This window comes from Erythrolamprus reginae, chromosome 2 (assembly GCF_031021105.1).
Source record: "Erythrolamprus reginae isolate rEryReg1 chromosome 2, rEryReg1.hap1, whole genome shotgun sequence".
NCBI classification, from domain to species: domain Eukaryota; kingdom Metazoa; phylum Chordata; class Lepidosauria; order Squamata; family Dipsadidae; genus Erythrolamprus; species Erythrolamprus reginae.
The window spans coordinates 173,236,491-173,297,622 of record NC_091951.1 but is presented as its reverse complement, the minus strand read 5'-3'; the positions used below and the strand labels follow the sequence as shown (position 1 = coordinate 173,297,622).

Here is a 61,132-nt window from a genome sequence, read left to right as displayed (position 1 = left end):
TCAGTTCCCAGGATTGGAAGTAGATGGCACAGTATTGTGCTGGCTCTTTTCATTCCTCAGGTCTGATCAATCATGGGCTCCTCCCACCACGTAGGGGGACGCTGTCTGGCCAGTAGAAATGGCCCAGGAACGGAATGACTAATAGATTTCGGCCCAGGAATGGCACGACGAACAGTAATGGGCAGCCAAAATTTTTATTGCCACACTGTGGGGGTGGCTTATTTTGCGGGGATGGCTTAATGGTTATGTGACTGGGTGGAATGATCAACATCGTTCAAGTGAACTGGAAAGTCCGCGACTTACAACCTTACCATTGTCGCTCTCTGGGGTGACAATTTGCTTTGTGTTCCCACGCTATCCTTCCTGGTTTGACCCCCGCCTCAGGCTGAGTAGCTAGGCGAACGGGTGCTGCCAGAAGCATAAAGGCTGCCAGTGCTGCTTCCACCCATGCCTTCTGCTTGCATCTCAGGGGGGAAGTGGCCATGTGAGGCTGGAGGGGAGCCGAGCAGGAGAGAGGGAAGCTCATCCGAGGCCAGGAAGGAGGAAAGAGGAAAAAAGCAAGGAGCGCAGATGCAGGCACAGCTGCAGGGGGAAAAAGGAGAGCCGAGCCAAGACCAGTAATCCAGGAAGTGATAGCCACCGATCAGCTGGAGCTGTGCACGCATCTTCATTTCCACCGGTGGAACTATGTTCCACCCCGTCCTGCTTGCTGCCCACCCCTGATTCCCAGCAAAAATCATTGATTTTTTGCTTCTGCGCATGTGTAGAAGCAAAAATACCAGCGAAAATAGCTCCAGTCTCATGAGATTTGGTTTGCTACGCATGCGCAGAAGCCAAATCTCATGCTGGGCAAACGTGCACATGTGTTGGGAGTGTGCACGTTCATGCCAGCCACCGGGGACTGTCCGGTTAGTGCCGTAAATAGCTGCCCAATACTGGGTCTGATACTAGTTGTTGATCAGGAGATTCTGATTTTGGCTCCTACCTTATTACCTGGAGTGCCACAGGTTTTCTCACTCCAATTTAACATCTGCATGAAACTGCTGGGGGAGACCATCTATCGCCATCAGTAGGCTGATGATACTCCGTTGTATTTCTCCAGGCTGGCAAATTAAGCCGTGCTGTGGATGTTCTCTGCTGTTGCTTGGGGGCTGTAAAGGTCTGGATGGGGAACAACAGGCTTCAGCTGAAACCTGGCAAGAATGAGTGACTTTGAGTTTTAAGGCTTTTCAGATCTTGGACTTTAAATCTTTGGTAATAGGTAATAATAATAATAATAATAATAATAATAATAATAATAATAACAACAACAACAACAACAACAACTATAACAACAGCAACAATGTTTATAGTGCCCTTTTAACAAAGGGCATAACAACAGGCCATATGGAATTGATAATATATACACTAGTAAATTTATATTTAAGCCAATGAGTAATACACCATCACAGTCACATTGACTATCATGATACATACGCTTAACCAGTCACACTCCACCCCCATTCCTGCCCCTCCAATAAAATAAACTAAAGCAGATCCAGGTTTAAAAAATATAGTGTCCAGTCCAGTCCAGTCCTTCCAGAAGTTGTTCTCTCTCTCTTGCAAATGGAGAGCAATAAAGTTCTAAGTAAGATGGTAAGTTAACAGTCTTTTTGAGTGAGGTCCATTTGTGTGGGAGGGTGGTGGTGGCCCAACTAGATGTCATTGTGGGCACATTATAGTTCACATTTGGTACTGGGTAGCTAGCACTGCCCCTGACAGATCCAGTTCACAGTTGAGAGCCCCCTTCTGATTCATAATTCGTACCCGAGGAGCAGGTGGAAGCCAGGGCCACCTGTGTCAGGTTCTGGATCTTAAGGCTCTGCTCAGTTACTCATGCTCCAGTCACTTCCCTTACAGACCATTGTGATTATCCTTGAGCAGCCACAAATTTCAATTGGTATAAAATGCAGCAGCACCGGCAGTTATGTGTGTCCCCAAAAGGACAGTTACATTTATGTTTTATGAGCTGGTTTGGTTACCAGTTTGCTTCTGAGTGCAATTCAAAGTGCTTGGTTTTGATCTTTAAAGCCCTACATGGGAAATGGGATGGATCTGAGAGATTCTCCATTACATTTCCCCATTCCCCCCAGGTCCAGTAGGCCGTAAGACCTACCTGCAAAAGTATTCTATTTGATGGGACCTAGGAGGTGAGCTTTTTCTGCTGGAGCACACACTCCCTGGAACATCATCCATCCTGATTTTAGACCACAAAATAAAATGCCATTTGTGTGTGTGTGTGTGTGTGTGGTTAATTTTTTGTGTATTGTTGTTGTTGTTGTTATTATTATTATTATTATTATTATTATTATTATGTTGCCCCCGCCCATGCGCTAGCCCTCACCTTTCTGACTTTTTTTTGCCTCCATGCGTTGTATTTTCAGCTGGTTTCAGGCAGGATGATGCTGCCGAATGGGCCGTAGCAAATGGGCTGTGCCGAATGGGCAGCGATGAACAGGTGGCAGCGGCAGCAAGTGAGTGGCAGCAAACAGGTCGCAGTGGCAGCATATGGGCCATGGCAAATGGACAGCAGCAGCAGTAAACGGGCCACAGCAAACAGGCAGTGGTGAATGGGCTGCGCCAAATGGGCCACCAAGTGGCAAACAGGCTGCGATGGGGGCAAATGGGTAGGGGCAAATGGGCAGCGTTGGTGCTGAATGGGACATGGCAGACGGGCCCAGTGAATACCGGATTGATGCTGGGAGGCAAAGACAGGGTTTTTTCCTTGTTTTCTTCTCGGAGAGGTAGGTGTGTTTTATAATCCAGAGCAATTTATACTCCAAATAATATGGCACTTAATGAGTTAAATTTTTGTGCATAGATTTTGCATATACAGTGTTCCCTCGATTTTCGCGGGGGATGCGTTCCGAGACTGCCCACGAAAGTCGAATTTCCGCGAAGTAGAGATGCGGAAGCAAATACACTATTTTTGGCTATGAACAGTGTCACAAGCCTTCCCTTAACACTTTAAACCCCTAAACTGCAATTTCTCCATCCCTTAGCAACCATTTAGATTATTACTCACCATGTTTATTTATTAAAGTTTATTTAAAAAAATATTTATTAAAGGCGGATGAAAGTTTGGCGATGACGTATGACATCATCGGGCCGGAAAAACCGTGGTATAGGGGAAAAAACCGCAAAGTATTTTTTAATTAATATTTTTGAAAAACCGTGGTATAGACTTTTCGCGAAGTTTGAACCCGCGAAAATCGAGGGACCACTGTACAGTAATTTTTTTTGGGGGGGGGGAACCTTGCCCTCTTTTCTGATACTTCCATGCTGTCCAGTTTACCCTCACTGCCCCTTAAAGATGCTGAGATAGCGATTGGAGAATCAACCTTCTCTAGTGGTTAAGGCACCATTGTGAGTTCTATCCCAATTTAGGCATGAAAACTACAGGTTGACCTTGGACCAGTCGTTCTCAATCTCGTCTCAGCTCACCTCACAGGGTGTTTGTTGTGGGGAAAATAGAATGAGGAAGGAATATTTAGTATTTGTATTACTACAAATAAAGAAGAATATTTGTAACTCAGGGTTGAAATAAGGGGTCCCGGATGCTCTCTTGAGCTTGCTTGTTTTCGTGCAGGCGTTTTACAATGTCAATTTGGATAATGAAGAACTGCAAAAATACAACAATTAAGCTCAGGGACCACCAAGCACCAGTACCCTGAATTATTTAGTATAATTAATGAATTAATAAAAATAATATTAACAAAAAATAATAAAGACCAGATGAAAATGTTTCCACTGCGGAGAGGCGGTAGTGTCGCCATTCTGGGAATGCCTGATCTATATAATGTACCGGTTATCCAATATATGAAATGGACCCCCTAACTAAATCAATGAACCTGTACTCTTGTTAGTCTAAATGAGGGGTTGCCCAACTCGGGTGTCTGCACCCCTGGGTGTTTCGAGATGGAATTTCAAGGGTTTGTGACAAATAGTGGCTTGTTTCCCTTTACAATAACTTTTGTGGAGAGTGCAAACAATCAAACATTTACTAGGGGTGTGTGGCATAGAAAAGTTCGTTAGCCACTGCTTTGAATAATGTAATATAGGAATATCCTATCTTGTTTCTCAGTCCTCTTCGGGGAGTTTTTTAAAACTAACATGAAGTTTGCTTCCTTTTATATCTCCATTTGAACAGCACATTGCTGTGGGGGTTTTTTTTTAAAGGAAAGGGAGACTGAACGCTCAGGATAAATAACTAAGTTATGACACATGTTGTTTTTCTTATCCAAATAGCAATTTGTCTGACTCATTTCATATTGGAACGACTCCCAATACTTTATATCAACACTCCACACTACTTAAAAAAACAACAAAACCACAACCACAGGGCTCTAGCCTCACCCTGTGCCTTGGGGGAAAGCCAGCATTTTAGCTAATGGTCCTCCTTGATAGAGCTGAGGGAGAATCGTGTTGCAATGGTCACAGTGAGCTGCTCCCGAGAAGGCCGCTCCCTCAAAATGCAGGAGCAATTTTTAAAGTCAGTCAAACATTCTCTCAGGTGGCTGTTGAGACCATGGTCGTTGACTGCTATACAGTCCACTAAAGAGAAAGACACTAGCCAATGATCCTACTGGGGAGCACAAAGTGCCCTCAGGGGATCTGGTGCAACCAGCTCACATTGACAGAGCAGAGAATATTAACATCTTCAGCTTCATCTCTTTGTATACCCTAACAGCTGATGAAAACTTACTTTCTAAACCACCACCTCCTCAATGTTGCGATAGCCAACTGTTTCACAAGGGTAGAAAATAGGCTGAAAATGGCTTTGTTTGTAATACAAGCAGGAATGTGAATACTAAAATTCAGGAAACTGACAATAGTGAACAGGTTTCAATTAATTATGGGTCTGCATTTGCTATTCTAAATGTAAATATGTTAACTCTGATGGTGTAAAAGCAATCCAAAAGTGTAAAGTGTCAATAAAATATACAATGACTATCTAAAAATAAATTTCATTTTACTGGAGATACTGACCCAGCCCCTCAGTACTCAAAGATTTGTACTGAATATTCTCGATCAACCGGTTTACGCTGTTATTAATATTATCACTATATAACACAATACAAATGAGTGTCTCTCATCGTCACATAACTTATATTTGGCAGACTGATATTATACTCAGGGAACGGTATCAGAGGGAGGAAGAGGAAGTAGAAGGGGGAGGTAGAGGATTTAGAAGAAGCAGAAAATATAAAGAATTAATAGAAATGATGAATGGAGGGAAGGAGAAGGGCGAGAGAAGGAGTAAGAAAGTAGGAAGAGGGAATGAAGGTTGAGAGAGGGGAGTGTTGAGTCAGACTGAAGAATAGGAGTTGAAAAAGGTGCAAAATAAAATATAGGTTTACGAAATATTGAAAATGTATATACATCTTATCATACTATTTTATGGCATATGTATTTTGTTATAAAAATGGAATTTGTGGAGAAAAATTTAAAAAAATATTTTTGGGAGCAAATACAAATGGGAAATACTTAATTTTCCATTTAATTAAAACATAAAAAGGTCAAAAAATGTGCACCCCTATATACTTAAAAGAGGAAAACACGGGAGGGTTTTATGTTTAATTAGCTGGTCTCTGCATTTTCCAAGCATTCACTGAGGGTCCTTGATTGCATAAAATTTCTGAGACATCATACCAGACATTAATAAATGATATACATCTTCTCAACATCATGTGCATGTTATCTTTTATTTAGAAAAAAGCATATGTATACGCTGTCTTCAGAAACTGAAGAAAAAGCCTTCAAAAACAATTTACAGACAATTCAGGCATACTGTATTCACAGCTGAGGGCCAGGCAAGTTCATGTCTGAAGGGATTCCTTTTCAGGGCCAGATTCATTACTTGGACAGTCAATTATTAATCTGGGTTCAATTAGTGCCGCCCAGCTCTCTGTTATCTAAAAGAGAAAAAAGAAATAAATGAAATATTGAAAATTGAGGCAGCCAGCAGATACCAACTGAATGACATTCAATTACTGCAAGACAATGCAAGGGTTCTGTTATGAGCAAAACATTTATCAAACCACAGGCTAAAAATGCAAGGCACAGTAATTCCAGTTACACCAGCAGATGGCATCAAGTTGAATTATGGCCACCGCGTTTTGTTTATTGAACAGTTGTTTAATAGCTGTTGAACTGCATGTAACATAGTTGGCTGGTCACCTCCTCTAATTGATATACAGATATCCTCGACTTATGGACACAATTGAACGCAACATCTGTTGCAAAATAAAGACAGTTGTTATGGAGTTTTGCCCCATTTTTACCACAGTTAAGTGCATCACTGCAGTTGTTAGCAACATGTATATCAGTGAAGGGCTGCAAAAAAAATTTACTACCACGCTTGTCATGTGGGTGTGGGTTGATGGTCATGTGACCGGGTAGGAGTGGTTTATTGGCCATGTGACCAGATGGGAGTGGCTTGACAATCATGTGACCGAGGGTAGCTTAAAGGTAATGTGACTGGGTGAGAGAGACTTACCGACCAAGATAAGTTTTCAAATAGGTGCTTGGACTCTTTTTCAGTTGATAAGTCACATTATTTGAATAGCCACAAAAAGGACAAATGATAAACAGCATGATTTGTTGAGGAGCACAGTAACATTTTAAGGTTTTGTACTGAACCCACAAGTTTCACTATGATAACAGATTAGGCAAGTAGGTCAATTTTCTTTAATTGCTATAAAATTTAGTTCTAGATAATGATTAAAATGTTTATGGGTAAAAACATACTATTTAATTATTTCCTATTTTAAAAGTAATTAAGGATCATACTAAGGTACTGTTGTACATACTCCTGGTCAGTTGGAGGATGATGAAGAACTTGAGGACTCTGATACAGATAGTGTTTATGAATTAGTGGTAGGCCCTAGATTACAGGTAGTAGAACAGGTGGGATGCCAGCCACAGGATGTTGCTATGAGTCCAGAATCTAGCGAGGAAGAAACAGACGCTCGCTGGATCAATCCTAAATTCAGAAGGGTCCAAAAACGTAAGGAACAGGTGTTTGGAAGAAGATATTAAGGGGAGGAATGGGTTAAATACTGGAGTGATGCATTTGGTACGTCAGGGGGCCAGTGAGGAAGAAGGGTGGAGTTTCAATGTTGTAGAACCAAAGTGGAAGGTGTTCCCATTCAGCTCCCAAGCAAGCAAACTCATTCTGTGTTATTTTACAGTCATTTCTGCTGTTTTTGAATCATGCTGTGAGTACATAAATCTTGGTGAACGGAGGAGACTGGGAGGAATGCAAGAGGAATGTAATTAGGAGAGATAACGGGAGAACAAGAAATGTGCTAGTATGAACTGTATTTTGAATACAGAAGAAGACAATAAAGATGGAGTTTCTTTGTTTATGAAATACTGCATTTAGTAAAAGTTATTTATAATAGCTAAAATTCTACCAGAAACCAGAACAGGTACTAGAGAAGGAAGGTCAATAAAAAAGTATTAAGTATTCGATAAATAATGCATAAACTTACTCCCCCCACTGGGTCCTCCCCCTATGGGGGCAGCAGCACATAATTACCAGTTGCCTCAAAGTGTTGGCAGCTGGGAAGGAAAAGGAAATAGGACAGCGAAATAGAAGACAGAGTATAAAGAGAGAAGTGGGAAAATAAATTTAAGGGCAGCAGAGAAAGAGAGAGAAATGAAGAATGATGTCAGATATGTGTAAATACAGTGGTACCTCTACCTAAGAACCCCTCTACTTAAGAACTTTTCTAGATAAGAAACGGGTGTTCAAGATTTTTTTGCCTCTTCTTAAGAACCATTTTCTACTTAAGAACCTGAGCCCGGCAAAATTTCCCAGAAAATTTGAGAGCGGCACGAAGGCCCTGCCAGTTTCCTGTAATTTCCCCTGGATTTCTCTCTCTGGCGCAGTGTATGGGAGGCAGCCTCGCATTAGGTGTATGGGAGAGGCCTGGTCCTCCTTGCCATCTCAGAGTTCCTCTTTTTTTTTTAAGCCTTAAAGTTTTGGATTTTTTTTTATTTCCCTCACCTCACCTTCTTCCTTCGGCAGCGATTGTCCTCCTCCTCTTCTTCCTCCTCCTCCTCTTCCCACCCAAATTCTGAGCTTTTATTTCTTTCCTAATGGGTTTGCATGCATTATTTGCTTTTACATTGATTCCTATGGGGGGAAATTGCTTCTACTGTACTTACAAACTTTTCTACCTAAGAACCTGGTCACGGGACGAATTAAGTTCTTAAGTAGAGGTACCACTATAAAGGGATTAAAGGAATTGATTCACAATAGATCAAATTTGGAACTGTCCTCCCCACCCTCCAAAACTGGCACTAGCTCCATTCGTTGCTGACATGTGTCTTCAAAAAGGTCTGGCTAAGAAAAAATTGAATTGAGAAATGTCCATTCCCTCTTTCATATTTCTCTCTCTCTCTCTCTCTCTGTGAGGCAATTTAACTTTTACCAGCAAAAAAAAAAAAAAATACTCCCTGCACAAGCGCTGCAGCATATGTAAAGAGAGCCTTAGATGGTCAAGCAATTTCAAGAAAGTGCTGTCATACCTTCCTGTCTTGAGACACGGCATATTCAATTTTCTCATCTCCATCTTCAGACTGATAAACCAGATCGAATTTCCCTGGCTCTTTTGCTACTAAAAAAAAAAACACAAGGGGGGGGGGGCGCACAACAAAATGTAAATTAGACTTGGATGTTTGCAAGGTCATGAGAAATTACAGGACTTGTCAAAATCAGGTGTAAATCAGGGATGTCAAACTCAAGGCCCGGGGGGGGGGGGGGGGCGAATCCGGCCCGCAGGGTGCTTAGATCCGGCCTGAGGGCTGACCTGGAAACAGTGAAGGATTGATCAGAGGTGCCTTTGCCAGCAAAAACAGAGCTCGGGAGGGCCGTGTGCAGTCCTTCCAAGCTCCATTTTCATTGGTAGAGAGGTGCAGGAGGCGGTCGCAGCTAAAAATGGAGCTCACAAGGACCACAGGTGGCCCTCACGAGGTCCATTTTCACTGGCAAATGGTTGCAAGAGGCCATCCCAGCCAAAAACAGAGCTTGTTTTTGTTGGCAGAGCATTTGGGCTACCACAGATGCCCCCAATATGAGTGACATCGAGCTGGCCACACCCACCCTGGCCACACTCCCATATCCCCTTCCCCCTTGGTCAAAGACAACCCTGATGCAGCCCTCAATGAATTGAGTTTGACACCCCTGGAGTAAATGGAGTCCACTGATGGAAGAGGTTCCATCAGCAGAACAGAGAAGGTACCCACCACCCCCATGATTAGATTTAGATTAGATTTATTGGATTTATATGCCGCTCCTCTCCGCAGACTCGGGGCGGCTCACAACAATGGCAAAAACAGTACATAGTAACAAATCTAATATTTAGCAATCTAAATTACAGTTTTAAGTTAAAAAATCCATAAAAGCAACCCCAATATATATATATAAAAAGCACACAATCAATCATAGACCAAAACTACATGGGCAAGGGGGAGATGTTTCAATTCCCCCATGCCTGATGGCAGAGGTGGGTTTTAAGGAGTTTACGAAAGGCAAGAAGGGGGGGGGCAATCCTAATCTCTGGGGGGAGCTGGTTCCAGAGGGTCGGAGCCACCACAGAGAAGGCTCTTCCCCTGGGTCCTGCCAGATGACATTGTTTAGTCGACGGGACACAGAGAAGACCAACTCTGTGGGACCTAATCGGTCGCTGGGATTCGTGCGGCAGAAGGCGGTCCCGGAGATATTCTGGTCCGGTGCCATGAAGGGCTAAACATTATTTTTAAGCCAGACTAATTTTGGGGGAAAAAAATAATTATAAAGGGTGATAATCTGTGATTTCCTCTTCACAAGAACAACAATTTAAGACGTTGCCTATTACTTACCTGAGGAAAAAGAAAGGAGTTCAAGTTCTAGCTGCTTTTTGTCAGGATTATAGCTGACAATTTTTCCTTCCTTAAAAATATGGGAAAGAATGAAATCATAGTATTTGTAAGGGGCATTCGAGAACACATCAGTATTTCATTGTAATTGTTCTGTTACTATAGTTATATCCAAAAGGCACCTGCAGCATTAAGGATAATAGGGATTTTTATTATAAGGGGAAGCTGTTTAAATAAGGGCAATTCATCCCCTCTGCTAAGCACAGGTATTTTTTCGGTGACCATTCAAAGTTACAATGGCATTGAAAATAGTGACTTATGACAGTTTTTCATACCTACAACCATTGCACCATCCTCATAGATCCCCAAAATTCAGACCCGTGGCGACTCATATTTATGACGATTGCAGTGTCTGGGAATCATGCGATTTCCTTTTGTGACTTCCTGATCAGCAAAATCAATGGGGAAGCCAGATTCCCTTAACAACTGTGTTATTAATTTAACAACTGAAGGAATCATTCAACAACTGTGGCAAGAAAGGTCATAAAATGGGGCAAAACTCATTTAACAACAACAGAACAGAAATGGTGTGCTCAATTGTGGTTCTAAGTTGAAGAATACCTGTATTGTGTAGTTTGATAGTGTTCTCTCTCTTCTTCATGGTCCCTAGCATTTCATACAATACCCTGTTTTCCCCAAAATAAGACCTCCCCTGATAATAAGCCCAATCAGGCTTTTGAGTCCATGGCAAGTGCTTATTTCAGTGTTCAAAAAAATATAAGACAGAGTCTTATTTTCAGGGAAACACGGTACTAATAATGAGAACTTGACTAATGAATGACTTAATAGTAATTCCAAAATTTCTTACAACTATATTTCCAAAGAGAAAAGTGACCACATTCATATGATATTCCAGAGTTATGCTGAAGCTTCAGATCTACGGACTCTGTTACTTGAAAGTTGAAAATGCATCTGTAAAGGTATGTTTTTCTAGTTAAGAATAGATTTTTTTAAAATTTAAAATTATATTGCTCTACTAGCAGGAGAAAGAACGCAAGTACAGGTAGTCCCTGACTTACGACATCGATCCATTCCTACGGAACGTCGTAAGCCGAATTTCGTGTAAGTTGGAATATTCCAATTTACACTAATATTCCGATTTATATGGTGGTGGCGGCGGCAGCGGCTTCAAGGGGCCAACAGCCGGTCCTTCTCAGCGCTGCATTGCTGCAGCTTCCGAGGCTGCCGCCGCCTCCATTCAGGCGAAGGGATCTCCGCGGTGGGCGCCCTCGGGGGCTGCAGCAAGGCAGCGCCGAGAAGAACCAGCTGTTGGTCCCTTGAAGCAGCCGCCGCTGCCACCCACCACACAGATCCCTTTGCCCAAACGGAGGTGGCGGCGGCTGCTTCCAGGGACCAACAGCCGGTCCTTCTCACCGCTGCGAGATCCCATCGCCCGAACGGAGGTGGTGGCGGCGACTTCGGAGGCTGCAGCAATGCAGCGCCGAGAAGGACCGGCTGTTGGTCCCTTGAAGCCACCGCCGCTGCCTCCGTTTGGGCATGGGGGTCTCCGCGGGGTCTCCAAAGTCGCCGCCGCCACCCACTGCAGAAATCCCCTTGCCCGAACGGAGGTGGTGGCGGCGGCGGCTTCAAGGGAGCTTCGGCTCCGCTGCTGTCCCCGGGTCATCGTAACGACGAATCCTCGTAAGTCGGGGATGATATAAACCGGGGACTACCTGTATATATAAAAATGAAGGAAACGATCAGGAACAGGGTTACACTCAATAACTTTGGTTTGTCTTTTTGTGGATTTTTTTTCCCATCACAGAAAGTAAGAAAGATAAATTCCCAAACAACAACAATAAAAATATGCTCTATAAAGATTTTTGTATTCGTTATCTCAAGAATCTTTTCAATGAGTCGAGATGGCACTTTGGTTAGAGTGCAATATTTATTTTATTTTATTTATTTATTGGATTTATATGCCGCCCCTCTCCGAAGACTCGGAGCAGCTAACAGCAATCATAAAACAGCGTACAATAATAATCCAATACTAAAAACGATTAAAAACCCATTAATAAAAAAACCAAACATACATACAGTCATACCATGCATAAAATTGTAAAGGCCTAGGGGGAAAGGGAATCTCAATTCCTCCATGCCTGGCGGCAGAGGTGGGTTTTAAGTAGCTTACGAAAGGCGATTATTCTGCAGGCTACGTCTCCTGCCTGCTGGCAGCCTGCAATTTGGTAGATCGAATCTCACCAGTTCGAGGCTGACTCAGCCTTCCATCCTTCCGAGGTGGGTAAAATGAGGAACCATATTGTTGGTGGCAATAGGCTGACTTTGTAAACTGCTTAAAGAGGCTGTAAAGCACTGTGAAGTGGTATATAAGTCAAAGTGCTATTGCTAAATGCTATCTGTAAATTAGACTAGCACTTTTATCACTGGAGGCAATAAGGACGGGTGGTCACAGAATTAATTTAAATTGATCAGCCCACCCGATTCGACATCTCATTTGCTTAATTCAATATTAAAATTAACACTGGCAATAAAGCAAAAAAGATCAGAAGACAGTGTGTCTTTTCAAAAGAACAATTTTATTAGAAGGCATAACCTTTTAGAAGCCATTGCTCACTTTATCCAATGCACGTGATTTAAATTGGGATGAGGCAACGGAGATGGGGTGAAGGCAGAATGATTAAACAGATGCAGATTACAAGAGAAAACCTGAAACCAGCTCATAAAAGTTTAGGCCTTTTAATATGACATGTTTTTCAGAAAAGTTGCTGCTTCTGATTTTTTGTACCACAAACACAGCTGCCTTAAAAGAGCAAAGCAGCAATACTTAATAAACATAAAAGCAGCATCAAATCACATTAAAACGTTTATGGCAATACCTTGTAATCGGATACTTCAGGAGTATAATTTTCGGTTAATTCCAAAAGCTGTTAAAAGAAAACCCAAATTTATAAGGTCCAGATACAAGTGTTACCTTCACAAATTACATTGCTCACCTAAAGTTAGTATAGAAATTAGAAATCAATGATATACGCTAGATTGTTTAAAAAAACCTTTATAAAATAAAAAAAATTGAAGCCAATTACTTCTGATAACATTCAATGCAGAACAATATTAATACTTATTTACACTGTACCCCATCTAAAAAGCTCAGCTAACAAGTAGATTAATGATCCTTCAGGAGAGGTAGAAGAACCTGTAGACCACCAGAAATAATTTAATTACAACTCAAGCAAGCTTTGGAAATTAGTACCAGTGATAATCGATGCTTTCTCTTGAGTTGTTATGTACTGTAGTAAGTTAAGTGAAATATCCCAGAAAAACACATATGGGAGAAAAAGGTATATAAATCTTTCTGAGAAGGTGCCAACCTGTAAAACCAATTAATACTTTGGTGGGGAGAGAGAACTTCGCCTGATACAGGTACTGGCAGAAAAAGGTTTACAATCAAAGTCTCTGGTCAACTTCAACTCCTGTTGACTTCATGGACACTTCCATGTTGTTTTCTAAGCAATAGAGAGGTGAGTTTGCCACTTGCTTCTTCCAAGATGTTTTTTTTTAAATTTCCCAATCCAAGATATATTCATGAGAGTTCCTGGTGACCTCACATCCAACAAATAACCAGCTAACCAATCTTGCATAGGTTGTCAAGTTCATTCAAAGTACTTAGGTAGTTGAGTAGCTGCTATATAATATGGATCCCAATTCTCAAGTGATGCTAGTTTTTATTAAGAATACTCTACCCTTTTTACACACAAGAACCTTTTAAATCAAAACTTCCGCCATCCTGGGAGGGGCGGCATACAAATCTAATAAATGAATGAATGAATGAATGAATAAATCCTACAGTGGTGGAATCCAATTTTTAATCCAATTTTGGATCTATAGAGAAAATAAATCAGGTGCACATATGCTAAACCATAATGAAGCTTGTTCCTACCAGGATATTTTATAATTGCACTACTTGCAATTTAGCATCTTGTGCGAACCAACAATTCTAGGGTGAGGAATTTAATCAATCCTGTTAGGACAAACCTACTTCACTAAAACAGAATATGCTACTCCACCTGCTTCAGTTAATATTTGCATTCCATCCCCCCCCCCCCAATATTATATAGTTGAAAGAATACCTTAAAGGCAATTTTTTGGCCTACTTGTGGAGGAGCAGCTAAGAGAGGTAGTGCGCTATAGTCCTTTTTCAGAGTGTCCACGGGATTCTACAAAACAATCATTAAAAGGATCATCAGTACAAAAGAAGTACCTGCATTAAGATGTTGGCACTACCCATTCACTGGAGTATTTTATCTATAAAAAATTAAGCCTGACAGAGATAGTGAGCGTGGTATCTATTTTAATTAAAACTTAACTAGTCTTGTGGACTTCCACACAGACCATACTCTGAGAATCCTTATTCGGAAGGCTGTAGGGAAGAATAGATCTGCCTGTCTATTATTTCTCCAATTTTCTGAGGCAAGAATTCTCCAGTGTGCAGTCTACCCAAGCTACCTCATGATTAATGCCTCAGCTTCACAACTCCAGGTATACACAGCCAGCTGCCAGACCACTTATTGCTCAGTGCCCACTCAGGAAGGTTTTCAGTACAAAATTTTACAAGGCCTCTTAAATGTCTGTGGAGATTCTCAGTCATCCAGGTCATAGTAGTCCCAAAGGTGCTTTATCGAGAGGCAACTGGACTTTCTGGTAACCAGAAAGTCCAGCTGTCTCTTGAAAAAGCAGCTTTAGGAACGACTCTTAAAACAAAGGGGTGGGATCTGTAATGTTGTTGTGGGGGTCCATGAAGAAATATTATGATTTAAATCTTGAGTTAAGTCTTGGTGGCTGATGGCTCAAAAAGGTATTTAAATGGGGTCCAGGGTGAAGAAAGGGCTGAGAACCTCTGAACTATAATAATCATACATTTGTTGGTAAAATGCTCATAGTCTTAAAGATACAAATTTATGGCATATGTAAGGCTTGTTTCATTGGCTAGTCTCTGCATATTCCTAATGTTTATTTAGTGACCCATGACTGGAAGGGGGTGAAAATTTGAGAAATACTGATCTGAACACTCTGAAACTCTCAAAGTGATCCTATATTGGAATTAACAAGCAAACAAACAAAAACCTCCACCTATACCAGTTCTCTTATTTCAACATTTTCATTAAAAAATTATTCTTTCTTGTAGAGTGGAGTAGATTTAAAAAATAAGTTTGTAATAAATTCCAGAGACTTTTTCTCATCCCATGCAACACTCAGCAATTCTTCTATTTCTAATTAGGAGAGCAAACTCTTTTAAGATTCTAATGGATGCAACTTATTTCAGGCAGGTAATTATTTTAAAGTGCTGGATTTTCTCCAAAGCCTAGAACAGAGGTCCCCAACTTTTGGGCCATGGTTCACTACCGGGTCTTAAGCTATTTGAAACAAGGTTGCAGAAGTGGTGGCGGAGGTTGTTGCATGTGTCCACCACTCAAGCGGAATCGTCTCCACCTCCCCACCAGTCTCTGGAGACGGAAAAGATGGGGAAATCTGGCCTATAGGGAAAAAAAGGTACTGGCAAAAGTCTATTGATTATATAGGAGCAGGCGCAACTGGTGTACTGTACAAAATAGTTTGCATGGCTACCTTACCAGCGTTGACTATACAAGATGCAACATAAAAGGAAGAAAAGTTAACAGGAAAATGATGCAGCCCCGAAACATTCTTAAGTTAGTTGTATCAAAATGCCAAACTTCAGAATAAAACTCCAGCAGCCTCCTACCCTGCTTCTCGGTTTCTAGATAATGTCAGGATATAGAACCTTCAATCGATACTCAATTTCTGCAGACAAAATTAGGAACCAGACTTCCACCATTTGGTGGTAAAGACAGGTATGGAATGGCGTCAATTTTTCTAAGAACGTTTCATCACTGATCCATGGAATCATAGACTGGAATGTTACTGTTATACCCACCTGAATAATAACAGAGGCATTTGTTGCCTCTTCGTTCAACTGTTTTTCTTTCTGGTTTTCGTTATTGTCCTTATAGAAAAAATGACTGCGTTCACCTCTTCCCCTATCTCTGGTCATCCCACGGCATCCGCGAACTCTAGGCCCTCTCCAAAAGGGGGATTCTCCTCTTCCACGTCCCTTTTCGTTTCCCCCCAAGTTTGAAGCTAGTCCACACGAGATATCACTCAGTTGTTTGTCATCATTTCCTCCGACAGACAGATTGCCTGTGGTATTCGCCTTCTGTTTTTTTACAGCACATGTCTTTGATTCAGAGCTGTCATCAGATTCCGAGGAGGAGATTTTCGCTTCAGCCTTTGAAGAATGGCTTGCTTGCTTCTGATCTGGTAGCTTACTTTTCAGCTTACTGCTTTGCTGCTCTTCCTCTGAACTAGAATCGGAATCTGAACTAGTGGACTGGATCTTGGTTTTCTTAGTTTGTCCCGTTTTAAGAGAAACTTTGTCTTTATGTTTCCCGGCAGAAACTGTTTTTGAAGACTGTGGTTTGTTAATGTGCTGCGATGTCCCTTTAGACGCATGTATGTTGGTCTGTTTTGTGCCTGGTGTACTAGGGTCGCTATCTGATGATGATGTAGAGGATTCACTAGAGGAGCTGCCTTTTTTTGCTTTGGGTTGTGCTATTGTGTTACCCTTTGCACTTTTTTGGCTGAGGTTTTTCTCAGTCTTCTGGGAGGTGCTCCTTGATGGAAATGTATCTGCTTTCTTCTTTTTCTCTTTCTTTGCATCCTGCTCTTTCCTCTGCTGACTTTTCCCTCTATGTTTCTTGGAATGAGAATTATCATCCGCACTCTCAGTGTCCACTTTATGACTCCTTTCAGGTGCAGTTTTTTTCTTTTCCCTCAATGTCACAGAATCTTGAGTATTTGTTGATTTTTCTTCCGGGCGCTCAAAATTCCATTTACTCTTCTTTCTTTTGTTGGGCTCCTTATCTTCGTTTTCAGAGTCCTCTGCCTCCAATTTCCACTGGCGCTTTCTTTGTTCTTTTGACAAGCTGCTGGAACCATTAGTGACTGTGTTGTAACTCTTCACTCCAACAATCTCCTCCAATCTGACTCTATTAAAACCACAAACAAAAGAAAAGGTCAATATTGCAACATGTTTTATATACTGTAGTATCATGCTAAAAAAAAAAAGAAACCCATCCAGCTGGCCTTTAATCCAACAAAGACATAGGTTAGGAATACTGATCTCAGCATAATATTCTCTTTTTAGTCTTTATGCCTTAAGAGTAAGTTTTATATACGTATACTTAAAAGTAAGCCACGTGAGTGGGATGGTATCTCACAATGTCATTATTATTAAATCATAGTTGAAACATGCCACATTTGTTTGGGTTCATATATCACATTATATGTATAAAGCCTTCTCTATATTTAGAGCTTATGTCTTGTAATGGTATATATAGCCATTGATCTATATATAGATCAAATCCTCGAAGAACACATAATTTCCATTAGGTCACCCAATATGATAAATGAAGCTGTATGACAGCTTCCATAAATAAAATGAATATCATTAAGGCCAAGTTTGGGCAAGTCAGTGTATTGCTTACTTGTAACAATTACTGTTGTGGCCACAACCTGGTTCACCAAAAGCAACCAAATCACTTTGAATATACCACATAATTTTATTAGGGTGCACACAACAAGACAGTATATACAGTATTGGGTTCCCAGCAACACTTCTGTATTTTGCTGAACAGCTATGAGCAAAAGCAGAACTAGCACTTACATTACCTTTGGTCTATTTCATTGTGAAGACAAGGTAAAAGAACAGCACAACCTTGGAATGTTTCAGCTAGATGTCATCCATGTGACCTTATTATTTATTCATTCTTACTAGGTCAGCATGGCACTCACATTATCTCTGAGATATGATAAGTTAATACAAATAATTGGGTTTACTGGGCCGTGTTTCTGACCAATGATTCCTCCCTTGATGCCACTCAGGGTCAAGCTTGCTGGAATGTTTTCTTACCAGGGTATTTTAATTAGTTCATATTTAGGATTGAGGTGGCATTCTGTAGATTTGTAGTAAGTGGAGCTTACATGTCTTGGGAGCAGGGGCTGTTTGCTTTTTTTCACATTATGCTTTAATCTAGTCATCACAGCCTTCTCAAACTGTATGAGCTTCTACAAGCAAAACGGAGACCAAACCTCAAGAGTTATAAAGCCTTGCTAATATAAGCATAGTAAAATTTCTTTAAAACTTCAAGAGTTTGGGAATACCTGCTCTAGATGATAAATAAAATAAATAATAAAATAATTTTATGGGTGCTTACTTTCACATTAGCTATAGTAACTTTAATATGCCACATGTTAAATAATTATATAAATTTTATTGTTATATAACTATGTTATATAGTTATGATGCACTTGGCTTTCACCAGCATTTCCCCTCCAACTACAGGTAGTCCTCGACTTACAACAATTCATTTAGTGACCGTTCAAAGTAATAACAGCACTGGAAAATGTAACTTATGACCATTTTTTTTCTTACTTAGAAACTTTGCAGCAACCCTACATCATGTGATGTTGAATGCAGAATGTTGGGTTGAGTGTGTGTGTCTGAATTGGGGTTATTAATTGAATGTTTTTATTGTTTTAGAAATTATGTTTATATGTTGGAAGCCAGCGAGAGTCCTTCATGAGTTGGGCGGCATATAAATATGTTAAATAAATAAATAAATGAGTGAGTGAATGAATGAATGAATGAATGAGTAAGTAAGTAAGCAAATAAGTAAGTAAGTAAATACAGTGTTACCTCTACTTAAGAACACCTCTACTTAAGAACTTTTCTAGATAAGAACCAGGTGTTCAAGATTTTTTTGCCTCTTCTTAAGAATCATTTTCTACTTAAGAACCCAAGCCCTGAAAAATTTCCCAGGAAATTTGAGAGCGGCACAAAGGCCCAGCCAGTTTCCTGCCACTCCCCCTTTAATCCCAACCATCTCTAGCTTTTCTGGGCTGCCAGAGGAGCCTTTTGGTGGTGCTTAAGGAGGCTTTGGCAGTCCAGAGCGAACAGACCGTTTTCCTTTCTCTGGGCGCTTGGAGAGGGAATAAACCTCTGCCAGCACCCAGAGAAAAGAAACACTCCCTTTGCTCTGGGCAGCGACTGTCCTCCTCCTCCTCTTCTTCCTCCTCTTCCACCTACCCAAATTCCGAGCTTTTATTTCTTTCCTAATGGGTTTGCAGGCATTATTTGCTTTTATATTGATTCCTATGGGAAAAATCTGCAGAGAGGGGCAGCATACAAATCCAATCAATGAATCAATCAATCAATATTGCTTCTACTTACAAACCTTTCTACTTAAGAACCTGGTCATGGAGCGAATTAAGTTCTTTAGAGGTACCACTGTATTCAGATGCTTGGAAACTGGTTCATATTTGCTGTATCCCAGGGTCGTGTAATTTGAGACCTTCTGACATACCAAGTCAATGGGGAAATCCAGAGTCACTTGACAACCAGGTTACTTAACCTATCAACGGATTCACTTAACAACCATGGCAAGCAAGAAAAGTTGTAGAATGGGGCAAAACTCACTTAACAAAATGTCTCCCTTAACCCCAGAAATTTTGGGCTCAGTTGTAGTTGTAACTCGAGGACGACCTGTATTTAGCATCAAAATAAACCCCATCACTGTATGCGAATCTAATGGATGATGTAATTCCAAGTACCTGTACTCGGAAGGCACCTTCCACACTAAATCAGAACAGAACCAAGCTAATATTGAAAATAATAATAATACATTTAAATAAATCTGTCCACACGCAAACCAAAAAGCCAACATCTCTGTTCACTCCAAAGCAGGCAGTCGCTCAAGGGATGCCTGTTTTCCTCCACCACCATTGCCCAGGCCTGTGTAGTATCCAAGCAGCCCACCCCCCCTTCTGGGCCCTTTTTCCTTTTGCAAGGCTCCCACCGAAGAGAATCGTTGTCCCGCACCAGTCGAGCGCTCTCGGTGGGCGGCAGGAGCGCCCCATCTAGGAAGAGGTTGAGCCTGGCACGGCGGCTAAAACCGAACTTCTCCCGAATGAGGCTGATCAGGTCAGTGATGAGGCGCACTTGATTGGGCTCCACCAACAGCCAACACAGGCCGCAGGCCGGAGTCACCGGCGGCGGATAATCGAAGAGCAGGCGGAGACGCACCGGAGCCTCGCAGCCGCCGCTCATGGCCGCCGCCATGTTTCCGAGAGGCAACAGCTACGGCGTGCCACGCGGGATAAAAGCAAAACGCGAGAGCGAAAGAAGGCGGAGCTGCCGCCAGCTGCTACGGGAAAGGGAAAGCGCGAGAGTCTGAGAATTCATTTTTCAGCGCATAGCGATTTGTGCTTTGCCTCATTTTTTTAAAAGTCCTTCTTTTTACTTGAATCCTTTTAAACCATAACAAAAAAATTAATAAAAATAAGAGGCTTGTATAAGCGCACCACTGTGCCTACCGTCCCTGTCCTACTGTCCTTTTTAAAAAAAAATATTTTTATTGATTTTCATAAAATAGACAGACAAACATACAAACATTGAACACAAAATGGGGATACATTTTCCCCGATTATCTTGAAAGTATAGATTCAAATACAGAAAAAGAATACATAATTAGATATATATTGAATATTAAAAATTTGCTAAATTTGAGTTAAAGTTTTTCGCATTTTTGCTAATATATGTATAAAACCAAAATTCTTACTATATTACTTATATATAAACTAATTCTTATATATAAACTAATTCTACCATAGTCATTAAGCAATAAATTTAAACTAATGTTAGTATTAATATTACCCAAGTAAAAACAAATACAACAAATTAACTAAAAATAGATTATATATCTTATTTTTTCTTATCTATCCATTTATAAACATTGTTCCATGTTTCATAAAACTTAGTATCTTCTTGATCATTTAAACGTCTTGTCATCATATCCATTTCAGCGCAATCTAATATTTTTGCTATAACTTCTTTTTTGGGGATTTCCTCCCCCCTGTCCTACTGTCCTATTGTCCTCTTGTCGTTACTTTTAAAACTTATGATTACTACTACTACTACTACTATTGCTACTACTTACTATACATATTTGACAAATAAACAAAGTTAGGCTGGGCGTTTTCATGCCTGCTTAAGGTTTAAATAAACTTGTGACAATTTTAGGTGGGGATACATACTCATTTTTCACACTGCTCGTTTACTTGAATTATCCATATGAATTTTCTGGAAATACAGTAAATTTTCTGGAAATACTGTACTGTACAACATGCCCAGTACTTTTATTCTCCCTGCCATTATGATAGCGGTAGCCTTTTGTATAGGATCTCTTACGTTTTCAGGAAGATAGAAGTACAGTATGTTAAATCAAGTCTGTATTCTTTCTTTGGCTTTGCTCATAATCATTTTAAATTTGGAGGAGACTAAGGTGGAGGTTATTTGTACATTAGCACAATGTTCACTTTGTGCTTTGATTATAACTCTCTTTGTAGGGTTTTATTTACACGGAATATAGGTTTTATATAATTTTATCCTTTTATTTGATTGAATAAACCACAATTGACTGGATATATCCAACATACTAAGCCAAAAACAAACAAGCCACATTCACTAGTGAATTCTGCTTGCTATTTCTCTTGAGTGGGCTGCAATCATATTTTTTTAAAGCAAGTTTGCAAATGCTTAGGGGAGCTTGTATTTCAGGAAGCTTTTTTTATTATAAAGAGGAAGTTGTGGAAGCAAATACTTAGTTTCCAAATCAGACAATTTCCCGTATTGCTTGTGATATGCCAGGCTATTGGTTTATTTAACCCTGTTGCTAGGTTTGCATACAAGAGTAAATGGAAACAAAGGAAACCACATCAATCTTGTCTGTCTATCATCCCATCTATCCAATTTCTATAGCCACCCATTTCACAAGAAGTGATTCAGGACTGTGCAGCAAAAGATCTAAAGACAATAAATATATGCCAATAAATAAAATTTTAAAAGCACAAAACACAGAAGAGTTTAGAGTTTAGATAATCAAGGGAGCACTTCAAGATTTCACAGGTTCCCTGAGATTCCCAGGCCTGATGACATAATCTGGTCTTGGATGACTTCCAGAAAATAAATAGGTCTACACAGAGGAAGAACATTTCCTAAGATAGAGGGCTATGTGTGGCTGTATGTAGGGCAGTCCTTCGCAAATAGTGGGGTGTGTCCCCCTGGGGGTTGATGCCAGGGGGCACGTGTGACTCTGCAGAACATGCGTGGTCCCTCTCAATTGATTCCCCTTGGATGGGTAGTGTTTTCCCAGTTTCACACTGCTCCGAGCCCATAAAAGAAGGTGGCCAGGTGCGGTGGGGCGACTACGTGGGTTCTTATTGTTCTTGGCAAACCTGCTGCTGGACAAGGAAGAGCATCTTCTGCAGCTGGGTGCAAACTTCAAACGGCACCCTAAAACCTCCTTCCACACCATTCGCTGCGAGTGCCTGGCAGAGCTGGCGCTTACGGGCTAGGCTGGCGATCCCAAAACATTTTGATTAAGTTGGCCTGGCCCCATGTCCAAAGAGGACCCTAACCAAGGTAGCCTAACCGAAAATAAGCTCCACTGAGTTCAGTGTGGCTTACTCCCAGGTATGTGGGTAGAGCAGCTTTCCCCAGCCAATAGTTTGCTTATAAGTAAAATAATAATTAATAATAAATACTATTATTTAATATACATATACTGTATTAACATAATATTAATATGTTAATATATTAACATAGTAAAATTCCATTGGGGCCTAGATCTGAGAGTTGTGGGTTGCAAAATGTTTACTTCTTGGGGGTGGGGTAACAGAAAATAATTGAGAAGCACTGATGTAGGAGGCGAATATTTCATAAGGTAGATAGGGGCATTTTAGGGGGCGGGGAGGCATGTTGCAGTGGTGGAATTCAGCCAGAGTTCCATTTTGGTTACATTTGAAACACATTGGATGGAAACAATTCCAAACAGGATACAGGTTGCAACATACAGGCTAAACTATTTTAAATTAATTTCCCCCCCACCAGTCTGATCGCCCTGGTAGCCAAAACTGGGCCAGGAAATGAACTAGAGCAGTGATTTTCAACCTTTTTTGAGCCGCGGCACATTTTTTTATATTTACAAAATCCTGGGGCACACCACCAACCAAAATGACACAAAATGACACCTAAGACACTCTCCTCTCTTTTTCCATCTCTGTCTCCTCCCCCCCTCTGTATTTGTGTGTACATACTCTTGAACCATTTCCAAAAACAGGTGAGGGCTGGGGTTTTTTTCTCTCTTATTCTTTGGGTGCTTTTTATCATATGCTTTTAATCAAGAGTCACTTCTCTCTCTCTTTTGTTTCTCTCTCTTTTCTCTAATTCTCTGTCTCAATAATTTTCTCATTTCTCTTTTTTTCCTCCCCTTTTTCCTCTCATTTCTCTCTCTCTCCCCCCTTCCTCTTCTTTTCTCTCTCTCTCTCTCTTGCTTTCTTTCTCTCTTGCTTTCTTTTCTCTTTCTTTTGCTCTCTCTCTTGCTTTCTCTCTCTCTCTCTCTGAGCAAAAAGTTGCGAGACCAGAACCTGAGCTTCCTTCTTCGCGGCACACCTGACCATGTCTCGCGGCACACTAGTGTGCCACGGCACACTGGTTGAAAAACACTGAACTAGAGGGATCGAGGGCTGCAGCGACTTGGCGGTTCTTCCAACACGGATCAAAAGAAACCGCAGAGGCGAAATTCGCCCCGCCGGGACAGCGCCTCAAATCGGCGCCTGCGTTTTTGAATCTCGCGCTCTCGTCGCGCGGGGAAAGCTGGTCTGACGCCTCCGATCCAAGCTGGTAAGCGCGCAAAGGTCGGGCCAGGACCCAGAGCGATCACGTGAGAAACTTTGGCGAAAGCAAAAACATCTCGAGCTGGGCTGGGTCTTGAGGATCTCTATTGCGAGGCTCGCCACTTCCCCCTTCTTCAGGAGCGGCCGTCGGGGAGCTCGCGTCTTATGGTGGTTGCTCTTAAGATCGCCCTGCCGCTGTCACATGATGTTGCTGACGGAAAGTATCATTCTGATATTGTCGCTGCGGATTCTAAGTTCAGGTAGGTTTGGAAAGGAGGGGGCTTCTTTCCCCTCCCAAATCGTGTGTGGTTAGTAATAGCTAATTAACACACGCGCGCGCGGGGGGGGGGAGAGAGTGACAGAGAGAAGTCAGAGAGAAGACATACAGAAGACATACAGAGAGGGAGATGGAGAGACAGAGTGAGAGAGATACAGACACAGAAAGAGAGACAGGGAGAAACCACACACGCACAGGTTTACCCCCAAACCGTGTATGGTTAGTACACACACATAGAGAGAAACAGAGACAGAGAGAAAAGAGGCAGAGAGAAGACAAAGAGACAGAGAGGAGGGGAGAGGCAGAGAGAGAGAGAGAGAGAAGAGAGGCAGAGAGAAGACACACACACAGAGAGAGACCCTATATACACAAACACACACACACACACACACCAAACCGTGCATAGTTAATAATAGCTCATTTAAACATACACACGTTTACCGGAGGTGGAACACGACTGGAGAATGGTGCTCCTTTAGTACTGTTGAATTAGTAACAGCTCATTTAAACACACACACATACAACTGCACACAACTTTATGGGAGGTCGAACATGATTGGAGAACGGAGCTCTTTTTGTGATATTTTGAATTGAAAACTGACCGGCATAAGTGTACTGGTGTGCCTTCCGTCCCCTGTCCAATTGTCTCTCCTATACTTCCTCTATCTTTTCTTCCATTCATATATCTTTTCCTCTATTCTTCATTGACTTATTTTCTTCTATCCTTTCCTTGACATATATTACTACATGTTTATTCCCTTCAATATGTATTGTGTATTGGACAAAATAAATAAATAAAATAAGTAACATCTCGAGGCTAACCTGAGCGGGTATACAGTATTTGTTGTTTTATTTGCATTGGGATTTTAAAAAGCTCGCCTTGTGCTGCTGTGCTTTCTCACCCTGCCAGCTATGCAAGTCTCCCTCCGTGGAAGAAAATTATGGAGGTGGCAGAGTCTGAATGAGTAATCAGGGGCTGAAATTTCTTAGATCCTCTTTTTAGAGCCAGCCTCCACTTTGGGTTGTTGGTGAACTACAACTCCCAGCAGCTTCAGCCAAGTGTGATCTGGTCGGGTAAGGGGGAGGGATTTCACATCTCCTTTAGGGAATTTTTTGGGGGGATTTTATCAGTCTACAGTAAAAGCTGCTTCAATCTGTAGATGCAAGCAGTATCAGTATCAGCTAATATCTTTAGTCTTCCTTCCTTCCTTCTTTCTTTCCCCCCCTCTCTCTTTCTTCCCCCTCTCCCTCTCTCTTTTTGTGTATTTTTGTTGGCATCTCCTTCCCCTTGCCATCCAGATACTTTTCTGATTTCTAGTGACAAGCCTGGCACAGAGCTGGGAAATATGAGCTACTGTGGGGAAAGGCTTTGATTCCCATCCAAGCAGGCTTGTTTGGAAAGTGAGTGTAAAATATCTACTCTTTCTACTGCCTTTAACTGGTAGTTATTTAAAACAAGTTTTTAAATTTGCCTAAAAGGAAACATCCCAATTAAGCAGTCACTCTTTTTTTTAAAGCTAGCATTTTAAAATTAGACACTGGAGGAAGAACTACTATGTAAGTATAACTTAAATTTAAATTATATAACTTATGGTCCCAAAGGTAGAAATATTTCTTCAGAGACTAAATGTTTATTGGTAGTCCTTGACTTACAATTCATTTAATGAATGTTCAAAGTTACAACTGCATTGAAAAAAGTGACATGTTTTTTCACATCTCTGAGCATTGCAACATCTGTATGGTTATGTGATTAAAATTCAGACACTTGGCACCTGGCTCATATTTAGGATGGATTGTCATGTGACCACCTTTTGTGACCTGACACACATTATAAAATGAGGTTATAAAATGGGGCAAAACTCACTTAACAAATGTCTCACAGCTATAGAAATTCTGGGCACAATTGTGATTGTAACTTGAGGACTACCTATATATGGCACAGCAGGCTTTTTCATAGACAAATGCAAAAAAAGAAATAAAAGAGGAATAGTATCTACCCAAATTCCTTATTGAGTTTCCGTAACTGAGGATACATCTGGAATTGGGAGTCTTTAGTTTTAGCTAAATCTCTCCATGCTTCATCAACGTGGCATGAGAGCAAACCCCAATTAAGTTAGAAAGTATTTATTAAATTTATATACTGCCCATCTCACTACTGATACTGTTTCAGAGTAAATGTTTGTGAGATTATTCTACATTTCAATCAGGTGGCAATAAGGAAGAGAGCCAGATGTTAAGGCTATATCAGGGCAAAAAAAAATCTGGATGACCGCTACATGACATTGGAGAGCTATAGAACAGTCTATAGCTTGCTCCTATCAAGTGATCCTCTGGAGTTTTCAGATGATATGTGATAGGCCTGCATGTATGGTTCTTTTTTAAAGCCAGGTTAGGTATTTCTTAATGCCAGTCTGTTCAGATCAATAGTGTTAAACTTATATAAATCCTGTCAACCTAACTCTGAGCTATTAAATTTGAGCACAGAGGAATAGCAGTGTATTCTGGTGAATCCCGTTGATTTGAATGGGACTTACTTGTAGGTAAATCACTCTACGATAGAAATCCACAATCTTTGCAGCTTGTCGATATGGCTGGAGGGAGGGGAATCAGACCACATTAGAGGTGGACTGCTGCGCATGTGTACCTGCCCACCACCAAGTTGCAAATAGGAATTGGGAACTCCTACTATAGAATACCAACCCTTATTCTTGGAAGTTTTCTGTGTTTGCAGAATATAGTATTTGAGGCAGAGATAATAATGTGATTTATTCTCACAGTTGCTTATTATGGAAGTAAATCCTAATGAGCAGCTGACTTTTAACCACCAATTCTATGTGAGATTGTGCCCATTGCTCTTAGAATTGGGACCTTCTGTTTTGTTTTATTTCTCTCCTCTCCCCTGCTTTTAATAATGAGTTGTCTAGCAAGCACCAGTGTAATTAGGAGTAGTCTTTTGCACTCTAGATACAGCTGTTAGTTAAAGTATTCTATGTTCTAGAATATTTTAACTAACATTCTTTGGACACTGCCTTTAAAGAAGTCCTGTTAATAGCTGCTCGAGAAAGAAGGTGGAAGTATTTTGCATGAGGTCTACACCTACGGGTAAGCAATTGCATTGGGGACAGTAGGACTGATGTGACGTAAACTGCTGTAGGAAGGTGTCTTCATGATGAATATGAGCCAAAGATGTAGGAGGCTATCTTGGCAATCTACTTGGCACTGGATTTGGTTGTACTGTATAGTCCTGTTTGTTAACCTGTGGACCTTGGAATGTCTTGCAAGGTTGAATCCTGTCTACTGAAGAACTTCAAAAAAATTGCACTGGGTGGGTTCCTCCCAGTTCAGACTGGTTCTATAGAACCGTAGTAAACCAGTGGTAATGTCACAGAGCCAGTTCTATTGGTGCCAGTCTGTGGATGCCGCCATTTTGTTTTTGAATACAATCTATTCATTAAAAAAAGGAAAGAGTTTAATGCACAGATGATGATGGTTTGTCCTGTTGAATTGGGCAGAGCTTGTCTCAAAAATGGAATGGATTCAATTGACTGATGATCTGCTGATTCCTTGATGGTGACCAAAAAAACCCATCCCCTTCTTGTTAATGATTTTGAGTCATATTATGAGATATTTTGATATGTAGACCTTGTTCTGTGGTTCATCATAACTTTTGGGTGAATGTTACCTCAGGGCCTTTTACTAGGCAGAAAAGATTCATAGACTGCCTCATTCTCTCATTATCTTTGTTGATGGAACACTTGGAGCTCAAAATCTAATCTAGGCCTTGCTGATTAACCCTGTTTGTGTAGCATCCTGCAAAACCAAGGATAATTATGGCACTCAAAGTAGCATTGCTATCTCTACTATCTGTGCTTTTAAAGAACCACATATTACTCAAGGACAATTATAGAAGGAAGTATGGAGGAATTATAGATTTGATATGATAGTATAAAACAGGGATCTGTAACCTTGGTAATTTTAAGAGTTGTGGACTTGTGGAATTCTGGGAGTTGAAATCCACAAGTTGTAAAGTTGCCAAGGTCGGAGGTCGCTGGTATGAAAGGAAAAGATTTGTCTCCTGAAATTCTCACAATGGTAGGAGAGTACCAAGTCCTCTTGTGCTCTTAGTACAGTAAATAAAACATGGTAATTTCTTACTTTCCCCCCGTCTTTTAGCTTTTTCAATAAAGGAACCTGAAGAACCAAAACAGGCATGGGGATATGTTCCTGTCAGAAACAATGCAAGCATGTTCTGGTGGTTGTACTATGCAGACAGTCCCGCTCAGAATTTCACACAACTTCCTCTTATCTTATGGCTGCAGGTAAGTTGGGGATAAGGCTTTGATGTGAGCTGTAATGGAAAGGTGATGGCATCGGAAGTAGAGTTGAACCATGTAAAACCTTGCAACAGAAGGTTTGTAGGACCTTGAATAAATCCTTCAGAGGGAAAAAATAAAGTTTAAATGTAGATTCAGTCTTGTAGCATCAACTGATTGTATTGGAGGGGCATGAGTGCAGGGAGGGGGAAAAAATGGAAGCATTGTTAATTCCTGGTGGCTCCCTGGAACAGTCTGCAGGTTTTTTGCAAGATTTCAGAAGCGGTTTGCTCTTCCTTGCTTCCTAGAGCTGAGAAGATGGGACTGGCCCAAGATAACTCAGGTAGTCTCATGCATAAGGCAGAGCTAGAATTGTCGGTTTCGGGATTTTTAGCAAATGCCTTGACCACTACACCAAATTGGCTCTCATTGTATATTAATTGTATCTCATTGCACTAATTATTCTAAATCAAGCTATTAAAAGCAGCTGAAATTATCAGAAATATTATTTCCGAGGCACCACACAAAGCTCTAGTGTAAATTGTTTGGATTTGTAAGTTGCTTGGAGGGTTTTATGAACTTAGCCATTGCTTTTGAAATATAATTCACAAAACAAACCAGGCTACTTGCAAACAATGATAATTTTGTAACACTTTAAGCCAAAATTGAGGAAGGCATATTATATTAAGCTTCTTTGTAGCTCTATCCTACTTTTTATATGTTGCAATTTAAGATACTTAGAATATGAAACTTGTCACTTCTTACTAATATTTCCTTAGTCTCAAACTGCAGAAGCTTTTAAAGATTCAAAGCACTGATCAATGGCTAAATATAGTGGAGGATGAGCAGCAAGTCAAGAATTGGGAACAGTAATGCAAATTGTGAGGGCAAAAGTTAAATGATTGCATAACATAAATGAGCTATAGAATTTAATTGTGGCATTCCTAAGCCTTAACAGGTAACTCTCAACAACCATTCATTTAGTGACTGAAATTGCAACAGCACACAAAAAAAAGCAATTTATGATTGTTTTTTACACTTATGACAATTGCAGCACCTCCTTGTTCACCTGACAAAAATTTGGACCCTTGGCAATTGGCCTGTACAGTGATACCTTGTCTTACGAACTTAATTGGTTCCGGGAGGAGGTTCATAAGGTGAAAAGTTCGTAAGACGAAAAAATGTTTCCCATAGAAATCAATGGAAAACCGATTAATGCATGCAAGCCAAAATTTACCCCTTTTTCAAGCCAAAGTGCCTGTTTTTGCACTGGTGGGATTCCCCTGAAGCTCCCCTCCATGGGAAACCCCACCTCCAGACTTCCGCATTTTTGTGATGCTATAGGGAAATCCCAGGAGGGGAATCTCAGGATCACAAAAACGGGCGCTTCGCTGGCAACGGAAGTCCAGAGGCGGGGTTTCCCAGCGAGGGAAGCCTCAGCGAAATCGCATCATCACAAAAACCCGGAAGTCCTCGAAACCCCACCTCCAGACCTCCGTGTTTTTGTGATGGTGCGATTTCGCTGAGGTTTCCCTCGCTGGGAAACCCACCTCTGAACTTCCATTGTCAGTAGAGCACCCGTTTTTGCAATCCTGGGATTCCCCTGAGGCTCTCCTCCATGGGAAACCCCACCTCCGGACTTCCGCGTGTTTGCGATGCTGTAGGGAAATCCCAGGAGGGGAATCCCAGGATCGCAAAAACGGGTGCTCTGCTGGCAACGGAAGTCCGAAGGTGAGGCATCTCAGCGGCGGCGGTGGGTTCGTAAGGCGAAAAAAGTTCACAAGAAAAGGCAAAAAAAATCTGAACCCCGGGTTCCTGTCTCGAAAAGTTCGTATGACGAGGGGTTCGTATGACAAGGTACCACTGTATTTATGACAGTTGCAGTGTCCCAGGGTCATGTGATCATTTTATGGACCTTCTGGCAAACAAAATCAATGGGGAAATCAGTTTCACTTAATAACCATGATACTAACTTAACTATGGCAGTGATTCACTTAACAACTGTGGCTAGAAAGGTCGTAAAATGTGGTAAAATTCATGTAACTGTCTTGCTTAGCAACAGAGATTTTGGACTCAATTGTGATTGTAAATCAAGGACTAGCTGTAACAAGCAGGAATTAAGGTTAGCTGGGCCTGGGACAATTCAGAAATTATTCTACTGGGCATCTCTTAAAGACCTTTATTTTTTTTCCCATGCGGACTATCATAGCAGGATTCTATTTGTAGATTTCCGTTACAGCCTTGAAATGAAACCATTATGTTCATCATACCTCCTTTTCTTGGGAGATAAATGAAAAATAAGATAGCAAGAAAAATGGCTGACATCTTTCTTTTCATTTCTCTTCATCTTTGTGTTTTCACAGGGAGGCCCAGGAGCTTCAGGTTGCGGATACGGGAATTTTGAAGAGATTGGCCCTTTAGATTCTGATCTAAAACCAAGAAAGACAACTTGGGTAAACTTATAGTGGGAAGATTGGGCACGTTCTGGCAGGCCTTATTAAATAAATATGCTTTTTCAATATGTTGATTTTTGTTTGAGATGCAGACTTTGAAATCTTTCTTCCTCATTTTCCTCTAGGTGCCCATATACTGTATGCTTCTGAAGCTGAACCTAATAGGTTACTTGTCTTTATGCCAGAAAATCTTTATTTGCTCTATTTTTTAATATTGTCCTTGGGTTAAACAACCAAATAAGGTTTTAGATGTTATTTTGGATTCATATATATGTACATGTACACAACAACATACACATACAGGGACCGTCTTCTGCCGCACGAATCCCAGCGACCGATTAGGTCCCACAGAGTTGGCCTCCTCCGGGTCCCGTCAACTAAACAATGTCGGCTGGCGGGCCCCAGGGGGAGAGCCTTCTCTGTGATGGCCCTGGCCCTTTGGAATCAACTTTCCCCAGAAATTAGAACCGCCCTCACCCTCCCTGCCTTTCATAAGTTGCTAAAGACCCATTTATGTCGCCTGGCATGGGGGAACAAAGATACCCCTACCCCAGGTATATATAGTTAACGCATGGAATGATTGTGATGTATGGTTTTAATGTTGGGTTTTTAAATGTTATTAACATTAGATTTGTTATATTGTATTATTTGTTGTGAGCCGCTCCGAGTCCACGAAGAGGGGCGGCATACAAATTGAATAAATTATTATTATTATAATAAATTATACAGACAGACACATAAGAATAATTTATAAAACCTTAAAAGAATGAACTTAACATTGGGAAAAAATATTCTTTTGAACCACAAGCTGTGGAAGGTTTGACTCTGTTGCAAGTAACAACTGAAATTAAAAGACTTCTATGGCTGAGAATAGCTAATGGTAAGACATATTTAATAAATGCCTCTAGGCTTAAAATATAATGATAATGAGTAGTGCACTATCTTTTCAATGCAAAATAAGCTCGCTCCTCTTGCCTTTATGGAAATCTTTGCAAGACTCCTTCTTTGTCATCCCTTTTAAGTATGCTGCTCTCCCTCTATGTGTGTTGCTGATGTCAGTGTTTTCTTTGGGTGGTGTAGCTGCAGGCAGCAAGTCTTCTCTTCGTTGACAATCCTGTTGGCACCGGATATAGCTACGTTAATGACACCCTTGCCTATGCCACTGATCTCAGCATGGTCGCTTCGGATATGATGGTGGTTCTCCGAGAGTTCTTTAAATCAAAGGTGGAATTCCAGGCAAGTACAGCCGGAACAGCCCATGGAATGCCGTATTGTCCACTACCACTGTATGAAGTCCCTAAGCTACACATTAGCCCCATTCAGGCATTGTAAAACTGAAGTACTCATCACAAAAGCCTTTTCTTTAAGCTCTGCTGGCTTTGGGAATGGATGTTTATAGAAGGAAACCTTGCTTAAATTCACTTCTGCTGACTTCCTTGCAAATTGGCATCTTTGTTCAATTGGGATCTTTGTTCATGCCAAAGCCAGTCCACTAATAGTTATGCTTGCTAAAGCTCCTACAGACTCGTATCCTGTTAACAGTATCTGTTATAGGGCAAGGCTGGTTGGAAATGCTGACTTAGCAGAAATTCACAATTTGAATGTGCCCGAAGGTTAGATTTAAGCCCCGCCCCATTTGAAGTTGTTTTGAGAACATGGGGTAAATGATGGTGTAGTTAGTGCAGAATGTAGCGATTGCTCCCTCCTGAAAATTGGCCCTTTAATGGAGTGATTTATAATCCTAGGCCTAATTTTGGCCAGAAAGACTTAGGCCGTAGGATCAATCAATCCCGGGGAGCAGGGTTTTAACTAGGATCAGAGGGAGACATGAAAGGTCCTTGTAAATTCATTGTGTTGGCCTGTCGTCAAAATGAGAATAGATTCTCTAACTTCAGGGAGAAATAAAATTAAATGTTAGATTTTTTTAAATTTTTGGAATGAAATCCCAAATGTCCTACTTGGTAATAACTTAATTTGATGTATAGGTAATTCTTGAGTTGTGACAAGTTATGACAACCGCTTAGCATTGCAACATTCAAAGTCTTGACAACTGCCCCCTCCCCTGGTCACATAATTGTATTTTGGGTGCTCGGCAATCAGCTTGCATTTATGTGATTCATAATGCTTTTTGGAGATGGAGGCCATTTCATGTTGCTCTGCTGAATAAATATTTTCCTGTGGAGTTCATACAAGAACAAGGGGACACAATCGGAAGGTAGTTGGGGGAAAGATCAAAAGCAACATGAGAAAATATTATTTTACTGAAAGAGTAGTAGATCCTTGGAACAAACTTCCGGCAGACGTGGTAGATAAATCCACAGTAACTGAATTTAAACATGGCTGGGATAAACATATATCCATCCTAAGATAAAATACAGAAAATAGTATAAGGGCAGACTAGATGGACCATGAGGTCTTTTTCTGCTGTCAGACTTCTATGTTTCTATGTTTCTATGTTTCATGGGCATCAAGGAAAAGAGTGAAGGATTATTTATGTATTGAGCAATTCTTTTATTTTTGTGGAAGGTGTATCAAGGGTTCAGTTGCTCAATCTCTTAAGTTTTCCTTTCAGACAATCCCTTTCTACATCTTTTCCGAATCTTATGGAGGAAAAATGGCAGCTGCAATTGCTCTGGAAGTTCACAAGGTAAAGTTGATCTTTTTCCTGTCAAGTGAAAATGGATTCTCTCAAGCTAGCTTGGGTTTCTTCTGCAAGATCCTGAGGGAAAAATCTCTCTTAATAAATGAGTCATATAAAATCTTCCTCAGACCAAGATTGGTTGTTGATTAAGATGAAAGTGTTTTGCTACTGCTTCTGGGATAGAGTCCTCACCTCTCAGTTTATTGGTCTATGACCCTGGGTTTTCTGATGCTCTCCTTTCCCAGAATTAACTATATTTGACTGCCTTTGCTTTTTTGCAGAACAAAACTGGCTAGGTACTGTTATCTCTGATATGAAATATATATGTGTTCCCATGTCAGATGTGAAAGATGAGGTCTACAAGTGGTTCAATTAACTGATTTATTGCTATAGCCCAGTGGTTCTCAACCTTGTTTTCTTCAAGGACCCCCTTTAAATACTTTTTGTGGCTATGGAGCATGGCCATGGATCACCAAGACTTAGCCCAAGATTTAGATCATAACATTTCTTCAAGCCTGTGACAACATTGCGGCCTCCCAGGGATCTGTGGATCACAGGTTGAAAACCTGCTATAACTTATGCACCAGAATTTTCTCAACTAAACGGTACCTGCTTAAATTTAGATAAGAGTCGATGGTACATAACATGTGTTGGACTTCGTCAGCTTGTGGGCACATAAGGATTCTAGGCTAATCCCTCTTTCACCCCAACCCCAGGTTCTTCCAGTCCTTCTTCCACATCCCAATATATTTTTCATCCAGTCATCTGAATTTGGAATTCCACTCAGGATTGCTTAGAGTGGGCCATGGACAGTTGGTCACAGGCACCCCTAAGAAGCCTCGGTTGCTCCCCCACCCACGGCATTCTCCAAAACAGTTGACCAATACAACTTCTTATTGTATCTGATATTGCAAGAATAATCACAGCTGTTGAACAGTTCATTTTAATGTTACCATTTAAATTCAATTCAATCTTGCTTTTTGACCCAATCCTATTAGTTTCTTTGCCCTTCCCTTCCTCTCATGTGGATGTGTAGATCGTGTATGTGACTCAGGCACCAGGTGTGGTCCTCAGACCAAAATATATTGTACATCCCTGTTGCAAACCAGTTGTGTAAGGGCATATTGACATTAGGAGCCATGGGTTAGCAAGTGATTGAGCAGCTATTCTTCCTTTTCCCTTTAACTGTTATCAGAAAATGTGGAAGAAAGTTGATGTGGAAGGGAGGGAGGGAAGGCGGGAAGAAAAATGTAATGTACAAATTACATAATGTCAAGTATATTTTTGATTAAAGAGATCTTGGGAGAACCAAGCTCTACGGATAAGTATTAGACGCACCAGAGTATAAGACGCACCTAGATTTTAGAGGTGGAAAACATGGAACCAAATGGTGTAGTAATATATTATTTAATAATATATTATTTAATAATTATTTAATAAAATACCAGTGTAGCAGAATACTATTTACAAACATGTATACTTTTTACAACTATGAACACTTTTTACAAACTTCAAACTTGACAGCTTTAAGACTTTGGGGTTCAACTCTCAAAATTCCTCCTCCAGTCATGCTAGATGGGGTAATTAGAAGTTAAAAACAGTCCTATTTTTGCAAAAAACCCTGACTGTTTTTTGCCCATTTTTTTTTTTTTGCAAAAAATTGGGTGGGCAACGTCTGGGGAGCCTGCAGACAGCTCTTGGATGCTGGGGGATGGCAAAAATGTCCCCATTTTTATGAAAAACAGGCCATTGTGTGCCTGTTTTTCACAAAAATTGAGGCATTTTTGCCTTCCCCCCAGTCCCCGGGAGTGCTCTGCAGGCTCCCCAGACATGTTGCCCACCCAGTTTTGGGGAAAAAACAGGTGAAAAATGGGCCATTTTTCACAAAAACATGCATTTTTGCCCTCCCGCAACACCCACGCTGCAGGCGGGGGGGTGGAAGGTGTCAGGACAGCAAAAAAAAAGCTGCATTCAATGTATAAGGCACACCATTTCCACCTTCTTTTAGTGGGGAAAAGATGCATCTTATACTCCAAAAAATACAGCTAGTGTCTCTCCCAGACTTGATTCCTGTTATGAATTTGATAACTAACACAATGGAGGCAAAGGATATTTCCACTGAGCTAAAATAAACTCTCCATAGGCAGTAGAGTCCACAGAGGCATGTTTAAATTGGCAAGATGGTGAGCAATCCATCACAAGGCAAACCCAATCCTTTTGCACATTCATCATTGCACAAGATTTCAGAGAGGCAAGACTTAAGCTCCATCCACTTCCTGATCTTGACACACGCAGCCCCGCATGTATGAGATATGGCTAGAGATTTGATTGCTTTTAGCCAAAAAAGTGCCTTACTTAGCTATAGCATCAGCTAAGAAATCGACTATTTTAATAATCTGTAGTGCCTGTCTGCTTTCTTCCTGCCCTTAAGGGAAAGTGTTCAAAAGATATGATACATTTACCTGAGAATAATTAAGCTTTTAATTAAACCTTAATTCTATTTTTAAGGGTATTCAAGCTGGAGCAATCAAGTGCAATTTTCGTGGAGTAGCCCTTGGTGATTCATGGATTTCTCCTCTAGGTATATTCATGTCGAGCTAAGTAGATCTATGCTATTGTGCACCTTCCAAGGTATTTCTTGCCCCTTTCTGGAACCTTGGGTGCGGGTGGGGTGGGGAAGGATGATTTGATATTCAGTACCAGCAACAAGGTTCAACTTTAGGTGCCTTAGGATTAAAATCCTCTTTTCTCCACCTTATCTGCATACTGAAATTACTCCATTCTGCTTGTCTGTCATATAGTTTTTTGGAGACTGAGGAAGTTTAATAACGAGGCCTTGGTCCTCTCAGAGCCTAGTGCTTTGCTTGCAGATGTTTCATTACATGAGTAAATAATACTGATGATGTTACCTAGTTAGGTAATGAAATGTCTGCAAACAAACAACTAGGTTCAGAGAACACCAAGGACTCTGCAGTTCAACCCTGAGCTATAGATATTCTCTTCTATTGGAAGTTTAATATTCCAGCCACAGAGAATTATATATTTAATTATATACGGCTTTCTGGTTGGCTATTTTAAGTATGATTAAACTGAGCAGTTTTTATCTTAAAGGGAAAATGATATTGCATGTTGGAACAGGAGAGCCAACACGTGATCCTGATTACTGCAAACAGAATGTCTGTTATTAGATACATAATGACAGTTGTCAGTAAGAATCCGGGTTGGGCTTCCCATGTAATTTGAAAATAGTCCAGAGAGTTTAATCCTCTCTCAAAATCTTGGCTATTCCTTGTTGTGTATACTCCTGTTCAGTTTGGAGATTTTTCAGATTCTGATTCAGAAAGTGTTTATGAATTAGTGGCGGGGCCTGATTTACAGGCAGAAGAAGTAGGAGACCAACCACAGGACGTTTCTATGAGTTCAGATTCAAGTGAAGGAGAAACAGATTCTAGATGGGTAAATCCTTATTTCAGATGCTTGCAGAGGCGAAGTGAGCAAGTGCCAGGGAAGAAATATTAAGGAGAGGAACGGGTTAATTAATTAATTCATTCATTCATCACGTCCGGGTGTCAGCGGAAGAGAAGGGTTGAGTTGTCAATCTGCTATTAAGAAATATGGAGGTTTCTTCAAGCGGCTCCGAAAGTAAGCTTTGCCTTGTGTGCTTTTAATTGCAGTTTTTATTATCCTGGGCTAACTCTGACTAACCATAAATCTTAGAATGACTTGTGGAATGCTTTAATGATTTTGATGTTGCCTTGCCTATCGAAGTTTAAGATAAGAGAGCACTGCGTGCCGAGATGATTCAGTGTGGACCAGAGGAAAGAAAAATAAAGATGATGTGTTGTTTTACAAATCTATGCATTTAGTAATCCTCTATTTCAATTACCAGTGGCCTTAGCTGGAGATCAGAACATTCCTTAGAATATTTAATGGCAACATGAATAAGATCTTTTTAAAAATGTGAATAATTCAATGCAAAGGTGCCAGTCAAATTTTTCCCCTATCGGTTCTGTGGGCATGGCTTGGTAAGCATGGCGCATACCCATCAAGTCATACCCACAGGACCAACGGAAAAGTTCAACCCAGTCTTGCCTCATGTTTGTTTTTGTGTATGATACAAAGGAGGAGACAAGGAGTGAGTGGGAGGGGTGGGGCGGGACTAGTCAGTGATGTGATTTATCTGTTCTCTGAACTGCACATAATCACCACCACCGGTTCTATAGAACATGTCCAAACCAGCTGAATTTCACCCCTGGTTCAATATCATTCTCAGCCTGGTAGTATCTAGATATGTTAGTTAGAATATATGTCTTTCAGCACCCAGCCACCATGGCTATCCCTGCAATCTGGGGGTGATGGAAAGCTTGTATCAATGCTCCTGGAAGGCTCCAGATTTTGACACCTTCAAATAATGCACACTCTGGTGCAAAATTAGATCTCCATGGATTTAGAGATTTTGTGAGGTTCCACTTCACTTTAAAAACTAAGAGTTCTTTCCCTGCACTGATGCTGCTGCCTCCTCTTCCTTCTCCTTCTGTTCCTTTTGAAAAGTTGCCAATTTGTAAATTGCTAGGATTGATTTTATATAAGTTCTTATTTTGGCTTGATGCAGAAAATGCTCTGGAACTTAAAACATTTCCTGCCTGTTTTAAATAGAAAAATGTGAGAAAGATACTAAAGTTTATGCTCATTAGTCTGTTTTATTTTCTTAAAAGCCAAATTTAATTTTTGTTTCTTTTAGATTCTGTGCTTGCTTGGGGGCCTTACCTATATAGCACTGTAAGTATATACTCCTTTTTAAAAAAGATTATTACTGTTTTAACAACTGCAAGAAAGAATAGAAAAACCTAAACGTTTGAATACAGTTCATACAAAACATAAAACTCTGAATAAAACTAATAAAAGAAGGAGAAAAAGAAAAGTAATTTGAACTATTCTACTTTAATAAATAGGGTAAATAAACTTTACTATTATGCAGATATAGTAATTACCTTTATATCAAAATTAAATTACCTTTATATCAAAATATCAAAATCAAACTTCATGCAACTTTGTTTTTAAAACACAATTTAATCCTTGGCCATACAACACCTAATGAACCTGTTTTGCTACCAATGAAGAGTCAATCCAAGGTTGGGAGACAATAGATTTCATTGAGTTTAACTTGAAGCACATGCCAGATACTTCCTTCCTTTAAAAAAAACATAGAAACATAGAAACATAGAAGTCTGACGGCAGAAAAAGACCTCATGGTCCATCTAGTCTGCCCTTATACTATTTTCTGTATTTTATCTTAGGATGGATATATGTTTATCCCAGGCATGTTTAAATTCAGTTACTGTGGATTTATCTACCACATCTGCTGGAAGTTTGTTCCAAGGATCTACTACTCTTTCAGTAAAATAATATTTTCTCATGTTGCTTTTGATCTTTCCCCCAACTAACTTCAGATTGTGTCCCCTTGTTCTTGTGTTCACTTTCCTATTAAAAACACTTCCCTCCTGGACCTTATTTAACCCTTTAATATATTTAAATGTTTCGATCATGTCCCCCCTTTTCCTTCTGTCCTCCAGACTATACAGATTGAGTTCATTAAGTCTTTCCTGATACGTTTTATGCTTAAGACCTTCCACCATTCTTGTAGCCCGTCTTTGGACCCGTTCAATTTTGTCAATATCTTTTTGTAGGTGAGGTCTCCAGAACTGAACACAGTATTCCAAATGTGGTCTCACCATCATTCTATATAGTGGGATCATAATCTCCCTCTTCCTGCTTGTTATACCTCTAGCTATGCAGCCAAGCATCCTACTTGCTTTCCCTACCGCCTGACTGCACTGTTCACCCATTTTGAGACTGTCAGAAATCACTACCCCTAAATCCTTTTCTTTTGAAGTATTTGCCAACACTGAACTGCCAATACAATACTCAGATTGAGGATTCCTTTTCCCCAAGTGCATTATTTTACATTTGGAAACATTAAACTGCAGTTTCCATTGCTTAGACCATTTATCTAGTAAAGCTAAATCATTTACCATATTACAGACGCCTCCAGGAATATCAACCCTATTGCACACTTTAGAGTCATCGGCAAATAGGCAAACCTTCCCTACCAAACCTTCCCCTATGTCACTCACAAATATATTAAAAAGAATAGGACCCAGAACAGATCCTTGTGGCACACCGCTTGTAACCTGACTCTGCTCAGAATACTCGCCATTAACAATAACTCTCTGATGTCTACGCTTCAGCCAGCTGCAAATCCATTGAACTATCCAGGGATTAAGTCCAATCTTCACTAATTTATCTATCAGCTCTTTATGTGGAACCGTATCAAAGGCTTTGCTGAAGTCCAGGTAGGCAATATCCACGGCACCACCTTCATCCAACACCTTTGTGACATAGTCAAAGAAATCAATGAGATTAGTCTGACATGATTTGCCTTCAGTAAAGCCATGCTGATTTGGGTCTAATAAGTTATTGTTTTTTAGGTGCTGATTTATCCTCTTTTTGAGTAGAGTCTCCATCATTTTAACTACAACTGATGTCAAGCTAACTGGCCTGTAGTTACCAGCTTCTTCTCTACTGCCCTTCTTGTGAATAGGCACAACACTGGCCATTCTCCAATCCTCAGGAACTTCTCCTGTTAACAAGGATTGGTTAAACAAATCAGTCAGGGGGGTAGCAATGACAGATCTGAGTTCTTTAAGAACTCTGGGGTGGATGCCATCTGGACCCATTGCCTTATTTATCTTTAATCGTTCAAGTTCTTCTAAGACATCGGCTTCTAAGATCACTGGAGCTGAATCCGTACAGCTGGAAGCAATGCTATATCCCTCTATAGTATTATTTTGTAAGGTGTCTTTTGAGAAAACTGAACAGAAGTAGCTATTGAAATGGTCAGCGATCTCCTTATTCCCATTAATGCATGTATTATTCCCGGTACTAAGCTTCGTGATGCCGCAGTTTTTCTTCTTCTTATCATTAATATATCTGAAGAAGGTTTTATCCCCCTTCTTTACAGATTTGGCAATTTCTTCCTCTTTTGAGGCTTTAGCAGCATATATTATCTGTTTCGCCTCCTTCTGTCTCATTTTATATACCTCCCTATCAGCTATACTTCCAGACTCTTTGTACCTCCTATAGGCAGCCTTTTTTTCATTGACTATAGCCCTTACATCATTGCTAAACCATAGCGGTTTCTTCTTCCTTTTACCTTTAGTTATTTGTCTTACATACAGTCCAGTGACTTTTAAGATGGCCTTTTTTAATACAGTCCACTGGATGCTCGCTCCTGCCATTTTATCCCTCCCCTTTAATTCATTATCTAAATATTCTCCCATTGCATTAAAATTTGTTTTTCTGAAATCCAATACTTTGGTTGCATTATAGGATTGCTCACAATGAGTTTTTACATCAAACCACAAACATAGATGGTCACTGCAACCTAAATTTTCTCCCACCTTGACATCTGAAACCCAATTCCCATTCGTAAAAACCAAATCTAGAATATTCTCCCCTCTAGTTGGTGTCTTAACCAGCTGTGCCAGAGCTGCTCCTGTAAAGGCCTCTACTATATTCTTACTTTTGCATGTAAGGGCACTGGGGATATTCCAGTCAACATCAGGCATGTTGAAATCACCCATAACCACAATATCTCCCTTTACTGCCATTTGGGTAATTTCATCCACCATCTTGTTGTCATATTCCTCGGATTGCCCTGGAGGCCTATAGATCACCCCAATTCTAATGACAGAACCTTCTTTATTTTGCATGCAAATCCAGAGAGTCTCTAGATCTTGACACGTATTTTGAATTAGTGTTGTTTTTAGACTTTCTTTAATATAAATGGCTACTCCACCTCCCCTTCTCTCTATTCTATCCTTCCTATACAGTGTATATCCTGGTATGGATATTTCCCATTCATTAGAATCCTTAAACCATGTCTCAGTTATGGCAACCAGGTCCAAATTATCTCTAGATATTATGGCCATTAATTCACAGAGCTTGTTGCTCAAGCTTCGAGCATTTGTGCACATTACCCGAAGAACATTATTTTCGTTATTAGTTTGCCCCTTATCATCAACAACTACATCTATATTATTTGCAGCTCCCTTTTCATAAGCTTCCAAAAACTGCTTTATCCTCATTGGTCGGGGACAGAAATCACCCACATCAGTTACATCTCTGTCCCCTTTACCTAGTTTAAATGCCTGTCCAAAAAAGTTCTGAATTCCTCACCGAGCACCTGGGTACCTCTGTATGATGGATGCAAACCATCCCTCTTAAACAACTCCCTATTAGACCACCTACTGACATCATGACTTACATAGCCAAAACCTTCAGCTTTACACCACTGCCTTAACCACACATTAAACTCTCTGATACACGTTGTGTATCACCTCTGCTTTTTGACTATTCACAAGAGTTACCTTGTTGGATCAGCTTCTGGGGAGCTCTGAAGATGGGATTGAAGTCAGCAAGTTCATAGAATATTATGATTAACATTGATTGTTTATAAACAGTAAACTCTTGGGCTTCAAAGGTTATATCCGCTCTCAATGCATACTTGGAATCCACTTATGTATCCATACCTGCAAGCACATATTCCCCATGTGCTCCAACTGCCCTTAACTGTTTTTGATTCCTGAAGATGCCACCTAATAGTATTGTCATTAAACAGTAGCAGGGTCCTGAGATTTATCTACTCCACAAATAGACCATAAGATAAGATCCATTTAAAAAGAAACTACATAAAGATTTGGTGGTAAATACAGACACTTTAGAGCATCACAATTCTTGACTTCTAATACTTTGTGTTTGTTGATTTTGCTCAAATTAATAAAGCCATTCTACCAGTCCTAAATACTGTAGAGCAGGGGTCTCCAACCGCCGGTCCGCGGACCGGGACCGGGCCGTTGGGGGTTTTCAGCCGGTCCGCGGCACCAGGGGCCCCTCGGCCTTTCCGCGCTGCCCACCGCCCGCCCGATTTGCCCCCTCTGCTCCTCTGCCACCTCCTGCCTTTCACCGCAGCTCCTCCCGCACCCGGAACGCACGCCCTGCCCGCCTCACATTTGCCGAGAGGACTTTCGCCCCGGGCTCTCAGCAAGGGGTTTGCATGAGAGGCGGGGCCGGCGGAAGGTGATATTCAATGTCGGGGGCGCACGGGCGGTTTTGCGCGCGCTCCCTATCTCCCTGCTAGCCCACTCGGAATACTGTATTCAAAATAAGAAAAGCCTTCGCCGGCAAAGGCTTTTCTTATTTTGAATACAGTATTCCGAGTGGGCTAGCAGGGAGATAGGGAGCGCGCGCAAAACCGCCCGTGCGCCCCCGACATTGAATATCACCTTCCGCCGGCCCCGCCTCTCATGCAAACCCCCTTGCTGAGAGCCCGGGGCGAAAGTCCTCTCGGCAAATGTGAGGCGGGCAGGGCGTGCGCGCGTCACCGCTGAGAAGAACGGAGAGAGAACGAGAGTGAGTGAAAGCAACAGACAGCAAGATAGAGAGAAAGTGAGAAAGAGAGAGTGAGAGAAAGGGGGGAGAGAAAGAGATAGCAAGAGAGAGAGAACAAGAGAGAGAAAGAGCGTGAGAAACAAAACAAGAGAGAAAGAGTGAGAGAGAGAAAGCAAAAGAGACAGAAAGAAAACAAGAGAGAGAAAGTGAGAAGAAGAGAGAGAAAGAGGGGGAGAGAGAGAGAAAGAGAGAGGGGGAAGAGAGAGAAAGAGAGGGAGAAAGAGAGGGAAAGGGGGAGAGATAGCAAGAGAGGGAGAGAGAAAGAGAGAGGGAAAGGGGGAGAGAGGGGGGAGAGAAAGAGGAGATAAAGGAAGAGGAGAGAGAGAAAGGAAGAGAAAGAAAGAAAGAGGGATAGAAAGAGAGAGAGAGTGAGAGATGCTCAGTGAGCCTTTCTTTGAAGTTGCCTTTCTTTCTTTCTTTCTTTCTTTCTTTCTTTCTTTCTTTCTTTCTCTTTCTTTCTTTCTTGCTCTTTTTCTTTCTCTCTTTTACCTTTCCTTCCTCTATTTCTTTTCTTTCTCCTTCCTACCTTCTTCCCTCCCTCCCTCCAGTCCTTCCTCTCTTACTCTCCCCTTTCATAAGTTTCCTTGCTTCCTTCCTCTGTTCCTGTCCCTTCCCTCTTTCCTTCTTTCTTCCTTCCTTCCTTCCTTTCCTCCCTTCCTTTCCTCCCTCCATTTCTTGCTTTCCTTTTCCTTCCTCCCTTCTTTCCTCCCTCATTCCCTTCTTTCACTCCTTCCTCTCTTACTCTCCCCTTTCACACCTTTCTTTGCTTCTTTGCACCCTTCTTCTGTTCCTGTACCTTCCCTTTTTCCTTCCTTCCTTCCCACCCTCCGTCCATTCATTCACCCATTCCTCTCTTGATCGCCCCTTTTACGGCGCCGCTGACAGCTAGCTCCCCCCCCCCCCACCGGGCCATGGAAAACTGGTCTAGCTGAAAGCCGGTCCCTGGTGCAAAAAAGGTTGGGGACCTCTGCTGTAGAGCATTCCAGGTAGCCTCTACATTTTCTTTGAAACCATTGCAAATAATATCTTGTTAAAATACACTTTGGCATTGGGGTGGTTTACTGCCCACCTTATATTCTTTTGAAAGTACTTGAGGCAGTATATGCAATGTTGGTTCTGAATTTCTTTCCTTTCTGCTCCATCCCCACCCCACTCCTTCTACTGCAGTCTTTCCTAGATGACCAAGGCTTAAAAGAAGTCACTAATGCTGCTAAGAAGATCCTGAATGCAATAAATACAGGGTCATTTAAGCTTGCTACACTGCTTTGGGATAAAGCAGAGGATATCATAGAAAAGGTAAAGAGATAGATTTAATTGATTACGTGGCATCAACTTAATGGGAGCTTCTAGCGACCAGACAGACAGGTTTTGTCTCTGACAATTTGTCTCCAGCTTAGTGTTCACTGTCTCCCCATGGTGCACTGATCATTGCTGTAACTCAGCGGTCCCCAAACTACGGCCCGCGGGCCACATGCAGCCCACTGAGGCCATTTATCCGGCCCGCCGGTGAGTGACAAGAGCACAGGGAAAAGAGAGAGAGAAAGAAAGAAAAGGGAAAGAGAGGGAGGGAAGGAGAAGTGGAGAGGAATGAAGGAGGGAAGGAAGGGGAAATGAAGGAAGGAAGGAAGAATGAAATGAATGGAGGGACAGAGGAAGGAAGGACTGTTTTGGGGTGTGTGTGTAATTTTTTAAAATTTTTCTCTCAACATACATTCCAACAACACAGTGTACCTTCTAATTTTCCATGAATAAAATGCAGTACTTTGTTAGTAACTAATATCAATCATCAAAAAAGTTGCAAAAGTTTTTCCCCCTAATTTTGTAATCCAGTTACATTCATTTTTTTAAATTAAATTTCCTCCTTAATGTTCCTTCAAAAAGTGCAACACCAATTATATTTCTAACTTATTAACCATTATGAATTTCATATATGAATTTCAGACCTTCTCCCCACTCTAAATAGTACATTCCCATTTTGTTTTTTATTTTAAAACAAGGTATGTGTAGTGTGCATGGGGATTTGTTCATACTTTTTTTTAATAGTCCGGCCCTCCAACAGTCCGAGGGACAGTGAACTGGCCCCCTATGTAAAAAGTTTGGAGACCCCTGCTGTAACTGAATCCCTCCACCTCATCATCCTCTTCTTTCTTTTCCATTTTCCCAGTATTTTAGACTTCTAAGAGACGTCGATCTTCACTTAATGCAATCTTTTCTATAATGCTTCGGATATATTCTCACACCCCTTACAAATGTAAATAATTATATGCATATAATCATGCATATACACTATAATTTTGAAACTTGTAAACCAAGTTTTTGCATCCCCTGGAATATCACCTCGCACCCATAGTTGGAACCTCTGACTTAATTTAAAGCCTAGTTACTAGAGTCTTGATTGAGAACTTTGGATGGATTTCTTCTGTGATCCATGGGTTTGTTTTCTTGGCTATCTATTCTAAGGTATTCTAAGGAGTCCTTTTCAACCCCAAACCTTAGAGCAAACCATACCTTTTTTGCAGGATCTCTGTTCTTAATATCATTTCTTTTCTTGTCTAGAATACAAATGGTGTGAATTTCTATAACATTCTAACCCATGACTCTACAATGGACAAAGCCCTTTCATCTGATGCAACTGAAACCACCCCATTTTGTAAGTGGAGTGAGAACTCTGCAATGCCAGATGTCTCTTTCTAGCAAGACATAGTAGTTTTAGAAGATCGGAGATGTAGTCCAGGGTCTCCAAACCTGACAATTTTAAGACTTGTGGATTTAAATTTCCATGCTCCCCTGGGGAATTCTGGGAGTTGAAGTCCACAAGTTTGGAGATTCCTGGTGTAGCCCCTTTACAGATGTTAAATGGGCTTAGCAGTTATCTTTTTCCACAGAAAATCTTTAGAACTCCAGTTTGTAATGTCCGAATTCACAACACACTAGCCCTCTCGATATATATATTTCCCAGGATCTGTGGGTTAGGGGGTTTACACGATATGCCTACTGCAACGATGCAGTGGAGATCAGAGCCAAACAGGAAGTGGTAACTTTCAGTTTCCCTTTCCCTGCTCCAATGCTCTAAATCAGGGTTGCCAAACTCGCATTGTCGTGTGACGTATCGGAACATTTTCGCCCTTTGCTAAAGTGGGTGGGGCGAAGACAACATGTTACACATCTGGCCCATGGGCCACAAGTTTGACACCCCTGATTTAGAGCACTGGAGCAGCATTGCTACTTTCTCTTCGGCTCTGATCAATGACATTGCTGAAGTAAAGAAAGTTTCAGGATATCAGCAATGGAGTCTTGCATGACTATGGTTCTGATTATCTAAACAAGCAATTGTTCTGTTATTGTTATATTGGACTTCCATTGTTTATAAGTCCCAAGCACTACAGAGTGCCAAATTCTAAACTACACAAAATGCTTGAACTGAGCATTACAAAATTAATACATTAAAAATAGGATAACTATATATTTTTATTAGATAACATGTCATTGAAGTCTTGTCAACAGATTTATTTTTTGCTTGATGAATGGGATAAGCTTTGCAATTTAGGGCCATAATGTATACAAAAGTTGGGGATTTGAGAAAGGAGTGTTAGACAGGATCTAGTGTTTTTTCATTTATCGGGTACATATTGGTAACATACATAGATATAACATATTTTAATTTTAAAATTCAGCAAAAACATGTGACACATACAGAATATAGTCAGCTATGAACAAATTAACTGCCTTGGAAATGGCCCTGGGATGGGCTGAGATGCAAAAAGGAAAAAACATATAACCCTTCCCGCGTACAAAGCTGAAGGGATCAGATCCTGTAGCCTAGAAGTTAATTCTCTGCCTTACAAGGCAGAAGCTGCAGGATCAAATCCCAGTGAGGGTATGGCTAGGTGATGAGGCCAGAACAAGGCCGAAATAATACTATCCTAGTCTTCCTTAATTTTAAAATTCAGCAAAAACATGTGACAGATATAACATAGTTTATATACAAAACATGGGTACTGATAAGAGGGAATATTAGGACAGGGATGGTAGGCATGCTGGTGTACTTGACATGACTGGAGCTACATCTCTGTAGAGTTCTGTTTATTTTAATTTAATTACACATTGATCTGCTGCCATATTGGGTCTTGTGGGTGGGGCAGGAGGAGATTTTGTTTATTTGTTTTATTTTGTATATTTATGATTTGGTTGTTTCAATTGATTGTGTGCGTGTGAGAGAGAGTGAGGAGTGGGGAGGAACACACACAGAAGATAGACTATTAGGGTTGTAAGCAGTAAAGGGCAGCCATTTGCGGGCCTACTGGAATGTTCTGGTGAGGGGGGAGGGATTAGAGCATCCATCTTTTTAAAATAAAAGAAATATAAGGGGTTCCCTTGCCAGGAAAATCTCAAACACAGTCTTCTTTCTCTTTCTTCAGTAAAATTGTTCCAGCGTCATGTGAAAAATCAAATTAAAGACAAGCTGAATGACCTGATGAATGGGCCCATCAGAAAGAAGCTGAAAATAATTCCAGACTACGTCAAATGGGGAGGTATTTAATATCTACTGACTCCATCTAATACTTATATTGTTTATTGTGTATCATACATCACTGGAGAATTAAGAAATCATTGAAGAAGCTCTTCTCTTAGGAAACTATATTTTATAGTATATTAGTTTTGATTGAACTTCAGAGACAAAAGGTGTTTTATCAATCTGCAGTAACTGAACTGATATGCTGTCTTTAAGGGGAACTAGGGATATTTATTTATTTATTGTGCCACCCATAAAAATGACATCAAAGAGAATTATTGTACAGTTACATGTATATGTACAAAAGCAACATTGAGTTAAAATGTTGAACCTGGATCTCATGAGTCAGGCCTCAGCCCTGGAAGGAGGTTTTATGTCAGCTGGACTTAATTTTGCAGAGTTAATGTTGCAAAGAAAAATTGAAGGAAGGAGTTCTAACTATGTTGTTTTGAACATCTGGAGGAAAACAGTACAAGGCTAGAAATCTGAATAATATCATTTATTTCATAAGAGATGGAGCAAGGCTTTTAGGAAATAAGGATATCAGCTTCCCCCTAAAAATAGTAACATATCAGTCATCACCTTTCACTTAACCTGGGAACTATCTAGACAGCCTTCCGAATCGGGCACTGACCAGACATGTAGATTTCAAGAATTCTTAGCAATGACCATGTCATTTGGGAAATTCTGAGAGTTGAATCTGGATGGGTTACAGAAGATTGGAGGAATGACTTAGACTGTCATGCCATTCAAAATCATCCCTCAGAATAGGAGTCTCCAAATGTGACAACCTTACGATTTGTGGACTTCAACTTGTTGGCTGAGGAATTCTGGGAGTTGAAGTCCACAAGCCGTAAAGTTGCCAAGGCTGGAGACCTCTGTCTTAGAATGTTTGGATTTTCTATACTGCATATTTGTAATAATAATAACTCCCTCTTTTTGAGGGGAAGCTGCAATTCTAGTTCTCTCTACACGTGACTATCTTTTTCATCTCTAGGTTAAGAATCTTTTCATCAAATGACAACTCCTCAAATTCTTGGGAGAACACTACAGCAGTTATTAAACTGGCACAAAATTAATAGAAATTCCATGTACAGATATACCGTACAGTCAGACAAAAAACAAAACTATTAAATTATAGTAGTTGGGAAATTTGACAAAATCAGATCTGTGCAAGCTCCTCTTATATTTTTAAATTGTGTTAACTTGTCTCATTTGCTAGATTTCTCAATTGCAATCAGGTATTGGTGGGGGTGGTGAATTTCCCCAGATTAAAAGCCAATTGGTTCCTAAACATGGTTGAAGTTAATTACTATACTATTTCAAATTCTATTTGCAACTATGAAGTTGTCAGTGAGAATTTCTGGGTGGCTCTGCAATTTGGGTTATAAACTCCACCCTCCTTTCCCCTCCCTTTTGTAATGCTGGATCCAAAATTCAGTAGTGGGTCATAGTTTCCTCCAATTTAGAACCTGAAAATACATGAAAAGTTAATTTTTACAGATTAAAATGAAAATAAAAGATCTACTTTATTTCAAAGCAGAAAAAATGGAGGTGCTAAATCCTGGCCACAAGGCAGATGTGTCTTTTTTGCATCTCCCCCTCCCCCCTCACACACATGGCCCTTTCCTTTATCAGTAACACCCATGCATGACCTTCAGATGGCATAAGATTATTTACCTCTTCTTATTCTTTTGTTATCACTCTGCAGGACAATCAGGCGGTGTGTTTATGAATATGGCTGAAGACTTCATGAAAGATGCAATTGACATTGTGGACAGCTTGCTGGAGGCCAATGTGAATGTCACTGTATACAACGGGCAGCTGGATCTCATCGTTCCTACAATAGGTAAGGGTGTTTTTCCCATGGGTGTGAACTGGGTAGAGACAGCAAAGCAGATCATTATTGTTAGGTACTCCTTGGCTTATGACCATCATAGAACCTGCCCATCATGATTGCCCGTCAACTAAACAATGTCGGTTGGCGGGGCCTAGGGGAAGAGCCTTCTCTGTGGCGGCCCCAGCCCTCTGGAACCAACTCCCCCCAGAGATTAGAATAGCCCCCACCCTCCTTGCCTTTCGTAAGCTCCTCAAAACCCACCTCTGCCGTCAGGCATGGGGGAACTAAGATAATCTTTCCCCCTAAGCTTCTACAATTTATGCATGGTATGTTTGTATGTATGATTGGTTTTATAACAAGGGGTTTTAGCTGTTTTATTATTGGATTTTTACGTTCTGTTTTTATCACTGTTGTTAGCCGCCCGGAGTCCAGGGAGAGGGGCGGCATACAAATCCAATGAATGAATGAATGAATGAATGAATGAATGAATGAATACATACATACATACATACATACATACATACATACATACATAACATACATAAATAATAAATTGTAACTTGTGACAGTCCTAAAACGAATCAGCTATGTGACCGACCTATTTTACAGTCCTTTTTATGGCATTCATTAAATGAATCTGCGCTTGTTAAGTAAACCAATGGATGTGTTTTTGTCAAAACCTGGAAATAAATGCCAAAATCAGCATGAAACATCAAGCATGATAGGAAAGTGATCATAAGCAAAACAGTTAGAAATAAATGAGTGGATGGTAGATGGCATAGCACTAGAAGGAAATGGGAGTCAGAAATAGTAGAAGGAAGTAAGCTGGTTTAGAAGAGAGTATTGAAGTGAGACAATGGTATCAGAGGGTAAACCTTTTATATAGGAGGTATGTTTTACTAAGAGATAGATCAAGGCACTGTCTTGTGAATAAGTAAGAAGTATCTGGCATAAGCTTGTTTATAGTCTCTCTTTCATCTTAAAATGGAATTCTTTCATGTGAGTAGCTGTTTGGATTGCTTTTTGCTTTTGATGGTAAGATGACCCTTACCTGAATTTGAAGTGCTAGATTTATTTCCTAAGCTTTCTCCATTGCTCCATTTTGATATTCCATCAGTCTCTGCAGGCATATGCTAAACTCTAATAGAGTCTTCTTCTTTTCAATTGCAGTTTATTAACTCAGGTTAAATGTTAACATACAGTATAACATTAAGCAGGCAGCGTGCTGGTTTTTTCTTTAATGAGATAGGTAAACCAGACCACTATACTACGGTCAACAAATCCAGATAAACAAATCTAGGCTGAGTAATAGGTATGAATGCAGCCTGTGTTATCTGCACATTCCGCTGAGTTTAGTCTGAGTTCTTGCCTTGGATGGCTGTGTTGGTCCTTTTGAGCAAAAATGACTGGAACTTTCAAGTCCGTTTGATCAAAAGCATTTACATCAATGTCGGGTAGACATAGACTAAGTTATGGAGTAATTCAATCTCCTAACAGGGCAAAGATGGTATGCTTATATTTAGATTACAGTTCGATAATCTTCTTGACTAAAATAAATCCTTCAGTAATATAAATAAGCATATTTATTTACGTATAAAATTTATTCATTACCTACTCCCAAGGGAGCCTAGGCAATGTACCAATGACTACCCACCATTTTCCACATTTATACTGTTCTTTTGTATTCAATGACAATATTGATTCCCAGACATTGGGAATCAAGATCTGGAAAGCAAATTGCAATGAGTGGTAAATTAGCATCAGCCAGGTAAACCATGACGATTTTAAAGATGAGTTCCTGGGCAATGGTAGCAATGATTGAGATAGCCAACATGACAGCAAGTGCCTGGTGATGTGTTACACACAGAGAGAGAGAGACAGAGACAGAGATTAGTATATGTTTTAAGTGCTTTACTAATTCCACAATGAACCATTGTGGGCAATTGCAACCAAGATTTTTAATAACTGTCTAAGACTCTAAAGTGGTTCATCTTGCATTGAAAAAGTTTTTTCCATTTATTAATATATTTTTTTTTTAAAAACATCTGCATGCAGCTCTTTCCAGGACTTTTTGTTGCTGTATTTATTTTGATGGCTAGCAGTAGCAATATCACTTAGATTTATATACTGCCTAATAGTGCTTTATAGTATTGTCTGAGTAGTTGATAATGTCAGCATTATTGCATCCGCCCCCCCAATTCTGGGTCCTCATTTGCCAATCTCAGAAGGACAGTAGACTGAGTCAAACTCGAGCTGGTCAAGATTGAACTTCTGACAATGAGCAGAATCAATCTGCGATACTGCATTCTAACCATTGTGCCACCATCACGGTAGGTGGGTGATTATCCATTCAAACCGGAACAGTTTGTTGCAGGATTTTTTTCGTGATAGAGTTACTGATCAGTCTTCTACTTTTAGGGCAAGAAGCTTGGCTCCGGAAGCTAAAATGGCCCAAACTGAAACAATTTAATGCACTGAAGTGGCAGCCTTTGTACACTTGCCCAGAGTGTACGGACACGGCTGCTTTTTATAAATCCTATTATAACCTGAGCTTCTTCTGGATCCTCAAGGCTGGCCACATGGTAAGTCCTTTCCATGCCTTCAGAGCAAGAACCGGACAGCCTCTGTTTTGTATGTTGTAAGACGGAAAAACATTTAATGGACACATTTTGCATAGTACAAAGACAAAAGAATAGGGCAGGAAGGGATACTTATGTCCCTTTCATGAAAGAGACAGGCTGCAATAAAATTAAAATTTTGCAAAACAAAAGAGAGAGAGAGAGAGAGAGAGAGAGATCTGCCGTAAGCTAGGCTTTTTCATTTGATCATAATAACATATGGAGATTCTTTTTTCAAATATTTCTTATTAAAGAATTTAACTGCTAAAAAGTGAAACTAATCCTACCTTAATTCCAAAAAATAATTGTCATTTCTAACCAAGTTTTGGCATAAAAGTTCATAAAAGAATTTCCAGAATTTTATAGAAATATTTCTTATTTTAAACCCAATCAAATAAGTCAATTTAATGTTCCATTCTTTTGTTTCCAATAATCTTGATCTTTGGTTAATCAAGTTACTATCATAGGGTTGAAATCTCTAATTAAACTTCCATTTTCCCAGTCTCAAAATTCTTCCAGGTCAATTTTTACCTTCTGGCTTATCATTCTGGCTGTCCCGAGTCTTCGGAGAAGGGCGGCATACAAGTCTAATAAATAATGATGATAATAATAATGATGATGATGATGATGATAATAATAATAATTACAACAACAATAATAATAACAATAACAATTATAATTTGTATTTTCACTTTATTATTTCTGTCTTATAATTAACAATTTCTTTTACAAAAATTTTACAAAATTTATACATCAGCTGGAATTTTATGCCTCTCATCCTGACAATTTATATTTTCCTCCAGAAGATTCCTTTCTTCCATAGAATCTTCTTCAAAAATGCATCTGCAGGTGCAGAAATTATTTCTGTCAATTTAGTTTTACATTTCTCAGTTATTCGAAACAATCCTTTGAAATGTCTCAAGCACAATAACTTTGTCACTATAAATTTCACCCTTCTTCACTCTGCTTTTTTTTTTACTATTCCTGCCTAGAACATTAGACTTCTTTAGGGTCCTATTTCTTTAATCACAGAATTCTTTATTTCTTTTCAAATTTCAACCAATCATCTTGGTTGTTTCCTGATAGATTAAACAATTTATGTTTCTTCAAAGAAAATATTTTTTATTTATTTCAAAAATCTTAGCAAAAGGCCTAATACTCTGAATTCACCAGTTTCTTAATCCATTTATAAATTTCTTCAATTACATTTATTTCATGTTCTTTGAGTTATTTGAGGCAATAGCTAGTTTTACCTCTACTTTGGAACAAAGTGTTATTCACCAGACTTGCTTGGAAGACCTTTGTTAACTTTAAACTCACTATAAATACAAAAGTGGTTGTTTAATGAGGTTGGATGAACCCAATGTCCTTAAAGACTCCACTGTGATTGATTACTTGGTGGCTTCCCTTATTTCCCAGGGCTCTGACTTGTAGGTCAACCCCTGTCCTGCAGTCTCTTCATGAGGAGTGGCTGTCTGGGGCAGGGGTCACAACCCTTTTGGACCTCAGGGACCACTAAATTCACAATTTTGAATCCTGCAGACTACTATTATGATCTGTCTAATGACCAACTGGGTGCGCATGGCTAGGCGGTCATGTGACTGGGTGGGTATGGCCAACTCAATGTCACTCACATCAAGGGGTGCCTTACTAGCTACTACTCGCCCCTCCCCTCCTAGCCCCTCCTCCTCCTCACCTGCCTGCCTTAGTTGTTGGACTAAACAGCCACCATGAGAAAGAGTTTGCAAAACAACTGGCTCAGTTCAAATTGGATCTGAATGACAAGGCGGCTCAGCAGAAGCATCTCATTGAGGACTATGAGCATAGGATTTCCAAGCAGAGGGAAGACCTGTGGGAGTGCAAGGTCAGGTACCAGCACCTGGAGCCTCAGCAGGCTGAGATGGTTGGCCAGTTCCAGGCCATAATGCTGTACCAACTGGGATGAGGCCCTCCGGTTCTTCACCACCAGTGGCACATCCCTGCGGCCTTCACCCAAAGTCCTGCACCAGGAGGCTGAAATAGACCCCAAGCCAGAATTTCTGTCCCCTCTGACCCACACAAAAAGACCCCAAAGGAGTACACATTTTGCAGCAATACCAACGTTCATTGCTTTTATCCGGCCCAGGGGCTGTAGTTTGAGGACTCCTGATTTAGTGCAATATAAAAATTGCAAATAATTTTTCTGAGGACCACCAATTTTTTCTCGCTGACCACCGGTGGTCCATGGACCACCAGTTAGTGACCACTGGTCTGGAGCACAAGTGGGTGATCTCTCATCCTCTCCTTATCTGGAGAGGCTCCGTTGACTGAGCTTACTGCCAGCTTGTCAGTCTTGGCTGCTTTTTCATCTCCGTTCCCCCAGAGACATCTAGTTTGCCATTCCCTCACCCAGAGTTCCCCAACCTTTTCAGCTTTGTAGACTGGCGGGGGGGGGGGGGGGAAGAGAGGGGATTTTTCTGTGCATGCATTCACCCACTGCTCATTTGAGGGGGATGCTGACATAAGCTCACCCACCACTACTGCACACCAAGCCTGCCACAGCCTGAGGGTTGAAGGTCCCTGTCCTAAAGGACCATAGTTAACCATCTGAATTTCAGACAATGGGTTCTAAAAACATCTTGTAGTTTTACCAAAATGAGCAAGGCTTCTTTTTCCTTTTTTTCCCCCTTGTATTTTTCTTTGGACTCATTGAACAATGAACAGTAAATGAATAATATTGCAAAACCCAAGGAGGGATTTTCTCTACCTTGTGGTCTCCCCACCCTTTTCTTTTATGGCTGCTCCTGTTCTTGTGGCTTTCTGGGAAATCTCCTTCAGCTGGCTAACCACTGATGCTTTTTTGTTCTCAGGTCCCTGCTGATCAAGGTGACATGGCACTGAAGATGCTTAGGATGGTCACTCACCAAAAGCAATGACTAAATTAGAGCCAGCTGGCTTGGCTCCTCTGCAGAAAAAAAGCAGGTTGTTTGGAATATTTTTGTTGGACCCTGAAAGCAGAAGGAACAATGAAACCATTGTGTTTCAATTTTCTCAGATACTATGCAAGGCATTTTTTTTAAGGAGACACAGATCAAAATAATTCATTTTCTCCTGTAGTGACCTCTTTTGTAAAATGTGAAGATCTCTTGATCCGCTTCTGGTTAGCATAATCCTTAAATGCTGGAACAAGAAGGTGTGAATAAATCAGGGCATTTTGTAGGCTGTGTGGCCTCCATGTTGCAGCCTCAGATGATCCTCCTTTTGGCCTGCAACATCTGGCACAATTGGTTGAGATATCAACGATACCTTTTTGAGGTAGGTTTTGCCAAAAGGAAGTAGAGTTGAACCTATCAGCCTCCCGGAGGCAGAATGCATCAATTTCCAACTTCTAAACACTCCCAAATAGCCCCCAAATGCCTCCCATCCACGCTCCGGCCCATCCTCTTGGAGACATTATTATCCTAGCCTCCAAATAATCTGGGATAGCTCCCAGGACAAGAGAGATTTCCTACTGTTGAAACAAAGTTTTCTCAATGGCCATGTTTCCTTTTAATTGATTTTCATTCTATCTTTTTTTTACATATATCCTATACACGGACATATTCCACTTGAAGCCTCTTTGTAGTTTCTTATCCAGATGCATGAAAAGGCAACTTTCTTGATTCTTGGCCTCCCAGAGACAAGAATGTGATCAAGTGTGGATGAAATTGTCCCGGGAGTGGAAAGCCAGAATATTTTTTCAGCTCAAGCACTTTTCTGCCTGCTCAGTCAATACTCCTCCTGGAGGATGCCCCAGAGCTCATGCCCAAAGACATCACCCCTTTTTTTTTCTTACCAGCCTTTGCAGCTTAATTGAAAAACGAGGGGTTGGATTCAGGTCTTATTTAAATGAGGTTTGCTTCCTAGAAAGTATATTCAGAATTGACGGGCATAAGCCCAACTGCAATACAGCTCTAAGGCCTCGCTTCTAAAGTAGAAGCTGTTGTTTTCCTTGGTTTCCAACAAGGAGGAAATATAGGAATAAAAGCAGCAACCTGGAGCAAAGGTTCAGCATTTCCTAATCTTGATCTTTAGATGAATGGGTTTGTTTAACCCAGGGGTGGGTAAGTATGGTCCCTTTATGAACTGTGGACTTCAACTCCCAGAATTCATGATTGCCTCAGGAATTCTGGGAGTTGAAGTCCATGGGTTGTAAAGGGGCCATAGTTGCCCATCCCAGTCTAAGCAAACATAGAAACATAGAAGTCTGACGGCAGAAAAAGACCTCATGGTCCATCTAGTCTGCCCTTATACTATTTCCTGTATTTTATCTTAGGATGGATATATGTTTATCCCAGGCATGTTTAAATTCAGTTACTGTGGATTTATCAACCACGTCTGCTGGAAGTTTGTTCCAAGGATCTACTACTCTTTCAGTAAAATAATATTTTCTCATGTTGCTTTTGATCTTTCCCCCAACTAACTTCAGATTGTGTCCCCTTGTTCTTGTGTTCACTTTCCTATTAGTGTGACTCAGATGGGTTGGCATGGTAGATGCTAGGATTCTGAAACTGCTCAGTCAGCATAATTGGATGGTCCTGAGTCTTAGGAGAAGGGCGGCATAGAAATCAAATAAATAAATAATAATAAATAAATAATGGTAAATTGAGAAATATGGGTCTAATGTGGCCCTCTCTGTTCTTTTTCAACAAGAATATTTTCTGTGATTCTAGAGGAATGTAATTACCTCACCTCTTTTAAGTGACTTGCCAGTTTGGGATAGCTAATCTATTATTCACAAATCAAACATAGTTGTTCTGTATTTCTTTCTTTTGACTCATGATTTAAGTTCTCTGTTCATGTGAGTAACCAATTGAGGGGGCTTAGCAGAGCATGTGTTTCCTTTGCACTGTTTACATACTTGAGGACAAAATGAAGTAAAATGCTGAGTCAGGAAGTGCCAAAGCCCATGTGTGGATAATAATTATAAAATTCCATGACATAGATGGATAGGCTTGCCTGCTTCTGATGCTAAGAAAAAGCAAATACACCAACCTGGTTTAGTTCAGAATTATCCTCCTCTGACTGTCCCACTTGCCCATTCTGGGAAGAGACTACAGAGGCTTCTCACACATTGGTACTGAAGTCCTTCTTTTGACGTTTTAACCTCATGTAGTTTGTAGGGAAAGCACTGAGTCTTCCTAAAAGTGTCCAACCATTGGAAATGAAACTGATATTCGTTATACACAGTTCAATGCCTGTCTAACAGAGAAAGAAATTCATTCCATGGTGGTGAAATTTCCTTTGTCTTATGTATATTATGTATGTGTATGTGAAATCTGAAAGCCAAAGACTTGGCCTTAATAAAGATTGATTTTCCTCATACCTCATCAGCAGCTCTGCAAATGTGTCTGGGTGATGGAGCAGAGGGGTGGGTTTTTTTCCCCAAAAAAAGGATTGTATAGTGTTCTCCCCACACACACATTTGAGGGCTGTGGCAAAAGTTTAAGCTTTTCTGCCTCAGCTTCTATCCACAGTTGACCTCACCAAGTTCCTAAGAGGTCAGTAAAGGGCGTACATAAGTGCACCAGAGTATCTACCGTCCCCTGTCCTATTGTCTCTCCTTTATCTCATATATCTTCTACCCCTATATCTTTTTCTGCTATTCTCTCATAGTTATATTTCACTCCTTTATTTTCTCCTCTATTCCCCCTTTAATACATTCTACCTGATTATATCCTCTATAACCCTTATTTTGTATTGGACAAAACAAACAAATGAATAAATAAAAATAAAATACAGTGGTACCTCATGATACAAACCCCTCGTCTTACGAACAACCCGAGATACGAACTTTTTTGCCTCTTCTTACGAACTTTTTCCTTCTTACGAACCCGCTACCGCCGCTGCCGAGAAGCCCCGCCGCCTGGCTGTCACTTTTTGAAACAGCCGGGGGGCTTCTCAGCGTCCTCCTGAAACCGAACGCCAAACCCAAACTTCCGGGTTTGGCATTCGGGAGGCCGGCAAGAAGCCCCCTGGCTGTTTCAAAAGACGACAGCTGGGCGGTGAGGCTTCTCGGCGGCCTCCCGAATGCCGAACCCGGAAGTTCGGGTTTGGCGTTCGGGTTCAGGAGGACGCTGAGAAGCCCCCCCCCCCCGGCTGTTTTAAAAGGTGACAACCGGGCGGCAGCGTTTTTTTTCATTTTGTTTTCGTTGCACGGATTAATTGATTTTACATTGTTTCCTATGGGAAACAATATTTCGTCTTACGAACTTTTCATCTTATGAACCTCCCCCAGGGACCAATTAGGTCGTAAGATGAGGTATTACTGTAAAACTCTGTTCTTTTAATCTTGAGTGGGCCTGCATGTTAAGAAGACTGTTTTTTCTATGATCGCTCTTAAAGTGCAATGAACTATTAAACCACTTGGTGGGGAAAGAGATCTTTAAATAGGAATACCGTTGATCTGCCCGGCCCAGTATTGTCATCTTTGGCTTATGTACATGATTTATTGAATAAAATACAATTGGCCGGGATTTGCACACTATATTAAGCCAGGGTGGCCAACTTTGATAACTTTAACACCTGTGGACTTCAATTCCCAGAACTCCCCATGTTGGCTGAGGAATTCTGGGACTAGTATTGGATTTTATTGTACATTGTTTATGATTGTTGTTAGCCGCCCCGAGTTTTCGGAGAGGGGCGGCATATAAATCCAATAAAACTAAACTAAACTAAACTTAACGTCCACAACTTTTAAAAGTTGCCGAGTTTGGATATCTGTGCTAAGCCATGAACTATGGGGTTTGTGCAGTAAATCACTGCTGTGTAAGCTTGGTGTGTGGCATCAATCAGTGCGCCTCCTCGGTTTTTAGGCATAAATTTTACACCTGACTTGGTAATGCCAGGCATTGAGGTCATGCAGAGTAGGTTCTGTGCCAGTAAGCTACAGCCTGAACTGGGTTAAGAAAGTTGTGGGCTGCTGGATGAAGATTTTTTCCCCCTGTTGGGAAGGCAGGAACTTGTGAGGACGTTCAGCAACCTTGCAAGTTAGTGGTTGTGAGTTAAATAGGAAGAGGAAGGCATAGTAGGCATGGTTGCCACCTTGAGTTATTTATTAAAAAAAGAATGAAGAGTGGGATATAAATAAAAATTGACAGTCACTCAGGGTTGTGATATGGGTTTTGAACCTCTTTCTCCTTGCCTGCTGCAATGGAGTGAAATCAGGTGCTGGAACACAGAGCAATAGCGAGGTGAGAGGTTGTGTCGATACGAGCTCGGGGCTCTTAATAGAGATCTTAGAAGTGATTGGCCAAGCGTTTGTTTTGAAATACGTGAAGCAAAAGACCTTCCACTTTGTCTAGAGCAGTGAAGATATCTGGACTTCAACTCCCAGAATTCTCCAGGCAGCATTCGCTGGCTGGGGAATTCTGGGAGTTGAAGTCCAAATATCTTCAAGTTGCCAAGGTTGGGAAACACTGATCTAGAGTTTCCGTACCAGGTCCCTGCTGCAGTATTGCCCCAAGTTGTTTTTTTCAGCTACTGCTCCAGATGGAGGAACGTGACACATGTACAAAACATCATCCCACAGAGGATCTGAAGGCACAAGGCTGGTCTTCAAACAGTGGGATTCCACAGCTCTTTGATGAGACAGCGGAAGCAAGGCAAGCACACAAATCAATTGTAGCAGCATTTGCCCCTTCTGCTGAGACTATGGCTTTCAGTCAAGGGAACTGATGTCCTGTTCCGGAGGCTTGGCCAGTTCCTAGTGTGCTTAATTATCCTGCAAATAGGAAGGCTCAGCTGTTCTCTCTCTATTGCTTGCACACACTGCAAGGGGAAATAGCCACTGTCAGTTCATGGCAGGCTGTGTGGCTTTTTAGCTTGAGGCCGATAGCTAGTGATATGAATGCCACTTTCTAATTATCATAAACAATATAGAAGTATAAAACCACTGCATTCAATCTGTATAGGTTGGCTTCACACCATGCTAAGCCAAACCAATAAACCAACCTTCGCACAAAGTGGGAAGGGAGGTGTTCCTTGACCCTTCGATTTTAGTAGCTCTGATTATGTACTACTGTGCTCTTTACTTGCCATCTCCCCACCCCTCCTAATTTCTCCCTGGCTTGTTCACTTTCTAAACCTCTAAAAATCATGGCATGACCAGTGGGACTCAAGCAAAGTTGGCAGCTGTTGAATGTGGCATTGAAACTTTTGACTTTTTATTTTAGAGCAATTTAATGCTTGGATGGCAACAAGGAATCATGTTCATTTCCACTGTGTAGTCTCCTTGATGGTTTCCGAATACCAATCCGAAGGTCCTAGAGAAGCAAGATTGGTCCTTTATAGTGAATACTTCCCAGCCTATGACTCTGGCTACAGAACAGTGTAGCCAGTGACAGTGGCTGTATCTCACATAATCACCTACAGTGATTGTAATTCAGGGAAGGAAGGCATAACTGCTTTATAAGGTCTGAAGGCAGAGGTGGAAAATGTCAAAATCCCAGAGAAGCTGGTAGAACACAATCTAAGATTTCATACTTGGGAAAGGCAAATTCTGGGGATGAATTACAACAGCATTTGGGAACTAGTTGCTTGATCTGAGAAAGGGACATATGAAGGCATATGTATTTATATGCAGATACCTGTACTAAAAGCCAAGCTAGACTTTACCCCTACTCTTTGTGCCTTGCAATCATCCAAATTGCTTGGAAGAAGCAACCAATTGTCCAAGAGAAAAAAGTAGTGTATAACACCAGATAGGCCTGTAAAGTAAATAAAGGGACTTGGAACTAGAAGGAAGAAAATCTGACTTCTATTATGTAGCATGGCCTCTTTGTCCCACCCCACTGCAGTCTTAACCTTTCTCCAAAATGTGAAATGGTAACTTTTTGCCACCCAAGCATTCTTATCCAGTTACCTCCACTAACTCATCAGACTTTATGAAAGTCCTTGGGTCTGGAGATTTGGTAGGTTCTGTAGTTAGGCTGACATGGAGAACTACATTTCTGTTTTCCTGTTGAGTGTCCAGGATCCGTGGCCTGCAAAAGCAATCCAGACAACACAGTCTTACAGTTTTGTGTTTTCTGCCTCAGCAATTGTGACACACCAGCTTTGTAAATTACTCAATTGGGAAGCCTCTGACTGAAAGGCATCTAACCCAGGAGAATGCACCAAGCAAAACTAAGATGAAAGTGGATTAGCTGCAAAAAAGTCTCTTTCCTGGGCACTGACCTTTAACAAGTTGAAAATGACAGCTTGTCAGAAGTAATA

At 40.8% G+C, this 61,132-nt stretch overlaps 2 protein-coding genes across 2 annotated transcripts; one reads left to right on the top strand and one right to left on the bottom strand.

Moving 5' to 3' along the window:
- Nucleotides 1–5,725: 5,725 nt before the first annotated feature.
- On the bottom strand, nt 5,726–20,157 carry COIL (coilin). Its single transcript, XM_070740462.1, is given in 8 exon segments — nt 5,726–5,879; nt 5,882–5,954; nt 8,578–8,666; nt 9,910–9,979; nt 12,804–12,851; nt 14,055–14,141; nt 15,878–16,988; nt 19,857–20,157. Coding segments are annotated over 8 exon segments (1,785 nt in total). The 5' UTR covers nt 20,120–20,157; the 3' UTR covers nt 5,726–5,835.
- Nucleotides 20,158–23,755: 3,598 nt separating this feature from the next.
- SCPEP1 (serine carboxypeptidase 1) lies at nt 23,756–57,241 on the top strand. Its single transcript, XM_070740461.1, has 13 exons — nt 23,756–23,993; nt 28,184–28,329; nt 30,687–30,776; nt 31,857–32,012; nt 33,349–33,423; nt 35,926–35,998; nt 38,159–38,196; nt 44,095–44,223; nt 45,484–45,577; nt 47,346–47,459; nt 49,152–49,289; nt 51,699–51,862; nt 54,748–57,241. The coding sequence occupies exons 1-13, from the start codon at nt 23,936–23,938 to the stop codon at nt 54,811–54,813; spliced, it is 1,341 nt and encodes a 446-aa protein (XP_070596562.1). The 5' UTR covers nt 23,756–23,935; the 3' UTR covers nt 54,814–57,241.
- The last annotated feature ends 3,891 nt before the right edge of the window (nt 57,242–61,132 follow it).

Excerpts from the sequence above, each read along its gene's own strand:
- SCPEP1 (XM_070740461.1), top strand. The coding sequence starts at position 23,936 with ATGATGTTGCTGACGGAAAGTATCATTCTGATATTGTCGCTGCGGATT. Across the intron at positions 23,994-28,183 it reads GCTGCGGATTCTAAGTTCAG|CTTTTTCAATAAAGGAACCT; the intron begins GTAGGTTTGGAA and ends CCCGTCTTTTAG. Across the intron at positions 38,197-44,094 it reads GGCCTTACCTATATAGCACT|TCTTTCCTAGATGACCAAGG; the intron begins GTAAGTATATAC and ends CTTCTACTGCAG.